The sequence below is a fragment of the Silene latifolia genome, chromosome 10 (genome assembly GCF_048544455.1).
Source record: "Silene latifolia isolate original U9 population chromosome 10, ASM4854445v1, whole genome shotgun sequence".
Taxonomy (NCBI): Eukaryota; Viridiplantae; Streptophyta; class Magnoliopsida; order Caryophyllales; family Caryophyllaceae; genus Silene; species Silene latifolia.
Window position 1 is genome coordinate 106169149 of NC_133535.1, and position 72089 is coordinate 106241237.

Consider the following 72089-nt stretch of genomic DNA (forward strand, 5'->3'; position numbering starts at 1 on the left):
GTTTATTGTACTTTGTTATTCACTACCTCGGGAAACCGAGATGGTAACAGTCCTATTTATCTGGGAATGTCTTGCTAAAGGCTCCTAAATAAATGGGGGTGTTACAAAGTGGTATCAGAGCAAAACAATCCTCATGCCTAACCAATGAACAATAATGAACTTAGGATGTGTCTAAATAAAATGAACCCCGGGTAGAAACTGTTAGGAGCCCCTCTTAGTACCGTTAGGAAAGCGCGCCTAATTCGTACCTTGGCCCTTCCAGTTTTGAACCGGTTAACTTGAGAGATATTACAGTGTGGGGTAATTTAAAATGAATATTGTTTATTTTGCCTCGGAAGTTTTGTTGCCTTGTTTGAATGTTGTTTTCATGGATAATTGCGGTTACGGGGGCGTAACCTTGTTTTACGGAGGAGGGATGTGATATGATTTCTTTTAAGCATTGTTATAAGCATGTTGATATGAGGAAAGTATGTTGGCATGTATGTGGAAGGTGTGAATATGATTAAACATGTAAAGTATTAATTATTGTGTGGAATTGTGAAGTATGTGATTTTGGTTGATTTCGCAAGATTTTACCCTTGATTGTTTTGGCTGCCATTTACTGTCTGTTTAAAATCCCTGCACGAAATTTTTATGTGTGATAGCCTTGTGAGTTACCTTTCATATGCCACTGGTCTCATATTCAAATAATATATGGTTTAGGAGAAATAAATATTTTAGTGGACAATGGTCGGAATATTCCTGTACAGTTGTGTTTTCGCTCACTGTTTTTGTAAATTTTGCCATTTAAAAGTTACTTATTGTTTAGGTATAATTCCAACTCCACTATTTAAAGGATTCGTATATGTTTCTAAATTGATAGGTCACGTTGTAAGAAAATATTTTGACAATTTATCGTGATTTTTACAAGTTGACCTAAGTTTCTGACAAGTTGCTGTAAAATTTCTGTTTCGACCAAGTAGTTTGTAAAATGCATTATAACTTGATCTTATGAGTTTTTGACTTGATTATTTCTCTCATGTATTGTTAGCTCTCTGTGTTTTCTAAAAAGTATAAGTTCTCAAGAAATAATTATGTTATTATTTATTTATGATTTTTAGAGGTTATAACATGTTTTCCTAGCTTTGAAAAAATGTGAGTTTTGTTTCTTATCTTTTGCACGTTGATAATTTGATGTAGTAAATTATGTGAAGTAAGATGACATGTCTAGTGATATGCGGAATGTGTTGCCCTAAGCCATATATATATATATATATATATATATATATATATATATATATATATATATATATATATATATATATATATATATATATATATATATATATATATATATATATATATATATATATATATATATATATATATATATATTCACAATAATTACATCTATGTTTAAATTAGATGTCATTAGTAAGAAATAATTGTGCAAGTAATAAATCTAAACATATCTTTTGTTATAAATCATCAATTATCCCCTGAAATGTATTCGCGAGTTAAATATAGTAGTTAAGTTTAAATAAAGATAAGTTCGAATGTACTATACAATGTGGTTTTGCTATTTAAAATTAATTATGCCATCAATCGATGTTCTGCTGAAAATAATAGTTGTCTTATGTTACAATGTGTGTTATATGTTCTGGTGATAAATGGTCTAGTTATTTCCGTTGTTTGTTATCTCGAACTTTGAGGATGAAGTTTATATTTAGGGGGAAGGAATGTGATACTACAAATGTTTTGAGTTATTATTTGTATACCTTGTGATAAGATTGGCGTGGTTGATAATCGTAAATAGATAATTGTGTTGGATGGTGCTTAGTTATGTGAATGTATATAAGTGTTGTGGTAGTAGTTGTAGGCGAACTTCGGGACGAAGTTCATTTTAAGGGGAGGAAGACTGTAATACCCCGTATTTTGATAATAATTTATGAGAATAATTTATGTAATTTAATAATTAATTAAAGGCATTTCTAATAATAATTACAAGTAAGACGTTAATTAAATAATAAATTAAGTATCCAAGTCGGGAATTGGGCTTAGCTAATAATTGAGCGTTGGGCCGTGTGCCATTGTTAATTGGACCGAAACTTATTAATTCACTATGAGTATGATCGGGATTTGTATCGGGAATTAATAATAATTTAATATGAAAATAATAATATATAAATGTAGTAATAATTATATCAATGATAATAATAAAGTTATGGCAATAATAAAATTAGTAAAGATAGTATGAGGAAATCCTACTTATGGTAAGACTAGTGTAATAATAATAATAATAATAATAATAATAATAATAATAATAATAATAATAATAATAATAATAATAATAATAATAATAATAATAATAATAATAATAATAATAATAATAATAATAATAATAATAATAATAATAATAATAATAATAATAATAATAATAATAATAATAATAATAATAATAATAATATTAGGTCGCCCTAGTGAAATTGCTGCCCCCAAACTTATGAAGAAATTGGCAGATATTTATTTCACGACGGTTGCTCTTGCCTCGTAGTCTTTTTTCTTTGACACCTCGCCGGATCGCTTTATGGCGGTCTCGGCGGGGTTCTCACTCCTCGATTGGTTGCGTGCGGTTCCTATCTCGGGGTTGGGGCGGACTATGAACGGAGGACTTACCGGAGTGTGTTGGGGTATCGTCCGGGTGTTCCGTTATTCTCGGTATCTAGGCCCCATCTGCTTGCTCTCGGGTTTTTTTCTTTGGGGATGTTTTTGGGGACCACGCTGTTTCTTGTCTTTGATGTACTTGTGGGCGTTAAACATCGGCATAACCTTGTCCGGGACACTCTCTTCGACATCTGCTATAGATCCGTATATCTGCGGGGAAGGAGGTCGATATCGGTTTGTTGATGGGCATGGTGGCTCTCTTCGTCCTGCGGATTTATTGCTTTATTCTTGGGACGGGGGGCGTGATGTATGCGTCGACTGACGGGTTCTTCACCTTTGACTCGACCGGGTTGGCGATTTTGTGCGGGCGGGTTGTCGCCGATCTTTGCTCGGCGGAAGTGTGCTAAGTATGGGGATTTGTGCGCGGTGGCGGGTTATGGTTTCCTACCTTTCTCTTTCTCTTCACTCGGGAGTTGAGTTCGGATCTTTGTTGCCTTGCTCAAGCGGATCCGAAATTCTCGGTATCTCGGGATCTTTGGGGCTCGGGTAGCCGCTTACATTTTTACTCGTATTAGCTTCACTATTGCTAAGGGTGTGGGAGCCCAGATTGTCTCTCGGCTCCCCACCAATTTCATGTAAACCTTTTATTTTTTATTATAATGAAAGCTGCGCGCATTTTATAATAAAAAAAAAAAAAAAAAAAATAATAATAATAATAATAATAATAATAATAATAATAATAATAATAATAATAATAATAATAATAATAATAATAATAATAATAATAATAATAATAATAATAATAATAATAATAATAATAATAATACTAATAATAATACTAATAATAATAATAATAATAATAATAATAATAATAATAATAATAATAATAATAATAATAATAATAATAATAATAATAATAATAATAATAATAATAATAATAATAATAATAATAATAATAATAATAATAATAATAATAATAATAATAATACTAATAATAATAATACTAATAATAATAATACTAATAATAATAATACTAATAATAATAATACTACTAATAATAATAATAATACTAATAATAATAATAATAATAATAATAATAATAATAATAATAATAATAATAATAATAATAATAATAATAATAATAATAATAATAATAATAATAATAATAATAATAATAATAATAATAATAATAATAATAATAATAATACTAATAATAATAATAATAATACTAATAATAATAATAATAATAATAATAATAATAACAATAATAATAATAATAATAATAATAATAATAATAATAATAATAATAATAATAATAATAATAATAATGTTTGTTATCTAGGCCTTGTCCTGCTTGCTCTCGGGTTTTTCTTTGATGATGTTTACGGGGACCATCTTTTCTTTCTTGTCTTGTATCTTGTGGGTGTTAAGCATCGGCACAACCTCGTTCGTGACACTTTATTCGACATCCGCTATCGGTGGTATTTCTACGGGTAAAGAGGTCGATATCGGTTTGGTTGATGGACATGGTGGCTCCCTTCGTCCTGCAGATTTGCTTTTTATTCTGGGACGAGAGGCGTGATGTGTGCGTCGATTTGACAGGGTCTTCTCCATTGACTCAGACTGGGATGATGGATTTTGTGCCCGGCCGGGTTGTCGCTGATGCTGCTCAGCGCAAGTGTGCTAAGTATGGGGATTTATGCGCGGTAGCTGGTTATAGTTTCCTTCCCTTCTCTTTCTATTCACTTTGGGAGTCGGGTTCGGATCTTTGTTGCCTTGCTCAAGCGGATCCGAGAAAATTCTCGGTGTCTCGGGAAGCGAGGGCTCGGGTGGCCGCTTATATTTTCACTAGACTTAGCTTTGCTGTTGCTAAGGGTGTGGGAGCCCAGATTATCTCTCGGCTCCCCACCAATTTCATGTAAACTTTTATTTTAATTTTAATGAAAGCTGCGCGCATCCTTATAATAATAATAAAAAATAATAATAATAATAATAGTGAATATTAATAATAATAATAATAGAATTTGCCATAAAACAAGTTATCGAATAAGGAAAGGATTCTCATACCTTCTCCTATATAAGAAGACTACCCTAAAGCTATATTCTTCATAATTATAATCTGAAAGTTTACATTAAAGAGAGAGAGGGAGATTAAGAAAGTATTGGTGAGGGAATTAGCAAGCGTTAATTAATTCAAGGTAACAACTTCTAACCTCGTTTTTATTTTCTTATTAAGTTGAATAAACCGATCTTAAGATGCTTAGAAACTGACTCAAACCTTGACGGAATCTGACTAAACTTTGGGAAGTGGTACGTGGGATTGCAAGGGTTGGATTGGGTATGGTGGTGGTGTCAGGGAAGGCGTAGGGTGGCGGTGGCAGAAGGGTTTTCGAGGGCTGTGGAGGCGAGTTTAAAACAGGCGAGCAGTGGACTTCGACCTAATTTGGACCCATAAACGGACCTGACTTGACCTGGGCTAGGGTGGGTTGCGACCTAGGCCGTGAGACGACCACCTTGGTGGTCGAAGTTGGTGGTTCGTGTGGTGTTTGGCCGGAAAAATGCGAAAATAGGGGTGGTTGCTTGATGTTGTTGCTGTCGGCTTTTGGTGGTTGTTGTGGTGTTGAAGATGGGTCGGGAGGAATAAGGACCACCCCTGGAACCACCTTTGGTCAGTGGTGATGACGGTGGTGGCCAGAGGTGGTGTGGTTTGGTGTAGAGGGTGGTGTCGGGTTGAGTTGGTTTTCACGGGTTGGTATGGGTGCTGCAGGTGTCGTATGGTTAGGGCATGGTCAGGTTGTCGTGTGTGGTGGTGCTAGGTCACGTTTGGGGGACAGTTGTGGTCTGTAGTGATGGTGGTGGTGGTCGTAGGTAATAGCTAAACGTGGAGTTTGTATGTGTCGGGTTTTCGGTAAGGGTGATGATGTGGTTGTTGTTACTAGGCGTGAAAGGGAGCGGTATTGGGTGTGCTACTGGTTGTTTGGGGGTGGCTGGCCACGTCCATGGCTGGGCTAGTGAGGTGGTGGTTCAAGGTTGTGATAGGGGTGGGGTTGGTCTTGCGTGAGAGTTTCATGGGCAATGTTTCATGAGAGTAAAAACGTGTTACATGGGGTTGTGGGTTGTTGGTGTTTCACGAGGTGCTTGGGTTGGTTAATGGGTTTGGGGTTTTATTTGAATCGGGTTTTTAAGTTGGGTTTAACTCGGGTTTTCTTATATCGTAATAATAATTAATAATAATAAGTTATGAATAAAATATGATAATTAATATAATAATTAGTAATGAATTATAAATGAAGTATAAATAATTGATATTGAATAATTATTATAATATTTATGTTAGGTGACGATTTGTGAAGACATAATAATCGGGTTCGGATTGCTTTAATTATTCGGATTCTTGTTGAGCTGCTCAGTTGGAAATTTGCTATCAAGGTAGGATAGCTACTCAATCACTTTAATTTTTACTTGAATGATATTATCTGATTGTATTGGTTGAATTATTTGGAAGTGTGATGGATGATATATGGTTGTTGGTTGGTTGCTTTGAGATGATTTAATTATTGACTACCTCAGCTCGTGACTGAGATGATTTGATTATTGACTACCTCAGCTCGTGACTGAGATGATTATATGATTTGGTTTCCCCAGCCTCGTGTGTGGGATGGTGAGTATAATATTGTTTGCATATCATATCATGAGCACTTGCACTGGTTTCCCCAGGCTGGTTCTGCAGGACTTGTCTCTGGGATGTTATTGAGATTACCCCGGCCAGGGATTGGCGGGATGAACGGGAGCGTCGGAGGATTGATCATGAGCATGCATTGCATTTGAATTTAATATTGTCTTGTATTCGTTTATTGTTGTTGTTTAGCTATTCCTACTCAACCTCGTGGTTGACAGTGTATTCGTGAACATCTGTGATGAACCATAATGGGGAGCAGATTTGACAGGTGCTAAAGATTAGCTGACTTGGGAGCTATGGGATGCGTGAGGACTTGGCCAGTCTACCTAGAAGTCTAGACCACATAGATTGTTTAATCACTTAATTTATTTCCGCTGCGAGTTGTATCTTATTTTATATTAAGTTTAGTTGGTTAATTTGTAATAAACATGTAATCGCTAAAGTTTTAATTAAAGTATTTTGGTTTGTTGTACTTTGTTATTCACTACCTCGGGAAACCGAGATGGTAACAGTCCTATTTATCTGGGAATGTCTTGCTAAAGGCTCCTAAATAAATGGGGGTGTTACATGTACATATGCATTTAGTGTAGATTTACATTCATTTAATAAATTGCATGAGAGATGAAAGGGAGGAAGAAGGGGGTTTAACCATGAGGGTACTATACAAATGCAACTATACATGAAAGATAGGGAAAGAAAGGGTTTCTTACAATCATTGTAGGAGATGAAGATGGTAGATAGGATGCATACATAGCAATGTTACGAGCCAAATGAAAGAAACAGTGATTTTGGGGTCAACCCGCTCGAGTCAAATATAACCCGCTCGGGTTCAGCCTCAACCCGATTGAGTTGATTTTGACCCGCTCGGGTTAAAGCTTCGGGACGCGCGTTTTCTCCGGAACTCGCAAAAATTTTGAGGCAGTGAAAAATCCTTATTTCCTTTGGTTTCAGCTCGCACGAGTTGAGGTTGGGCCCCACGGATTTCAAGCAAATTTTGACCCAACACCATTTTAATGATAAGAAAGATGTGCAAAAGCCCAAAATCTCCATTTTCTTCATTTCTTTACATTTGCTACCTTCTCATTTTCATCAATTTCCTTCAAAAAGCTCAATTAAAATATGAGATCCCTCCCTTTCATCTCTCATGCAATTTATTAAATGAATGTAAATCTACACTAAATGCATATGTACATGTAACACCCCCATTTATTTAGGAGCCTTTAGCAAGACATTCCCAGATAAATAGGACTGTTACCATCTCGGTTTCCCGAGGTAGTGAATAACAAAGTACAACAAACCAAAATACTTTAATTAAAACTTTAGCGATTACATGTTTATTACAAATTAACCAACTAAACTTAATATAAAATAAGATACAAATCGCAGCGGAAATAAATTAAGTGATTAAACAATCTATGTGGTCTAGACTTCTGATGTGACCATAATTAGCGCATATTTAGCCCCCGAATTAGCCTTGTTCCCATGCTTTTTAGTGCATATTTGGGTCATTTATTATCTTTAGTTCTTTGTTTTGCATATTCTTTGAGATTTTGATCCCTTGGTAGGAAAGGAGTAAGAATATTGCATTTTCATGGCAAAACAAGACTAAATTGATCGAATTCAATGACCAAGCATCAAGGAGAGACAAGATTAGAAGGCCTTTGTACATATGATAGTAGATGAGCAATGTTGAGAAAGGATCCTTGAGTCCCCAAGGAAATCCCCAAGGAATCTATGAAGAAAAGCGAAGAAAAGAAGAAGAAGCCTTGCTGAGGCACAATCCGTGCGGATTGTCTACAATCCGGCCGTCCTTCACCTGCACAATCCGTGCGGTTTTCCACCAAGACGCCCGGGTTCCATCACCACAATCCGCCCGGATTCTCTTGAATCCGCTCGGATTCCATCGCCAGAATCCGCCCGTCCCGACCCTAATCCGCCCGGATTCCTCTACAGCGCGATTTCCTCTTCCCCAAGCTACGAAGAAAGAAGCCCTTCCTTCGGAAAATACCGGCTCCTCCCTGCTCAATCTAAAAAGTGTAAGTACTAGTTTAGCCCTTAGTTAACCCTAATGCATCCCCCTAATTTCCACTATAAATACCCCATTAGTCTAATTAGAAGAGCATGTTCTTCTTATCAACAATTAGAGTAGTTAATACCAATCAAATCTCTCTTTAGTTTTGTAATCAACAATTAATCAAGTTCTAATACAAGTTTTATTTCCTTAATCTCTCTTTTGTTCATCCTTTATTTTGGGTAATTGAAGATTATTTGGGTTATTATTGGGAGATTGACAACCTCTCAATCAAGCATTCAAGTACTTCTTTTATCTTTGCTTTATTATTGGAATCATTAGTAGGTATAATTCTCTTAATCCCTTTTTAATTATTGTTAATTACTTTCATTTATTCATCATGTTTCATTTTGTTGGTATGATTGACAACCTTGCTAGCATGATCAACATGATAATGAGTGAGTAGTCTTTTAGCTAGGGTTAATGGGTGATTAGGGGAAACCAACATGGGGAATGATTCATGCTTAAATTAATATGCTTTCATGTTTTATTTGCTTGCTTGTTTTGATCTCAACTCATGCACATGTTATATTTGATGAAATGCTAAGCCTATGAATCCTTGCATTTATTATCATCTCCTATCTTTTCAATGAGACTTGTAAGACATAACCCAACTCGAGTCTCATTAGACCATGCATGTTGTTGAGTAGGGAAGATTAAGTCGACTTGTAGGTGTTGTACAATCTAATCGATTCGGCTCCGGGACCCAAACTTTCCTAGGATTGTAAGATATAACCCAACTCAATCCATCACAACAATAATTGCTTGCTTATAATTTGAGAACACGTTTGTATGATCAATTCCCATGATTCCCCTAAGATCCCATAACACCCTAGTGCTTTTTAATCAATTGTTTACACCCCTTTTAATTCATCTTGCTAGTTTATTTTCATTGCTATTTTAGTTAGTGACCTTCTACATCAACCCAAAGTGTGACACCCCTAAGACACCACTAGTTTCAATAGAAATCTCATTTCAATACCCGTCCCTTGGGATCCGACCTTTACTTACCTCTTTACTAATTGTAGAGTTGTTTGTGAAATTATAAATTGTGTTTTGATTCGGACGTGACCCAACGACCACACCTTTAATTGTGAACACGAAACGGACCGATCAAAAATGGCGCCGTTGCCGGGGACGGTGTTTGTTTGATTTATATTTTCTTTTTTATTGTTATTAGTTGTGTCTTTCTTCGCCTTGGAGAAGTAAAACTCCTCAAGATTTGTTCTAATTATTTTCGAGTTGTTTGATATTTTGCATGTCTAGAAGGTCACAAGGTGATTTGTTACCTTTTGACCGTGAAATTGAAAGAACCTTGACGAACAATAGGAGACTTGTTAGGAGGAATTTAAGAGGTATTAGTGAAGTTGTTCAACCAACTATTGAGTTCGTCAACCCTTTCGCAATAGAATGAGAGGAGAACCCATTACAAGATACCCCACAAAATCAACCTACAATGCCTAAATTCTCGTCACACTCCGTACCCACCGAGGAGAACCTACCAAATGGTACTCCTACACCGCAACATCTAACCGGAAATTTTATTGCCAAATCCGCCTTCATCCAATTAGTTGAAAGGAGCCAATTTGGGGGGATGCCTAGTGAAGACCCTCATTCTCATATGGAAACCTTTTGCGACTATTGTGATGCAATCTCTCAAACCGGCGTAACTCAAGACCAAATTCGATGGGTCTTATTTCCTTTTTCTCTAATCGGCACCGCGAAACAATGGTTGAAGGGCCTTGACAAGGCCACTCTCGGAGTAGATTCTTGGAAGAAGTTGGCTCTAGCTTTCTACAAAAAATTCTACCCACCGGAAAAGACTAACATGCTAAGAGCTCAAATTACGGGTTTTAAGCAAAGGGATGAAGAATATTTGTATGAAGCTTGGGAGCGGTTCAAGGGAATTTGTCGCTCATGTCCTCACCATGGACTTAGCGAATGGTTCTTGGTACAACAATTTTGGAATGGTTTATATGAAGATTCAAGGAACATTCTTAACATGGGATCAAATGGAATGTTCACCGAAGTTGATGACAATCAAACATGGAACAAGATTGAGGAAATGGCGGTCCATAACTCACAATATAGTAGACCTCGCAAGGCTACTAGAGGAGGAAAGCATGAAGTGGACTCCGTTACTCAATTGGGTGCTCAACTTAGTGCTCACATTGACACAATCAACTTGAAGTTTGAACAAGCTATGGCTAGACTTGAGGAAAACTCAAAATCATCAAAGCATCATGTTAATGCCATGACGGCATCCTCATCAATCCCAAGTGGGATATGTGAGAATTGTGGAACTTTGGGACATGACCAAGGTGAATGTAGGGGAACAAATGAACAAGTGAATGCTTTCCAAGCATACAAGAGTGGTACCCCTTATTCCAACTATTACAATGAAAACACCAAATTCCATCCAAATCTCTCATACAAAAGCCAAAATGTTCAAAACCCTCAAACAACATACACTCCACCACCCATGAGAAACCAAAATCAAAGACCCTTTTACAATCAAAACCAAGGTTACCAAAATCAAAATCCATACAATCACCAAAATGACCAAGGTTTTGATGTCCAAAAAGCGGTCCTCCAAATGCAAAAGAATCAACAAGAATTTTTCACTCAAATGCAAAAAGATAGCCAAGCAAAGGAAACCACCATCAACAACATCCTAGCTCACACCAAGATGTTGGAAACCCAATTGACTCACCTAGCATCTTCAAGCTCACAAAGACAAAAGGGGCAATTACCACCTCAAAGTAATCCCCCTAGACATGAAACGGTTAGTGCCATTCACTTGAGAAGTGGTACAAGGTATAAAGCACCGAAGAAGCAAGTTGAGGATGAAGTTGTGGAAGCTAGTGATAAGGAAGAAATTGTGCAAAACTACAAAGATGGAGAATCATCAAAAGAAGAAAGTTCAAAGAAAAATGAAGACAAGATCAAGGAGAAGGAGCCCATTGTGATTAGACTTCCTTTTCCAAGTCGTCAAGCCAAGCCCAAATTTGATGATCAACTTGGAAAGTTCATGGAAATTGTGAAGAATTTGGAAGTCTCAATTCCTTTCACGGAATTAATCAATCACGTGCCGGCCTATGCGAAATACATGAAAGATATCCTCACAAAGAAGAAGTCAATCCGGAAACTTGAGACTATCGCCTTCACTAAGGTGAATAGTGCAATACTTCAAGGGAGTTCACCTCCAAAGCTAAAGGATCCGGGAAGCTTCTCAATACCGTGTACCATTGGCGACACAATGATCAACAAAGCCTTATGTGATCTAGGGGCTAGTGTGAGTGTCATGCCGTACTCGGTGAGTAAAAGGTTGGGGATGGGAGAGCTTAAATGCACCAACATCACACTCCAAATGGCCGATAGATCGACGAAGACACCATTAGGGATATGGGAAGATGTCCCCGTACGAATTGGGAAGTTTTTCATCCCGGTGGACTTTGTCATTGTTGATATGGAGGAAGATTCCAACATTCCAATCATTCTAGGAAGAGCCTTCCTACACACCGCGGGTGCGGTGATTGATGTGAAACATGGTGAGCTCACTCTAGAAGTGGGAGATGAAAGCATAACCTTTAATCTTGACAAGACTATGAGAGCTCCTCGTTTGCATGAACCATGTTTCATGATTGATCATTATAGCCGAAAGGATGAGAGGAAGAAGTCGGAACTCCAATGGAAGAAGAAAATTGAAGATGCTCCATTCAAAGAGCAAGTGAATTGTGACAAGGAGAGCTTGCAAAGCTCATCAAAATCAATCAAAGAAGAAGAGAATGGCCTCATTGGCCAAGAGAAGAATTTGGGAGAGTTGTCCCCATCAAATCAAGAAATTTTCAATGATCAACTTAATGAAGTTTGTGGTCTTTGGGACGACGAATTTGAAGGTATTTTTAATCCCTACATTGGTAATGCCATCGATCAAGACCGACAAAAAGGGCTAAGGTCTATTGAAGACCTCTACCATGATAATGAACAAGCTTTTGATCACTTTTTCAAGGTGTTGAGCAACATCAACAACACCTTGAACATGCCCCCTTGACATCTCATCAAGAATGAGAGTTTGGTGGAGTCCTCCCTAAACCACCATTTGTAAATATTTCTAACTCCCTAACTCGCATTTCAATTCTTGTATTTCATTTTTGTCATCTTTGGATTTATTTTATTTACTTTGATCAAGATAATTGTCATGTTTGAGAGAAGTGAGGGAGGGACTAACAATTTCAATTGATGTGTAGTGCTTTACCTTAGTGTGGGGATGGGAATTGCCTAGGCTATCCTTGCCTAGTAACGCCCCCACAATGACGAACACGAGATATGAAGAAGAATAGAAGGTTGATAAGGGATATGCATTGTACACGGATGGAACTGAATCCGGGTACACAGGGGTAGAATCCGAGCGTATTCAAGAGAATCCGCCCGTTTTCATGCAATCCGAGCGTACTGGGTTGAAGACGCACGTCCTTATAAGCTGAAATTTTGAAAGATTTTTGACTGTAAGAGAATCCGGGCGTCTGAACAAAGAATCCGCCCGTCTCTGAAAATCCGTCCGTCCGGAAAGAAGACGCCCGTCTTCTCTGCTGAGGAAAACAAGAAAAATTTCCTGGACTCAAATCCGTCCATCTTCTAAAGAATCCGCCCGTCCCGTATCAAGCAAATCCGAGCGTCTTCTCTTGAATACGCCCGTCTTTAGGCGAGTTTTATCAAACCCAGAAAGTGCAGAATCCGCCCGTATTGGGCAGAAACCGCACGGATTGCCCCTGCAGTTCGAATTTTTCGGTCTTTATAAAATCCCTCCCACCTTCATTCATTCATTCATTCATTCATAACACTACTTCAAAACATCAAAACCCTCATCCTCTCCATCACAAAAACAAAATCCCTCTACTACATTCACCAAAATCAAATCAAATCATCCTTCTAACAACAAATCAATCACTCCTTTTTCAATAAAAATCAAAACCAAGCACAAAATCTTCAACCTTTGAGTCGATTTTTGAATTCATAAAGGCAAAGCATTTCACCTTTAAATCGATTTGGGTACACTACAAATTGAAGATTTTTCATTCTTTTCTTGGTTAGTTCATCAATGGCAAGGACTAAGGGAGCAACAAAGGCAACAAAGGCACCAAAGACACTTTCACAAAGGCAAAAGGCTCTTCAAGCAAAGAAAGCATTGGCTATGGTGGTAGCAACACCAAGCTTGGAAGTGCAACAACAACAACAACCTTCTATGGGAGCAACAACATCTTCTACTCCGGAAATCGATCAACTTTTGCATTATCCGGAGGTAACTTTTATTTCCGAAACCCATAGAAATACTTTTGCCAAGTTTGCTAGGAAATCATTTCAATCCACCAAATTTATTTGTGAAGACACCTTGGGAAAGTTGGGTGTCCTTGAGCAAACTAGAGCCTTTTTCAAAGCCATGGGGTTAGAGAAATTGTTTGAATCAAAAGAATTGACATACCCCTCCCTTACCTTGGAGTTTTTGAGTTCTTTGAAAGTCACCAAAGTTGAGAGTAGGGAGAATCTCGAGTTTCATCTACCTAATGTTAGTAGACGCATTTCCTTTAGAGAATTGGGTGGAATCTTGGGTCTTAGTGATGAACCGAGTTATTTCAAGAATTATGGAAAGTATGACCCCGACCCTCTTTAGGAGGCAATTTCCGGAAGGAAATTTGAGGACTTTCATGCTAGTCGTGCTCTTTTAGTCCACCATCCGGGCATAAGAGTATGGCACAAGGTCATGGGAAACACCATTATTGCAAGGAAAGATACCAACCATTTCACCAAACTTGATTTTATTCTTCTTGAATCGGCTTTGAACATTGGAAGAGTACACACAAAGCCTTACAATTCTTTGAGGCTCTTGGTAGATAGATGGCTCAACATTGATTGTGGGAAGAAGGGCACTACCGTTATTGTCAATGGCGGCCTAGTCACTATCCTAGCTAAGTACTTTGATCCTAACTTCAATAAGGATAACAAGTATAAAGCAAAGGAGGGTGGTCATCTTGTTGATTTGCATACTATGATACACAAGTACAAGTGGGTTGCCCATAACCCTCTTGACACTAAGTATGGATGGTTCACTAGTGAAGATAGATCGTTCACTTTGCCTTCAAAGATTTGTCGTCTAAGCGTCCACCGGACCAATTATCTACTTCCCCTTTCTAAAGAGGCCGAGTATATTATTCAACAACAAAAGGGTGAACTTGAAATGCCCTCATCTTCCATTGTCATACCACCTTACCCCTTTGAGTATCAAGAGTTCAAGCCGGAAGGAGTTGAAGCTAGAAATGATTATTTAACTCTTCTCATGCAAGCAATGCACAAGCAAGCCTTTGAGGATCGGAACAATGCTTACTTGGCTCAATATCCACCCCTCCTACACTTAGCTAGGCAAGGACTACTTGATCCATCTTGTCCTTTGCCTAGTTGGGCGGATAGAGAAGTCCTATTTCCGGGTGCATCTAGGGTCGTTTCGGGTGACAATGAGGTTGTTGGTAATGAAGAAGTTGATGATAACATTGATGAGGAAGCAAGTGAAGAAGGAGAAAAGGATGATGAGCAAGATGAAGAGGCAAATGAAGAGGGAAGTGGCATTGAGACCACTTCTAATGAGGAAAGTGATAATGGTGATGATATGATGGACGATTAGCAAGCCTTGGAGGCTCCTACCCTCTCATGGTTTGTCTATTTCTCTCTTTGTTTTAATTATTTTCTTGATCACTGTTGGAGTAGTCCTAGCACCATAGAGGACTCACACCTCGATACCATTGAGGTATTCTCATTTTATTGTTCCCATTTTCAAAATCCAAAATGACAAAATTAGTTTCATGCATTGCATAGTGTGTGCATGAACTACACCCATCCTTGGACATTAGCAATAGTGTCTAACTTGGTTTGGGGAAGTTAATGCATACACAACGGGAGGTAATCTAAATTATCCTCTCCGTCATAACAAAAACCATGCATCATGTAGTGTAGCTTAGTATAGATTGCATTTAGTATAGAAATCATGCATCATCTTTGCTTAATTTCCATCATTTTGGCCATTGAGGACAATGCCCATATTAGTGTGGGGATGGGAATTCTAACATTTAACTCTTATTCAAAAAAGCCAAAAAAATTGATAAATTTCAAAAATCATAAAAATTTGAAAAATTGAAAACCCAAAAACATGTTTATTTCTTTTTGTATAAATTGTCTTGTATATATTGTGTTTGTTCTATCCTTGTTCACATTGATCGACTACGCCACATCCGAGACATGAGGATATTGAAGACCGCATGGTATGATCTTTCCAATCTCCTTTTTCCTCTTTATGTTAATGACTATGTGGCTTTATTTTGATTGATGCGGTATAACAATGTGAGCTTAGGACTTGCATTTAGTTTATATGTCATATTAGTTGATAGAATCACTTGCATTAGGATGTTTATATTAGTTGCATCAGGGCATGTAGTTGCATGTTAGAAAATTTTTGAAAAATGCCTAATTAGGAACTTTAACAAGAGCAACTAAGCCATTACAAATACTTGTTCAACTTAAGACTTTGCCTACTAGAATGGTTGTAAAACACCCTAGATAGTGTCATACTAGTGTCTTTTGACCCATGACCCAAGGCCTAGTCAAGGGTTTGCATGTGAGTCACCTATCCAACCCCGTGATGCGATGTGGACTTGGTTAACTTGTCTAGGTGACCTTGATTGACCTTGTGGTAAGGCAACCCAAAAATATTTTCTATCAATAAGCTTGAAGTGCTCATTTCAAGGAATTTTGTCATGTGGAAGTAATTTAATGCCAAGGAAACCTCAAATGTTATGAATTGTTGAATGTTGAGAAATTTAAATTGTTTTGATGGAGGTGTACCACTTCGATGTGCTTTGGTGCGGGATCCATTGAATTGGGCCCCCACACGGTTGTGAATTCGGCCGCCCAGAGACAGAGTGACTATCACCCCGAAAAGCTATTATCTAGAGGTTAACCGGTTGCCTAATAAGCGATTGGCGAAAGCAAAGGACACTAGCCCGGAAGGGACAAACCCCATCTTAAATTTTTGAAATGTGAAAGTGAAATGAGGACAATTTTGAATACTAGTCATATCCACCCATTGTGTATAAAGATTTGAGTATTTCATTCCCAAAAAGCCTTTTTTGTCAAGCCACTTGGTCGAGCTTGGGACGATCCATGACCTTTACTTTTGTAGAGAATTCGAGACTTGTCATGTCATATGCTACTAGCATCATAGGGATCATCATTCCACCACCATCCGATCGCTCTTGACGAAAGCATTTGGAAATTGAGGACGAAAGTAGTCTAGTTTAACACCATTTGGAGGTGATTTAGTGCCATCCTCTTAGCCTTAGTAATTTGTTGAACTAGTATTTGTGAAGGATTACATGCTCTTAAATTTGTTCCTCTTTAGTGCCTCCGCCACTTGATGAGGAAGTGGCTATTCCTTTTGTAGATGCATCCATTATGTGATTTTGTGTGCTTAATGTTTTGATGTGTCGCCATTTTGGCAAGACCCACCTTGCCTTGCAAGAAGGCAACCTACCTCATGGTTGTCTTGTTGTGAGTTGAAGGGGCGGAGTGAGACCCGCTAATTGTCTCATATCGGATATGCTATTAGGTTAGTTTAAATAATGGTCCTAGTCTTTGTCACCTCTTTACTCGGGACGAGCAAAGGTTCGGTTTGGGGATATTTGATGTGACCATAATTAGCGCATATTTAGCCCCGAATTAGCCTTGTTCCCATGCTTTTTTAGTGCATATTTGGGTCATTTATTATCTTTAGTTCTTTGTTTTGCATATTCTTTGAGATTTTGATCCCTTGGTAGGAAAGGAGTAAGAATCTTGCATTTTCATGGCAAAACAAGACTAAATTGATCGAATTCAATGACCAAGCATCAAGGAGAGACAAGATTAGAAGGCCTTTGTACATATGATAGTAGATGAGCAATGTTGAGAAAGGATCCTTGAGTCCCCAAGGAAATCCCCAAGGAATCTATGAAGAAAAGGGAAGAAAAGAAGAAGAAGCCTTGCTGAGGCACAATCCGTGCGGATTGTCTACAATCCGGCCGTCCTTCACCTGCACAATCCGTGCGGTTTCCACCAAGACGCCCGGGTTCCATCACCACAATCCGCCCGGATTCTCTTGAATCCGCTCGGATTCCATCGCCAGAATCCGCCCGTCCCGACCCTAATCCGCCCGGATTCCTCTACAGCGCGATTTCCTCTTCTCCAAGCTACGAAGAAAGAAGCCCTTCCTTCGGAAAATACCGGCTCCTCCCTGCTCAATCTAAAAAGAGTAATTACTAGTTTAGCCCTTAGTTAACCCTAATGCATCCCCCTAATTTCCACTATAAATACCTCATTAGTCTAATTAGAAGAGAATGTTCTTCTTATCAACAATTAGAGTAGTTAATACCAATCAAATCTCTCTTTAGTTTTGTAATCAACAATTAATCAAGTTCTAATACAAGTTTTATTTTCTTAATCTCTCTTTTGTTCATCCTTTATTTTGGGTAATTGAAGATTATTTGGGTTATTATTGGGAGATTGACAACCTCTCAATCAAGCATCAAGTACTTCTTTTATTTTTTGCTTTATTATTGGAATCATTAGTAGGTATAATTCTCTTAATCCCTTTTTAATTATTGTTAATTACTTTCATTTATTCATCATGTTTCATTTTGTTGGTATGATTGACAACCTTGCTAGCATGATCAACATGATAATGAGTGAGTAGTCTTTTAGCTAGGGTTAATGGGTGATTAGGGGAAACCAACATAGGGAATGATTCATGCTTAAATTAATATGCTTTCATGTTTTATTTGCTTGCTTGTTTTGATCTCAACTCATGCACATGTTATATTTGATGAAATGCTAAGCCTATGAATCCTTGCATTTATTACCATCTCCTATATTTTCAATGAGACTTGTAAGACATAACCCAACTCGAGTCTCATTAGACCATGCATGTTGTTGAGTAGGGAAGATTAAGTCGACTTGTAGGTGTTGTACAATCTAATCGATTCGGCTCCGGGACCCAAACTTTCCTAGGATTGTAAGATATAACCCAACTCAATCCATCACAACAATAATTGCTTGCTTATAATTTGAGAACATGTTTGTATGATCAATTCCCATGATTCCCCTATGATCCCATGACACCCTAGTGCTTTTTAATCAATTGTTTACACCCCTTTTAATTCATCTTGCTAGTTTATTTTCATTGCTATTTTAGTTAGTGACCTTCTACATCAACCCAAAGTGTGACACCCCTAAGACACCACTAGTTTCAATAGAAATCTCATTTCAATACCCGTCCCTTGGGATCCGACCTTTACTTACCTCTTTACTAATTGTAGAGTTGTTTGTGAAGTTATAAATCGTGTTTTGATTCGGACGTCACCCAACGACCACACCTTTAATTGTGAACACGAAATGGACAGATCAACTTCTAGGTAGACTGGCCAAGTCCTCACGCATCCCATAGCTCCCAAGTCAGCTAATCTTTAGCACCTGTCAAATCTGCTCCCCATTATGGTTCATCACAGATGTTCACGAATACACCGTCAACCACGAGGTTGAGTAGGAATAGCTAAACAACAACAATAAACGAATACAAGACAATACTAAATGCAATTGCAATGCATGCTCATGATCAATCCTCCGACGCTCCCGTTCATCCCGCCAATCCCTGGCCGGGGTAATCTCAATAACATCCCAGAGACAAGCCCTGCAGAACCAGCCTGGGGAAACCAGTGCAAGTGCTCATGATATGATATGCAAACAATATTATACTCACCATCCCAGACACGAGGCTGGGGAAACCAAATCATATAATCATCTCAGTCACGAGCTGAGGTAGTCAATAATCAAATCATCTCAGTCACGAGCTGAGGTAGTCAATAATTAAATCATCTCAAAGCAACCAACCAACAACCATATATCATCCATCACACTTCCAAATAATTCAACCAATACAATCAGATAATATCATTCAAGTAAACATTAAAGTGATTGAGTAGCTATCCTACCTTGATAGCAAATTTCCAACTGAGCAGCTCAATAAGAATCCGAATAATTAAAGCAATCCGAACCCGATTATTATATCTTCACAAATCGTCACCTAACATAAATATTATAATAATTATTCAATATCAATTATTTATACTTCATTTATAATTCATTACTAATTATTATATTAATTATCATATTTTATTCATAACTTATTATTATTAATTATTATTACGATATAAGTAAACCCGAGTTAAACCCAACTTAAAAACCCGATTCAAATAAAACCCCAAACCCATTAACCAACCCAAGCACCTCGTGAAACACCAACAACCCACAACCCCATGTAACACGTTTTTACTCTCATGAAACATTGCCCATGAAACTCTCACGCAAGACCAACCCCACCCCTATCACAACCGTGAACCACCACCTCACTAGCCCAGCCATGGACGTTGCCAGCCACCCCCAAACAACCAGTAGCACACCCAATACCGCTCCCTTTCACGCCTAGCAACAACAACCACATCATCACCCTTACCGAAAACCCGACACATACAAACTCCACGTTTAGCTATTACCTACGACCACCACCACCATCACTACAGACCACAACTGTCCCCCAAACGTGACCTAGCACCACCACACACGACAGCCTGACCATGCCCTAACCATACGACACCTGCAGCACCCATACCAACCCGTGAAAACCAACTCAACCCGACACCACCCTCTACACCAAACCACACCACCTCTGGCCACCACCGTCATCACCACTGACCAAAAGTGGTTCCAGGGGTGGTCCTTTTTCCTCCCGACCCATCTTCAACACCACAACAACCACCAAAAGCCGACAACAACAACAACAAGCAACCACCCCTATTTTCGCATTTTTCCGGCCAAACACCACACGAACCACCAACTCTGACCACCAAGGTGGTCGCCTCAGGGCCTAGGTCGCAACCCACCCAAGCCCAGGTCAAGTCAGGTCCGTTTATGGGTCCAAATTAGGTCGAAGTCCACTGCTCCCCTAATTTAAACTCGCCTCCACAGCCCTCGAAAACCCTTCTGCCACCGCCACCCTACGCCTTCCCTGACACCACCTTCATACCCAATCCAACCCTTGCAATCCCACGTACCACTTCCCAAAGTTTAGTCAGATTCCGTCAAGGTTTGAGTCAGTTTCTAAGCATCTTAAGATCGGTTCATTCAACTTAATAAGAAAATAAAAACGAGGGTAGAAGTTGTTACCTTGAATTAATTAACGCTTGCTAATTCCGTCACCAATACTTTCTTAATCTCCCTCTCTCTCTTTAATGTAAACTTTCAGATTATAATTATGGAGAATATAGCTTTAGGGTAGTCTTCTTATATAGGAGAAGGTATGAGAATCCTTTCCTTATTCGATAACTTGTTTTATGGCAAATTCTATTATTATTATTAATATTCACTATTATTATTATTATTTTTTATTATTATTATAAGGATGCGCGCAGCTTTCATTAAAATTAAAATAAAAGTTTACATGAAATTGGTGGGGAGCCGAGAGATAATCTGGGCTCCCACACGCTTAGCAACAGCAAAGCTAAGTCTAGTGAAAATATAAGCGGCCACCTGAGCCCCCGCTTCCTGAGACACCGAGAATTTCTGGATCCGCTTGAGCAAGGCAACAGCATCCGAACCCAGCTCCCTAAGTGAATAGAAAGAGAAGGGAAGGAAACTATAACCAGCTACCGCGCATAAATCCCCATACTTAGCACACTTGCGCTGAGCAGCATCAGCGACAACCCGGCCGGGCACAAAATCCATCATCCCAGTCTGAGTCAATGGAGAAGACCCTGTCAAATCGACGCACACATCACGCCCTCTGTCCCAGGAATAAAGCAGCAAATCTGCAGGACGAAGGGAGCCACCATGTCCATCAACCAAACCGATATCGACCTCCTTACCCGTAGAAATACCAGACCGATAGCAGATGTCGAATAAAGTGTCACGAACGAGGTTGTGCCGATGCTTAACACCCACAGTACCAGTACAAGAAACAGCATGGTCCCCGTAAACATCATCAGCAAAAACCCGAGAGCAAGCAGGACAAGGCCTAGATAACAAACATTATTATTATTATTATTATTATTATTATTTTTATTATAAGATGCGCGCAGCTTTCATTAAAATAAAAGTAAAAGTTTACATGAAATTGGTGGGGAGCCGAGAGACAATCTGGGCATTATTATTATTATTATTATTATTATTATTATTATTATTATTATTATTATTATTATTATTATTATTATTATTATTATTATACTAGTCTTACCATAAGTAGGATTTCCTCATACTATCTTTACTAATTTTATTATTGCCATAACTTTATTATTATAATTGATATAATTATTACTACATTTATATATTATTATTTTCATATTAAATTATTATTAATTCCCGATACAAATCCCGATCATACTCATAGTGAATTAATAAGTTTCGGTCCAATTAACAATGGCACACGGCCCAACGCTCAATTATTAGCTAAGCCCAATTCCCGACTTGGATACTTAATTTATTATTTAATTAACGTCTTACTTGTAATTATTATTAGAAATGCCTTTAATTAATTATTAAATTACATAAATTATTCTCATAAATTATTATCAAAATACGGGTATTACGTCTTCCCCCTTAAAATGAACTTCGTCCGGTTCGCCTACAACTACTACCACAACACTTATATACATTCACATAACTAAGCACCATCCAACACAATTATCTATTTACGATTATCAACCACGCCAATCTTATCACAAGGTATACAAATAATAACTCAAAACATTTGTAGTATCACATTCCTTCCCCCTAAAAATAAACTTCATCCTCAAAGTTCGAGATAACAAACAACGGAAATAACTAGACCATTTATCACCAGAACATATAATACACATTGTAACATAAGACAACTATTATTTTCAGCAGAACATCGATTGATGGCATAATTAATTTTAAATAGCAAAACCACATTGTATAGTACATTCGAACTTATCTTTATTTAAACTTAACTACTGTATTTAACTACTGGCGAATACATTTCCAGGATAATTGATGATTTATAACAAAAGATATGTTTAGATTTATTACTTGCACAATTATTTCTTACTAATGACATCTAACTTAAACATAGATGTAATTATTGTGAATATATATATATATATATATATATATATATATATATATATATATATATATATATATATATATATATATATATATATATATGGCTTAGGACAATACATTCCGCATATCACTAGACATGTCATCTTACTTCACATAATTTACTACATCAAATTATCAACGTGCAAAAGATAAGAAACAAAACTCACATTTTTTCAAAGCTAGGAAAACATGTTATAACCTCTAAAAATCATAAATAAATAATAACATAATTACTTCTTGAGAACTTATACTTTTTAGAAAACACAGAGAGTTAACAATACATGAGAGAAATAATCAAGTCAAAAACTCATAAGATCAAGTTATAATGCATTTTACAAACTACTTGGTCGAAACAGAAATTTTACAGCAACTTGTCAGAAACTTAGGTCAACTTGTAAAAATCACGATAAATTGTCAATATATTTTCTTACAACGTGGCCTATCAATTTAGAAACATATACGAATCCTTTAAATAGTGGAGTTGGAATTATACCTAAACAATAAGTAACTTTTAAATGGCAAAATTTACAAAAACAGTGAGCGAAAACACAACTGTACAGGAATATTCCGACCATTGTCCACTAAAATATTTATTTCTCCTAAACCATATATTATTTGAATATGAGACCAGTGGCATATGAAAGGTAACTCACAAGGCTATCACACATAAAAATTTCGTGCAGGGATTTTAAACAGACAGTAAATGGCAACCAAAACAATCAAGGGTAAAATCTTGCGAAATCAACCAAAATCACATTCTTCACAATTCCACACAATAATTAATACTTTACATGTTTAATCATATTCACACCTTCCACATACATGCCAACATACTTTCCTAATATCAACATGCTTATAACAATGCTTAAAAGAAATCATATCACATCCCTCCTCCGTAAAACAAGGTTACGCCCCCGTAACCGCAATTATCCATGAAAACAACATTCAAACAAGGCAACAAAACTTCCGAGGCAAAATAAACAATATTCATTTTAAATTACCCCACACTGTAATATCTCTCAAGGTAACCGGTTCAAAACTGGAAGGGCCAAGGTACGAATTAGGCGCGCTTTCCTAACGGTACTAAGAGGGGCTCCTAACAGTTTCTACCCGGGGTTCATTTTATTTAGACACATCCTAAGTTCATTATTGTTCATTGGTTAGGCCCGAGGATTGTTTTGCTATGATACCACTTTGTAACACCCCCATTTATTTAGGAGCCCTTAGCAAGACATTCCCAGATAAATAGGACTGTTACCATCTCGGTTTCCCGAGGTAGTGAATAACAAAGTTCAACAAACCAAAATACTTTAATTAAAACTTTAGCGATTTCATGTTTATTACAAATTAACCAACTAAACTTAATATAAAATAAGATACAACTCGCAACGGAAATAAATTAAGTGATTAAACAATCTATGTGGTCTAGACTTCTAGGTAGACTGGCCAAGTCCTCACGCATCCCATAGCTCCGAAGTCAGCTAATCTTTAGTACCTTTCAAATCTGCTCCCCATTATGGTTCATCACGGGTGTTCACGAATACAATGTCAACCACGAGAGTGAGTAGGAATAGCTAAACAATAACAATAAATGAATACAAGACAATATTAAATGAGAATGCAATGCATGCTCATGATCAATCCTCCGACGCTTCCATTCATCCCGCCAATCCCTGGCCGGGGAAATCTCAATAACATCCCAGAGACAAGTCCTGCAGAACCAGCCTGAGGAAACCAATGCAAGTGCTCATGATATGATATGCAAACAATATTATACTTACCATCCCAGACACGAGGCTGGGGAAACCACATCATATAATCATCTCAGTCACGAGCTGAGGTAGTCAATAATCAAATCATCTCAGTCACGAGCTGAGGTAGTCAATAATTAAATCATCTTAAAGCAACCAACCAACAACCATATATCATCCATCACACTTCCAAATAATTCAACCAATACAATCAGATAATATCATCCAAGTAAACATTAAAGTGATTGAGTTGCTATCCTACCTTGTTAGCAAATTTCCAACTGAGCAGCTCAACAAGAATCCGAATAATTAAAGCAATCTGAACCCGATTATTATATCTTCACAAATCGTCACCTAACATAAATATTATAATAATTATTCAATATCAATTATTTATACTTCATTTATAATTCATTACTAATTATTATATTAATTATCATATTTTATTCATAACTTATTATTATTAATTATTATTACGATATAAGAAAACCCGAGTTAAACCCAACTTAAAAACCCGATTCAAATAAAACCCCAAACCCATTAACCAACCCAAGCACCTCCTGAAACACCAACAACCCACAACCCCATGTAACACGTTTTTACTCTCATGAAACTTTGCCCGTAAAACTCTCACGCAAGACCAACCTCACCCCTATCACCACCGTGAACCACCACCTCACTAGCCCAGCCATGGACGTGGCCAGCCACCCCCAAACAACTAGTAGCACACCCAACACTGCTCCTTTTCACGCCTAGCAACAACAACCACATCATCACCCTTACCGAAAACCCGACACATACAAACTCCACGTTTAGCTATTACCTACGACCACAACCACCATCACTACAGACCACAACTATCGCCCAAACATGACCTAGCACCACCACACACGACAGCCTGAACATGCCCTAAACATACGACACCTGCAGCACCCATACCAACCCGTGAAAACCAACTCAACCCGACACCACCCTCTACACCAAACCACACCACCTCTGGCCACCACCATCATCACCACTGACCAAAGGTGGTTCCAGGGGTGGTCCTTATTCTTCCTGACCCATCTTCAACACCACAACAACCACCATAAGCCGACAATAACAACAACAAGCAATCACCCCTGTTTTCGCATTTTTCCGGCCAAACACCACACGAACCACCAACTTCGACCACAAAGACACCACCAAGGTGGTCGCCTCATGGCCTAGGTCGCAACCCACCCAAGCCCAGGTCTAGTCAGGTCCGTTTATGGGTCCAAATTAGTTCGAAGTCCACTGCTCCCCTGTTTTAAACTCGCCTCCACAACCCTCGAAAACCTTTCTACCACCGCCACCCTACGCCTTCGCTGACACCACCACCATACCCAATCCAACCCTTGCAATCCCACGTACCACTTCCAAAGTTTGGTCTGATTCCGTCAAGGTTTGGGTCAGTTTCTAAGCATCTTAAGATCGGTTCATTCAGCTTAATAAGAAAATAAAAACGAGGTTAGAAGTTGTTACCTTGAATTAATTAACGCTTGCTAATTCCGTCACCAATACTTTCTTAATCTCCCTCTCTCTCTTTAATGTAAACTTTCAGATTATAATTATGGAGAATATAGCTCTAGGGTAGTCTTCTTATATAGGAGAAGGTATGAGAATCCTTTCCTTATTCGATAACTTGTTTTATGGCAAATTCTATTATTATTATTAATATTCACTATTATTATTATTATTATTATTATTATTATTATTATTATTATTATTATTATTATTATTATTATTATTATTATTATTATTATTATTATTATTATTATTATTATTATTATTATTATTATTATTATTACTATTATTATTATTATTATTATTATTATTATTATTATTATTATTATTATTATTATTATTATTATTATTATTATTATTATTATTATTATTATTATTATTATTATTATTAGTATTAGTATTATTATTATTATACTAGTCTTACCATAAGTAGGATTTCCTCATACTATCTTTACTAATTTTATTATTGCCATAACTTTATTATTATTCTTGATATTATTATTACCTTTATATATTATTATTTTCATATTAAATTATTATTAATTCCCGATATAAATCCCGATCGAACTCATACTGAATTAATAAGTTTCGGTCCAATTAACAATGGCACATGGCCCAACGCTCAATTATTAGCTAAGCCCAATTCCCAACTTGGATACTTAATTTATTATTTAATTAACGTCTTACTTGTAATTATTATTAGAAATGCCTTTAATTAATTATTAAATTACATAAATTATTCTCATAAATTATTATCAAAATACGGGTTATTACAGTACAAGTTAATGGTTATTAAGGAACTCCAACAAACCAAAGGTTATCAATTAATAATTTTATGTCAAAATATCACTAGCACTCAAAGCACATAGAAGTCCGTCAAATTCTTGGGAGTGGGACATGAATAGGCATGGATAGAAACACGAGATTATACAATTGAAATATGCCTAAGTAATCAGCCGAACAAGCATGTGAAGAACATTATGACAAAAATTATAAGAGATGTAATGGATGGAAGGGACATGAAATGGGTAGTTGCTTAGCACTTCATTCAACTCGTCCTCCAAATAGTCAAAATCACCACATTCAAGGCAAGTACTCTCACTTTCATCCAAGGTGACTTCAATGGTGTCTATTTGGGGTTCCCAAATGTCCTCATATTCCTCATCCCAACAAGGACCATTATCAAAGGGGTTGTCATAACAAGGCTCACCAAGCTCAACACAATTGTCTCCCTCTAATATGTCATCCTCAAAGGGTGAGTTTTCACTCAAGCTCACATCCATCTCACTCTCACTTTGCTTATTAGCATCAAATTCCGTGGAAGTTGGTTTCATTGTTACACAAGAAGAGTAGGATGACGGTATCCAAGCATTGGTTTGATAATCAAGAATGTACTCCTCATCATCATCACTCTCATCATCTAGCACTCCATCTTCCCAAGGAGGGGCAAATTTGTGAACATAGTGGGTTGGCTCAAGGTTATAGGAAGGTGTCTCATTCTCACAAATCTCATTTTTATAATAGCTTTCCTCAATGAATTTTTGAAATGTTGTTTTTATCGCTTTCATACCTTCCTTGGCACTCTCAAATATGTTATGTATAGTTTGTTTAAGACATTCGGTGGCCATGAACTCAACAAATTCCCAAAAATCCTCACAACTTATCTCACATATCCTACCACCACTCAAGTGAAATGCTAAGTTACGGGTTTCAAGGTTCATGCCATTATAAACAACACAACATGCTTCATAATTTGAAAGAGTAAAACCATGATACCAAGCATGAGTCATATAACCTTCAAATCTTGCAATATATTTATCAAGTGACTCATTTTCGAATTGCCAAAAGGTTAAAGTAGACATGTTGAACAAATAAAACAAGCAAGTAAAAGAAATAAAATTCTCAAGGAACCAAGATCCCTCAAGAAGAAGCACAACTAAAACAAGACAAAAGAACAATTCAAATACACAACACCGTCTCCGGTAACGGCGCCATTTTGATGAGCGTGTCATTGTACGCTCTCAAACACATTTATACCCAACTACTAGCATAGCAAGCAAGTCGGGGTCGAACCCAAACGACAGGGGTACTCAAATTGTTTAATCTAATTATAGTTGCACTAGGGTGTCACGATTGGTTTGAGTTGAAGATTCTAAACTAATGAAAGCAATAAGGTAAAATAAGCAACAAATAAAAGGATGTAAATAAATGATAAAGGCACTAGGATGTCATGGGATCATGGGGAAATCATGGTGAGATAGCATAAATGAATCATATAGATGCAAGCAATTATTATTGTTGGAATCAATTTATTGTACCTCTTAAAATTCTTAGGGGAAACTTAGGTCCTGGAGCCGAGTCGGTCAAGACTGTACAATACCTACAAGTCGGCTTGGTTTTCCTTATTCATGGTGAGATAACATAAATGAGTCCTAGGAAGGTTTGGGTCCCGTAGCCGAGTCGGTCAAGACTGTACAACACCTACAAGTCGACTTAATCCTTCCTAATCAACTATATGCATGGTCTAACAAGCCTTGAGTTAGTTTATATCTTACAAGTCTTGTTGAATGGATAAGAGAATCAAGCTATGTTGTCAATCAAGCAATTCATCAAACATGACATGTGCAATAGTTGAGAAAACAATAAGCAAGCATTCATATGAACTCATTAAGCATAATTCTACCCCATGATTAACTCCCCTAATCCCCCACTAATCCTAGTTAAGGAACTATTCATTCATTATCATGGAAGACATGTTACCAACGGTGTCAATCATCTTAACAAGCATAAACATGATGAAAGAGTGAAGAAATAAGCAATAAAGAGTAAAGAGTAAAGAGATTATATCAATATTAAGATGAACAAATGGAAAGCAAATAATAATAGAAGAGAACTTGATTGATTGATGAAGAGTTGTCAATTCTCTCATAATAACCCAATAAACTTCAATTACCCAATAATAAATCTTGAACAATAACTAAGGAAAGATTAATGTGTAATTTGTGGAAAGATTAAGTGTTAATCTATTCTAATCTACTCCTAATGAAAGCTTAATCTAAACTAAGGAAGCTTATTCTCTTGATTATTACAAATGGAGTATATATAGTGGTACATCATTAGGTTAAGCAAGGGTAGATTAGGAAATAATATGCTTAAGTGTCGAATAGAGCCTTGGAAGTCTTAAGAGGAGCTCCACGACTCCCCATTGCGAAGATAATCTCGCTGCATAACAATCCGCTTCACCCCCACATACCAAGGTGCCTTACCAAGACCGCCCTAGCATGAGAGACCGTCACCATCTCGGTTGCCCGAGGATATTATATCAAAGTTACCAATCCAAAACACAATTATTAAAGTATAACTGATTAATGTTTACATGTTCCAAAATCCAAAACCAAAATAAAGGTTACTAATGTTCAACAACTAAAACTGAATGATAAATCTCATGACAGCGGAAGCAAGACTCGAGTGATGACTCCCCATCTCGTCCCCATAGCTAGTAAACATCATCACCTGTCACAATCTGCTCACCATCCCCAAATGGATCACCACAGATTTTATAAAACAACAATGGGGTCAGTTACTGTATAATCAACATAAGACAAGTACAAAAAGATAAACAGCTGATCATCATCCACCTCCAACTCCCAATCACAACATTTAACTGACTACACACTAAAGTGTGTAGCTCTGCCAGTGGGGGGACCGCAGCCGTACCCACCTAAGCCCACGCTCATCAACGAGCGATAACCCTGTCCATTAATGTGCATATCCCCTCCTGTGGCGGGTTCCACAGAGGGCGAAACTAGGGCGTGAAGCCACTCCCGCAAGTGACTCCACTCAGCCGAGGACGCACCTTGCGAACATCACCATCAACCATCACAACTCCAACACCCAACTCCAATCTAATAACAGCAGATAATCACAATATCAATCGTACAACAATCACAATACAATCTTAAATCAATTAACAGTAAACCGAGTAGGGAAACCCTACCTTAGCACAACTGAAATGAGACATACACGCAAGCTAGAAAGGCTCCTCTACGAATTATCCACCTAACAACAATCACATAATTCCAATTACGATATGCAAAAACCCCTTTCCCCCAAATCACAAATTAGGGCAAAACCCTAAAAGATAAATCAATAGAACTTATGAAATCAAAAGCTTACCGAAACAATCGACGCAACAAAAGATGAACTAGACTCACCAACGATCCGCGCACTTAAAAGAGAGAGATTTGGAGAGGATTAGAGTTACGTCGTATTGCTTAGGTTTTGTAAAAATGATTAGAAGCTGTAAATCGCGTCTTAAATAACTCTAATCCTTTCTAAATCAAACCGCGGAATTATTACCCGTCAGACCGGATACTCGGTCGAGTATAGAGTATACTCGGCCGAGTATCCTCTACTCGGTCGAGTATTCCCGTACTCGGCCGAGTATTCCTTGGCAGTAAATTGTCCAGAAACACACGACACACTTACTCGGCCGAGTGAGCCATATTCGGCCGAGTAACAGACTTAGAAAACCGTGGTATTACAGTCTTCCCTCCTTAAAAAGAACTCCGTCCCCGAAGTTCACACTATACACACAAAACAAGACCAACAAGAGCCAAACAACTCCCACTACATAAAACAAAACACCCTACACAACTGACCAGATGACACAAACATAGCGAAACCAACTCAAAACATAACTAAACCAACTTAAACTAACTCAAAAACAAGCATGCGACCATCTCCTACCTCCCTAAAAAGACAACGGTTACGTCCCCGTAACCAAACATACATGATCAAAAAAGTGGGGAAAGCGTTCTCTCATAGCCTCCTCGGGTTCCCATGTGGCCTCTTCCACATTATGATTAGACCAAAGCACCTTAAGTAAGACGGTCTCACCATTCCTTGTCTTGCGTGCTTTGCGGTCTAAGATCTCTTTAGGAACCTCTGCATAAGATAAAGACTCATCAAGCTCTATGTTCTCAACCTCAAGCACATATGATGGATCACTCACATACTTCCGGAGCAGTGAAACATAAAACACGTTGTGGACTCGATCCAAAGCTGGTGGTAAAGCTAACCTGTAGGCCACCTCACCTACACGATCCAAGATCTCATACGGACCGATAAACTTCTGGCTTAACTTACCTTTCTTTCCAAAACTCATCACCCCTCGCATCGGTGACACTTTCAGAAGGACTTTGTCACCCACTGTGAACTCGATTTCCCTGCGGTGCAAATCTGCATAACTCTTTTGGCGATCCTGAGCTGCTTTCATCTTTTGACGAATCAGTCGAACTTACTCAATCATATCCTACACCATCTGTGGTCCTAAAACCACTGCATGTGCACTGTCATCCCAACAAACTGGACTTCGGCACTTCCTGCCATATAAATCCTCGAACGGTGCCATTCTTATACTGGTGTGATAGCTGTTGTTGTAAGAAAACTCAATCAAATCCAGCCTATCTTCCCAACTTCCACCAAACTCCATGGCAGAAGCCCTCAACATGTCCTCCAAAGTCTTGATAGTCCTCTCAGTCTAACCATCTGTGGCAGGATGAAAAGCTGTACTCATCTTTAAGGTCGTACCCATCAGCTCCTGCAACTCCTGCCAAAACCGTGATATAAACCTCGCATCTCGATCCAACACTATATCCTTAGGCACACCATATAACCGAACCACATGCTTTCTGTAACTCAAAGCTAGCTATATCTTAGTCCAAGTATCCTTCATCAGAATGAAGTGAGCTGACTTTCTTAACCGATCGACGATCACCCAAATCATATTGTTACCTTGCTGTGTCCTTGGTAACCCCACGATAAAGTCCATAGAGATCGACTTCCACTTCCACTCAAGTACCTCAAGTGACTGAATCTTACCTTGTGGTCTTCGCTGCTCACCCTTTACCCTCTGGCATGTCAGACACTTAGCCACGAACTCGGCCACGTCCCTCTTCATGTTGGGCCACCAAAACGTTTTCTTGAGGTCCTTATAAAGCTTGTCACCTCCTGGGTAAACTGAATAAGGAGTGCAATGAGCCTCTGTCATGATTACTCTCCTTAAATCTACATCATCAAGAACACACTATCTCCCATCAAAGCGAACACTCTCATCTGTGTGGATAGAAAACCTGGAAACCGTGCCACTCTCCACTCTTGACTTCCATTCTTGGATCTTTGGATCAAGCTCTTGTTTTCTCTTGATATCCTCATACAAATCTGGCTCGAACGTCAAATCCCCGACGGTATCCCTTTTCCGAATCATATGGATCCCCATCTTGGACATCTCATCCCTCAGCTTCAGCAAAGACATGGTTGTACACAACGAATGAACACTCTTCCTACTCAAAGCATCTGCAACAACATTAACCTTACCCTCGTGATAGATGATCTCCATGTCGTAATCCCCAATCAGCTCCATCCATCGCCTCTGTCGCATGTTAAGCTTTTTCTGAGTATAGATATATTTCAGACTCTTATGATCTGAAAACACCTTAAAGGTTACCCCATAAAGATAGTGCCTCCAAATCTTAAGAGCAAAAACAACTGCACCCAGTTCCAAATCATGAGTAGGATAGTTCTCCTCATACGGCTTCAGCTGCCTCGACACATAAGTTATAACCTTCCCATTCTGCATCTAAACACATCCCAACCCATTCTTTGAAGCATCAGTGTATACTTCAAAGTTCTCACTTCCCTCAGGTAAAGCTAGGATAAGAGTTGTGGTCAAACGTTCCTTTAAGGTCTGGAATGCCGTCTTCCAACGCTCATCCCACCGAAATCTGGTCTATTTCCTCATCAAAGCTGTCATAGGCCTCGCGATCGTAGAAAAGTCTTTCACGAACCTCATGTAGTAACCAGCTAAACCCAAGAAACTCTGAATCTCAGCAACATTCTTCGGCGATTCCCACTTGGTCACTGCCTCAATCTTGCTAAGATCCACCAACACACCCTCTTTAGATATCACATGACCCAGAAAAGCCACTTCCTCTAGCCAAAACTTGCACTTGGATAGCTTGGCATATAACTGATTATCTCGCAAAGTCTACAAAACTAACCTCAGATGCTCTTCATCCTCCTTCTTAGTCTTAGAGTATACTAAGATGTCATCACTGAAGATGACCACAAACTTGTCCAAGAACGGACTAAAAACCCGGTTCATAAGATCCATGAAAGCTGCTGGTGCATTCGTCAAACCAAAAGGCATCACTACATACTCATAGTGACCATAACAAGACCGGAAGGCTGTCTTAGGAATATCCTCATCTGCTATCCTCAACTGGTGATAACCCGACCTCAAATCGATCTTAGAGAACATCCCTGCGCCACTCCGCTGGTCAAAAAGATCATCAATCCTTGGCAAAGGATACCTGTTCTTCACCGTGACATGATTCAGCTCTCTGTAGTTGATGCATAGCCTCATGCTTCCATCTTTCTTTTTCACAAACAACACTGGTGCTCCCCACGGTGACACACTAGGCCGAATATACCCCTTGTCTAACAGATCATGTAGCTGTTTCTTCAACTCTTCCAGTTCTTAGGTGCCATACGGTACGGTGCTTTAGATATAGGACTTGTCCCCAGTTTAAGCTCCACATTAAAGTCGATATCTTTCTTAGGTTGTAACCCCGGTATCTCATCTGGAAAGACATCACTAAAATCTCCAACCACATGTATATCAGATGCTGTCAGCTGCTCTGCGCGTCGATCTCTCACTTGGAAAAGAATCAAGGAGCACTTCTTCCTCAAACATGACTTTAAGGTCATTACAGCGATGAACTTACACTTTGGCCTCACAAAAAACCCCTTATAAGACACTCTGACACCCTTGGGACCCTTTAAAGACACTTTCTTTTGTCGGCAATCTATCTTAGCATCATACTTACCCAACCAATCCATCTCGACGATAACCTCAAACCCATCCATAGGAAACTCTAACAAGTTGACCGGTAAGTCTACCCCTCCTACCAACATGGACACATCTCTATACAACTTAACACAAGACACCGACTCTCCCGAAGGTATAAACACATCATCTTTTACAAGCTCATCCTCCCCCAAACCCATAAACAAGGCATGACCTCTAGACACAAAAGAGTGGGTTGCCCCCGAGTCAAACAAAACGAAATATGGTGTATTAGGAACAAGAAAGGTACCGGTAACTACATGAGCATCGTTCTCAGCTTCCTGTTTGCCCATCATAAAGAGCTTCCCACTGCTTTTATGGCCTCCACCTTGGACCGAGGTGTTTGAAGTAGTCGGCTTAGCTGCCGAGTTCTGAGTCACACTGTTGTTCGGCCGCTAATAGGATTGATGGGTGGTGTCGTTGGGTCACATCCAATCAAACACATTTATAATACTCAACATACAACTAGTTAGTGGTAAGTCGAGGTCGATCCATGGGACGGTGGTTACTCAAATTATTCAATCTAATTATGGTTGTGCTTGGGGTTGTCACAATTATAATGGGTTGATGATTCTAATCTAATAAATGCAATAAACAAGCAACAAAAGGAGAGATGTAAACAATTGATTAAAAATGCTAGGATATCATGGGTTCATAAGGGCTTCATGGGAGTTGATCATACAAACATGTTTCCTACTAGATGCAAGCAATTATTGTTGTGATGGATCGAGTTGGTTTATATCTTACAATCCTAGGAAGGTTTGGGTCCCGGAGCCGAATCGATTAGATTGTACAACACCTACAAGTCGACTTAATCCTCCCTATCCAACTATATGCATGGTCTAATGAGACTCGAGTTGGTTTATGTCTTACAAGTCTCATTGAAAAGATAAGTGATGGTTGTAAATGCAAGGATTCATAGGCTTAGCATTTCATCAAACATAACATGTGCATAAGTTGAAATCACAACAAGCAAGCAAATTAATTATGGAAGCATATTAGATTAAGCATGAATCATTCCCCATGTTTATTTCCCCTAATTACCCATTAATCCTAGCTAAGTAACTACTCACTCATGATCAAGTTTAACATGTTAATAAGGTTGTCAATCATACTAACAAAGCCAAACATGATGAACAAGTAAGAAAGATTAACAATAATTAAAACAAGGATTAAGAGAATTATACCTATGGAGATTCCAAAATAATAATGCAAAGAATAATAGAAGAACTTGATGATTGATAGAAGGTTGTCAATCTCCCAATAAACCCAATAATCTTCTAATTACCCAATACTAAACTTGAATTACTCAATAATAAACTTGAACAATAATTAAGGAAAGATTAATGTGTAATTTGTGGAAAGATTAAATGATAATCTATTCTAATCTACTCCTAATCTAATCTAAGGAAGGATTGATTTAACCTAATGAAAACTTGATGCTTTGATTATTACAAGTGGGGTATATATAGGAGAGCATCATTAGGTTAAGCAAGGGTAAAATAGTAATTTAACAATGCTAATTGTTGGTAGGGAATCGCCGGTCTCAAAAGAGAGACTCCGGTCTCTTTTTGCTAGTCTCTCAAGAAATACGCGCGGATTATGGTTCACGTAGCAAGGGAAGACTTTCTGTCCAGGAATACGCTCGTCCCGAGCTGAAAACGAGCGTCCAGAGCTTCAACCCGAGCGGGTTGAAATTGACCCGGGCGGGTTCATCAGTATCCTGCTCCAGATAGGCTTGACCCGCGCGGGTTGAGCTGCTATTCCCTTTCTTTTTGCTTTTAAGCCTAAGATGCCTCTATATACTCTTTATTTATTCTTCCTTGGTCATCATTCTTGCCTCCTCTTCATACTTAGTCCATCAAATATCGTCAACAAGCTTCCAAATATGCACGAAAGACGGGAATTTCCGCCTTATTACCTCCTTTCCTACAAAACATATAAAATGCACTAGGAAAGCAAATAGGAAGGATTTGACGGATAAAATGGTCATGAAATGTTATAAAAGTATGCAAAATAGGTTCAATTAGGGGACTAAATGTGCGCAAATAATGTTCACATCAAATATCCCCAAACCGAACCTTTACTCGTCCCGAGTAAAGAGGTGACAAAAACTAGACCTTTATTTAAACTATCCTAATAATATAGCCGATATGAGACAATTAGCAGGTCTCACTCCGCCCCTTCAACTCACAACAAGACAACCATGAGTTAGGATGCCTTCTTGCAAGGCAAGGTGGGTCTTGCCAAAATAGCGACACATCCAAACATTAAAGCACACAAAACAAGTAATGGATGCATCTACAAAAGAATAGCCACTTTCCTCATCTAAGTGGCGGCAATTATCTACAAGGGAAGCAATATAAGGGTACACACTCCTTCATAGATGCAATTTCTTCAAATTACTAAGCCTAGAAGGATACCAATAAATCACCTCCAAGTTGTGTCAAGCTAGGGTACCTTTGTCCTCAATCGTTAAATGCTTTTGTCAAGAGTAGACTCCCTATGGTGTTAGAAACACTGGAGGATCGCGGAATTCCCCCTCTTGCCTAGACAAGAAGAAGGGTCGTCCCCTCTCTACCATGCACAAAAATGGATACGATGGATAAAGGGATCGATAGATATTTGAGTTTCATTCGGGAGTTTGATTTGTTTTTGTTTTTCCCCCCAATTTCTTGTGGCATATAACATTTGAGAAGACTTTCTTTTGCCATTTCTTTTGTTTTTTGGCATTTCAACACTTGACAACTTTTTAACTTTTCTTTGCATTTCTTTTAAACATTTTCAAAGTCACCCCATATGTAGTGAGGGTGCCTTATATTTGAAGCTTTAGGAGTCTATTTTTTTGCTCCTCTTTTCATTTTGATGCATTTTGCAAACTTTCTTTCACTTTTCATTTCATTGAACTCAAATCAATTTCTTTTTGTGCCCATTCCCTTTGATGACAAAATGTATGGTAGAATATGGATGAATGATGGTTGCATGGTTTCAAGGGTCACCTTGGAATAAACGGTAGCCAAGGAGTTATCACACCACAAGGTACTTTTGACTAGGCCTTAATCCATGGGTCAAAGGATACTAGCATGACACATCCTAGGGTGTTTTACAAGTATTATAACAAGCAAAGTCTTAAGAAGAAAAAGCATCTACTACGGCCTATATACACTTGTCAAGCTTCCCAAGTAGACGGTTTCACAAAATTTTTCTAACATGCAAACTATATGCCATGATGCAACTAACATTTATACATCCTAATGCATATGCTTCTACCAACTAATATGTCATATAAACTAAATGCAACTCCTAACAACACATAGATACACAAACCGCAACAACAAAATACACCACATCCTCCTTGACATGTAAGCCCATCCTCCTCATATGAAAAAAAAAAATGGAAGGGAAATAGAGATTAGAACGATCATACCAAGCGTTCTTCATTTTCCCTTGCTAATGCCTCAAATGTAGTGTTGTATCTATATGAGAAGAGAACAAAAATACAAGTATATACAATTCTACACTACTAAACTAAAGAACATGTTTTTGGTTTTTTGAAATTTTCAAATTTTTATGGATTTTGTTTTCATGAAATTAAAAGACATATTTTTGTGATTTTTCGAAATTTTTCAATTTTTATGCATTTTGGAATATAAATTCCCATCCCCCACTTTATTTTGGACATTGTCCTCAATGTACATGTAGGAGTAGGAATGAAAAAGGAAAGACATGTTTTTGGATTTTTCGATTTTATGGAAATTGAAGTACAAATGCAATGATATGATATGAATGAATGCATGCTCTAACTAAATGCATTTCTATATGACATATATAACAAATGAATGCAATCTAAACTACACTAAATGATGCATGTTTTCTAGTAGACTATGGTCACCTATGATCAAACCTCCCCAAACCGATTTAAACACTATTTCTAGTGTAGAAATGAATAGGTTTGGCCATTAGTAACTATGCATGAATTCTAATCTATATGCAACTATCTACATGAATCATGTGGGATAAATACAATGCAAACTAATCTAATCATGTGAGGTATATTACAATGCAAACTATACATGAGAAATAGGGAAAGAAGGGTCTCACAATCACGATCTCAATCAAAGCCTCTATCATTAAGGCTATCATCATCTTCACTTTCTTCTTCTTCTTCCTCTCCTCCTCTTTGGTCATCTTCATTCAAGCCTTGGTTTGGGAACACAAGGTGCGGTTGCACCCAAGAAGGCCTAGGACCATTAGGATCAATAAACCCTTGTTGTGACATATGATAATATTGAGGATAAAGGGCCAAATAGTTGTCTTCTTGCCCTCGGTGCATCCTAACATCCATGTTGCTTATCATACCCATCAATATATCCATGGCCGATGGTGGGCTACTCGGGCGAGGGGGAGGAGGTGAAAAGGGTCGGTAGACATGGGGGTATGGAGGTATCTCCACATAAGAGGGCCGAACACCATGAAGGAATGGTGGAAATCCAAGGCTTGGACCTTAGGACGGTGGTGGTGCATGGGAAGGAGTAGAAGGTGCCTCCTTACGTCTCCTAGGTGGTGGAACCCTAATCCTCTCAATGGGGAGGAGGTAGCTCGGCATAGGTGCAAGGTAAATCGACCTAGGTGTGATAGGAGGAAGGTCCCAACAAGGAAGGGTGAATGTAGTGCTTCCCTTGGTGTACCAATCAATACCTCCCAAATCATTATATTTGCACCATTTTTGATGCCTAAAGATGACCCTCTCATTAAGTAAAGTATCTCCGGGTAGAGCCTCATACCTCCCATCATCATTAAACCCCGGACATAAAGCTGAAGGAAATGTAGATTCATATACATACTAACATACTCATATATGTCTAAATAATTTGTCATAAAATTAAAACGGATTTTATGCATGCAAACAAATAATATAATAGAAGAGAAATCATGTCCTTACATTGTAGATTTCGGATTTAAGGGCACAAAAGAGATCACCTTTCTCTTTTGATCTTGAGCTTTTCCTTATGGATGAATAAGATCTAAGTATAAGATCTCTCCCTAAGCTTTATACCCAAGGCTTAACACTTAATCTAATTAATATTATAAGTACTAGTATAATATTAATCTTAGTAGAAAATAGACCCAACAATATTATGAACTCTTAATATTTTCGGTTTTATGGGAGGAAGAAGAAGAGAGGATTTTGTCTCTCTAAAATTCTTATTTTGGATGATGGAATAATAGAATGATTCACTAACTATTTCAAAGTAGTGTATGTAGAAAAAATAAGACAAAACCCTTGCCTTGCTCTCTTGGAAAACCGGGTAGGAGGAGAAGAGGAGGGAAGAACACTCACCCAATGCATGCCCTTGTTTGTCTTAACAATGCACACTAGGGTTGCATGCCTACTCTTATTAGTAATCATTATGTTTACTAATTATAATATAAACACAATATGTAGCTAAAACTCCTCCAATTTTCGGCACTTTACATAATATGGATTCCATATTATTTTTGTCAATTGTCTATATGTTACATGTCACATGTCACATATATTTGTTATGTATTTTCAACATATTAAAAATCAACGTATTAATAAAAATACGTCACATACAAAAATCGACTTAGTAATATCATAATTACTTGTGCCAAAATATTTTACCAATTTATAAATCACAACAGATTGTATTTATAATAATTCATTCAATTCCGATTGTTTCTTTAAACAATAATTTCATCCGAGTAATGATACAATTCAATTACTCAGACCGTATCTCATTTAATCACATTTCAATTTGATACGTAAATTTTACTTCCAAAATCGTCCGTCAATTTTCAAGTAATTTAATTAACTCGTAACGTTATACGATTAATTAAATAATCAATTAAGAGTATTGCCCTTTAGGTATGACCTAGGGGGTCAACTGATCACCACCGTCACACGACAGTAATGTCAAACTCTAGTCAGCCAATCATTACCGATATATGTTGACCAGTTGACAGTAACAATATTACTTCCCAATTGTATTCATTTTAATGAGACTTAAACATGTGATCATCATGATCAATAGTCGTGATCGCATTATTGTCGGAGGACACATATTCCAACAATCTCCCACTTGTCCTCGACAAGTGTGCTCCACCAATTCTCTTGTCCTATTACTATCTCCCACTCAATGCAAGGTGTCTTTCGGTCGTACTTGCAAGTGATCATATCAAGAGTGGTTTCCTCGATCCGGAGAATAACGATTGACCGGATTTATCCACTCTGGATGCCATCCGAGCGTGGCCACGCATTTCCAGTTCATTACTCCTCGAGTGGCCCTGAGATATTGTTATAACCCTGACTAGGGGTGGACAATTCCTATCGCACTCATTCCCTTCGACTAGCCACAGCCATCATAACCCAAAATATGCCCATTTGACCCCATTTACGAAGGTCGTAGTAACACAAATCAAAGTTAATCTGAAACTGTGCCATCTTAGGAGAATAGTCTTTAGTCAAAAGAATCGACTCATTTGAATACTATAGTAGCTCTCGCCACGACCAGGCTATATAAATTTGCCAGAACTCTATAAGCGGTCATTAGGCCCGACAAAATGTTCCTAACAGTCTGCCTATGTGATCGACTAGTCATCACACATGACTCTATGGCACTTGAACTTGCCATCAATCGCCTCACACTCTAGTCACTTCGAGACGTCACCTCATACAAGTGACTATGGGCAAATACTATGTTAACCGCGTTCACTTTAACGGGGTTCAATTGTCTTCACAACCCGTTTGGATGTAACAAAGTATAAGGTGAGTTAATAATAACTCAAACGACAAATGTCGACATCACACTCGGGTAGTCAATATCAAATTACAACCTTGTGATGTATATCGTAAGTGTAACCACTTATTGATTGCAATAGAAGTTTAACATGCCATGTGTCCATGTGTTCTAACTTCTTACACTTGCAATCTCCTTCACATTCATGTTCTCTCTCATAGCATGAATCTTACCAAGTACACATCAAGGTTCCCGACCTTGGTTTCGGTTCTTTAACTTGAAAGAACTTTCTTATCGATTATCACATAACGAACGAATTTGTGATAAATGACATAACTTGTACTGATCAAGTATTTCATTCACACATAATGCACTAGGTATATGTTTTGTAGAATCTTGTAACAATTGACAAGATTATTAGCTTAGTACTTCTCACAAGTCCTAGCTTAACTAGGAAAGATTATCTTGAATAACCTCTTATTCAACCAAGCATCTTTCCAAAACTTCTCATTTCTCTTTTTAGGCTTGAAAGATTTGGGATTCTCTTAAATCCTTATATGTGCTCGGATTTTCTACAATATGTGCAACCTCTTAACACACAATGGAACATTCCGTCAAGCACCGAAATCGCTCATCGGATTCTTCTTGAGAATTCATGACGTTTCTATTATGGCTCACCAATCAATCATCATGCTCTTATGCATATGATTCATAATTGGACACGTACATGATTATTCTAATGGCGGAAACATTAGTTACAAATAATCATGAGATCAACCGTTCTTAGGTTCAATGAACTACCATGACTGCTAATGGTAATCCCATTTTCATTCATATGAATAACCTATGTGTATGTTGATACGATGTGTATCTCTTAATACTAATCCAACATCCCTCGATGTAGTTGGATTCATCATAGTCCATTTTCATCCAGAATTGAAAACTCACATCTTCCTTTATGAAGGAAGGTATTGGCTCGTCATTCTACAATGAGTGATGAGTTGTAAACATTCAAAAGATGATAGCTCCCACTAAATTCCATGTCATCACATGAGAATTTCCTAACTCCCACTCAATTCCACATGTTTCGAAGTTGACTTCTCAATCGGAACTTATAAAGAATTGCATTTGCCAAGTTACTTAGATAGAACCATATATGTTCTCATCATATCCCTTCAAAATACCTATTTTGAAGTGGTCTCATCTTAACCTTACGGAAAGATATTTTAAATCTCCAACACACTCATGTCATAATGATGTGTGGTAATGTCTTTATTCAAATATAAACAATATCTAGAATACGTCCTTCACAAAAACCCTTTTGGAAGGAGGTTTAACCATTTCATAGTGAGGTTAAGCAATGACATTTACGTGGTTAAAACTTTGGTCATTGAAGATATCGGTATATCAATCTTTGCAACTCAATCATAACTAGTATGTTACTATGATACATTTAGGCTCTTAAGTAAATCTCAAGGTTGAAACTATTGGTCAAATATTTCATAAAATAGTCTAAACTTTGTCAAAACTCTTATTAAGACTTAACATTAGTCATTTCTTCCAAAACTTACTTTTGGTGTCCTCACGTAGTAATCTCAAGAATATCTTCTTTCGATTCTTCACGTGGTCTCTTTAGTCATGTAGAACTTGCTAGAGACCATGGATCTCATCCCATTGGGTATAGTATATAAATAGACATACCTCTATTCAAATCATTCTTCTCTTGCGTAAATCTCATTTGCACAAGTACACAAGTTTAATCTTGCCTTGTGTGTTGTGTCCTCATTTTTCTCCCACTCTATCTTTAGAATAACTACACTAGAGATTCAAAGATAGTATATGAGACACAAATAATGATTATTGAAGTATAAGGAGAACTACCTCGTAGGTTGACTAATAGTTTTAGATATTGTAGGTTTACTTGGTGATTGACATTCCTTTAAGAGAGTTCATAGACTCAATTTACTTTATAAATGATCATACACAAGCCTTAAGCATGTGGACATATAATGAAACCCGTCATTATATTTGTCTATTAGATCACTTTAAGTGAATAATCTTATGTTTCAAGGTGCAAGCATTTTAAAGATGAATTTTAGAACATAAAAGGATAAATGATAAAACGGGTGACTTGGGTTGAAAACCAAGTCACTATCATCCAAAATACAAATCATTATCCAAAATACCTTTCCATGTCGAACACGGAAACTTAAAGTTCTAGAATTCAAAACATAACTTAAAATAAGACAATGAAAAACAAAGCTCCATAAAAGCTATCCTTAGCTTCTCCATGGTTTCTTATGCTTGCTTTTCCTTTCCTTTGTCTTTGCTTGGTGGAGGCCCTATTTACAATAAAAAGGGAGATACATTATCACAACTTTGCATCATAATACAATAGTTGAATTAGAAACATAAAAGAAGGTTAGTGATTTACCTACTGGAGTAATTCTTCCAGCTTTGATATCACCAAGGTATTTGGAACAATTTCTTTTCCAATGTCCCATGCCATTACAATAATGGCACTTATCAAGAGGACCCTTCTTGACTTTGGAGGTGCTAGCTTCACAAGACTTAGCTTTGGTGAATGTGGGAGCTTGCTTTTTACCCTTTCTTCCACTCTTCTTGAATTTCCCCTTACTCTTAGTGCTTATGTTAAGCACATCTTTGGGAGGGTTCACATTTAACCCCATGTCCCTCTCGGCTTGCACAAGTAACTTGTGCAACTCCTCAAGAGACACATCCTTGTCTTGCATGTTGAAATTCACCCGGAATTGCACATATGCCTTGACTTTGGACAAGGAGTGTAGAATCCTATCTACGATGAGTTCTTTGGGGATTTCAACCTTTTGAATTTTCAAGGTCTCGACAAGCTCCATGAGTTTGAGCACATGAGGGCTAACCTTTTGGCCCTCTTTGAAGTCGAGATCAAAGAATGCCGCGGCCGCCTCATATTGGACGATCTGCGGAGTTTGTGAAAACATGGTCACAAGTTTGGAGTAAATCTCATTAGCATTGCCCATCTTAAAGGCTCTCCTTTGGAGGTCCGCCTCCATCGCAAATATCAAGACATTTTTCATTGCGGCGGACTCCTTTTGGTAAGCCTCATATGCTTCCCTAGTGGCCGCGGTGGACCTAGTGGTGGGTTCGGGTGGAGAGGCCTCGGTAAGGTAACGAAGCTTGTCGTCACCTTCGGCGGCTAATTTGAGTTGGGCATCCCAATCGGAGAAATTTGACCCATTCTTTTCAAGTTTACATCGATCCATGAAGGATCGGAGCCAAGACGAACTAGCGAGAGGTGTAGCATTAGGAGTTGGTGTTGCCATTTGTTATGAAAAAGAAGTGGTCTACAAAACAAAATATAAGGAGTAAAACAATTGTCGTTTTTAATAATACTCGTAAAAATGTATGATTTAAACAAGTTATTTGCATTTTTCTAGTGACCTCTACCCAACTAGATAAATGATTCAAAGACCCAAATTCATATCGATTTAGGCACGGTGGGGCCGATACATCCTTTATCAATATAACTCGGTGGATTAACGTTTAATCGATTCTACTTTTAGAACTCTTGGTCGATAATATTACATTAACAATTATCTATAGCCCAAAACACATCGACAAGGGCACGGTGGGGCCGATACATCCCTTATCAAATACTTTTGTTGAGATCAATCCAAATTTCGAATAAATGTGTCCATGATCCAAACCCACATTAACTTGGGCACGGTGGGGCCGATACATCCCTTATCAACATGAATTCGGTGGATTAACATTCATCACCCACTTCCCCTACGTAACAAGGTTTGTACCCCGGTGTGGCCGAGTGCACTCCCTCACGAAATAGGTTTTCATGGTTTCTACTATTTGGTAAGGCTATGTCTCAATTGATAGTTTTAGCGAGAGGTCATGCCAATTTATTATCTATCACGTTTTAAGTGAACTAAAGCGGTGAACTATGATAAGTCTAATTGACACGGTCGATAAACTCGATAAGACAATGCATGTTTAGTTATGGCGATTTAGCAATGCATGTGACATAAAAAAAATGCAAGCATAAAAATAAATAAATAAATCCTAGTATGGCCTTCCTAAAATAGAAAAACTATTTAACTATTACATTTTGGAAACCAACTCCATTGGTCCCTTGAACTTCGGTTGTGACACGCATCTCGAGGTAACACCGTCTTTATGTATCACCATTCTTGAAGAAATCCGTCTTTAGGAACTCCGAGATAATTAAAATTACATAATAAATTACATAATTTCCTATTATACATTTGTAACTAAAATAAAATAAATCTATTAAATTACAAAACGGTGATACGAGATCACAATAAAAATTACAACCGAATCGATATTCCCATACATTTCGGGAAATACCAATTAAAATCTAAGGCCATACTAAGTAAAAATACATAATTCAAAATTACATAAATTAAAATTATGACAATCATAAATAAAATGCAGCATTATAATATGTATGAACATGCTCAATTTTATGCTAAATCGCCTTTAAATTGCCAATATCGTATATTACTCGGTTTTTACGGATTTGCGTGATTTCAACATTTTACAATCACAAGAATACATAAACTCATATTTATGCACAAGTTAATTACCCTAACCTCTTAGGACTCAAAATATAGTCTTCACTAATAATTTGACCATAATTAACCCATATTTTATAAAATTGTTCATAAATGGACCAAAAATTACAAAAATAAGCTATTAAACTTCAAATAAATCACAAAACTTCAAATAAATTCAAAATTTGAAATTTAAATTCATGAACATTCTGGAAAAATACCATGACACTCATAATGTTCAAAATCTTAGGTTAAAAAATTTCGAAATTTTCCCGGAAAAACAATGTTGCGGTTTATCGATTTTTAATAAAATAATCATAAAAACACGGAAAAATTATTTTTATTAACTTTTCAATTTTAGATCTGAAAAATATAATAAAATGCAACATTAGACGTTTTTCCTAAGTCATAGATTATGTTTTATTAATTTTTCACTAATAATGTCACTATTTATGCAATTTTTCTTCAAAAATCATAAATCATGCAAAAAGACTTCTTTATAGCCAATTATTTTACACACATCTTGTAAAATTGCATGTGACAACATATTAAAAAACTATGACCAGATTCGAAATTTAACTCATATTAACCTATTTTTCACCTAAATCCGAATTTAATAATGAAAAATCCATTTTTCGAGCATAATAAGTCCAAAAATTATGAAAATTTACAGGTTATCTCAAAATAATATATGTGAAAACATATCCAAAAACCAATGGAAAATTCGAAGTATAGCTATTTTTAGACCAAAAATGACATTTTTACTCATAAAATCACATTTAAATGTCATTATTGTAAATTATGAACAATAAAAATCCGAAAAATAACCAAAATATCCTAAAACACTTTAGGACCGGAAATATTAACATGCATGTAATGATTTCGTGATATATCATAATAACACAAATTTTACAAGTTTTATTTGTTATTCTTATAACTCGGAAAAACTTTTAACCAATTTGCATGCAAACAACCGTGGCTCTTGATACCGATTGAAGGAAATGTAGATTCATATACATACTAACATACTCATATATGTCTAAATAATTTGTCATAAAATTAAAACGGATTTTATGCATGCAAACAAATAATATAATAGAAGAGAAATCATGTCCTTACATTGTAGATTTCGGATTTAAGGGCACAAAAGAGATCACCTTTCTCTTTTGATCTTGAGCTTTTCCTTATGGATGAATAAGATCTAAGTATAAGATCTCTCCCTAAGCTTTATACCCAAGGCTTAACACTTAATCTAATTAATATTATAAGTACTAGTATAATATTAATCTTAGTAGAAAATAGACCCAACAATATTATGAACTCTTAATATTTTCGGTTTTATGGGAGGAAGAAGAAGAGAGGATTTTGTCTCTCTAAAATTCTTATTTTGGATGATGGAATAATAGAATGATTCACTAAATATTTCAAAGTAGTGTATGTAGAAAAAATAAGACAAAACCCTTGCCTTGCTCTCTTGGAAAACCGGGTAGGAGGAGAAGAGGAAATTTGCATGCAAAAGCATCGGCCATCCTAGTCACAAGACCACCCATCACAATTCCCTTTGATTTTGTCGCACCCCTTGATAGATTTCGAAATCAGACAAGTAATTCAAGAGCGGGATTAAAGTTGTACTTTGGCAAACCTTGGACATTCAAATATGACTCAAGAAAAGTCATGTCAAGTTGACTCACACATCCCGTGTCACTTCTACCATGAATAGTCCCCGCTATAAATTGATGCCACATCCTAATAATCGGGTGATGAATGCAAAAGGCATGACACCTCTTAAAACCCTCTAATTCCAACCCGGTGATTGCTCTCCACAAATGTGACTCCGTAAACCCCACGGGCTTTTCAAGGTCCGTCTCGGGTATCGCAAGCCCAAAGATTTCACCAAAGGTACCCAAATGCATTTGATGGGTCTCATTACACAACCTAAATTCCAAAGACACCCCATATGTCTCTCCTTCAAATACTTTGAGATTAGACAAGAATTCCAAGGTGAGGCTAAGATATGTTTCCTCATGCATATTAAATAAAGTCTCAAGACCCATTTCTCTAAATAAGGACTCGGTTCGTCCTTCAATACCAAGTTTATCCAAAGTTTGACGACAAATGAAACGAGTGGGTTCGAACTCCTTACCAAGTAGTTTCAAGAATCGCCTCCTATGCTCATTTTTGATGAACACTACCTCCGGGAAATCATCAAGTTGCTCAATCTCCGATACTAGCTCCTCTTCTTGCATTTGGAACTCCGGTGGAACATTAGAATTGCTTCCTTTCCTTCTTTTTGATCCCTTAGAAGTAGTAGCCTTACTCTTGCCCTAAAAATTCATTGTTGTAGTCTTGAAATCCACCAAGTATCACTACTCAAGAATGCCACAAATCTTCACAAATAAGAGCCAAACAACCTTGAAAATGCCTTACTAGAACACTAAAAGCAATGTAGTGAAGCTAGAAGGCAAAAATCAAACCCGAAAATCAATTGTTGCTCACGGATTTTTGGAGCTCCAATTTTTGAAATGATGAAAATGGGTGATTTTGAGCAAATAGAAGGTTGGAAAGTTGGTTTTTATTGTGTAGAAATGGATTAGAATGATTTTTAGAGTAATTAGATGGTGATTTGGTTGGATTTTATGGTTATTTGGGTGAGTTTTGTGAGTTGAGGTTGAGTTTGAAGGTAGAAGATGAAGATGGTAGGTGAGCTTTGAGTGTAGAGTGAATTTTATAGCTGAAAAACAAGGCATTCACGGGTTAAAGGTTGAACACGGGTGGGGTAGTATTATTCTGCCCGTGATTCTGGGAAAATTCAGCATTCAGAGGGTGGACCCGCTCGGGACAGATCTGACCCGCTCGGGTTGGCTGAGAACCCGCTCCAGACAAATGCAACCCGCTCAGGTTGGCAGCAAAGACGAGCGTCTTTCTTAAAATCCGCTCGGATTTCTTGTCAGAAACTTTTCTTTCTTTTCTTGTCCTTCAACCCGCTCGGATTTGTCTCGGGATGCGCATCTTTTTTGAAATTTTGACCCAACACCTTTCCCTTGATAACACACTTACTCAAAAGCCCAAATTTTCCATTTTCTTCATTTCTTTACATTTTTCATCTTCTCATTTTTATGAATTTCCTTCAAAAACTCAATTAAAAATATGAGATCCCTCCCTTTCATCTCTCATGCAATTAAATGAATGCAAAACTATACTAAATGCATATATACAAATTAATGGTTTTTAAGGGACTCCATCAAACCAAAGATTATCAATTAATAATTTCATGGAAAATCATCACTAGCACTCAAAGCACGTAGAAGTCGGTCAAATTCTTGGAGTGGGACATTAATAGGCATGCATAGCAACACAAGATTATGCAATTGAAAAATGTCCAAGTAAAAGACCGAACAAGCATATCAAGAGCATCATGACAAAAATCATAAGAGAAATAATGGATGGAAAGAACATGAAATGGGTAGTTGGTTGGCAATTCACTCAACTCATCCTCCAAATAGTCAAAATCACCACATTCAATGCAAGTACTCTCATTATCATCCAAGGTGATTTTAAGGGTGTCTATTTGGGGTTCCCAAATGTCCTCATCATATTCCTCATCCCAACAAGGTCCATTATCAAATGGGTTGTCATAGCAAGGCTCACCAAGCTCAACACAATTGTCTCCCTCAAATATGTCATCCTCAAAGGGTGAGTTTTCTCTCAAGCTCACATCCATATCATTCTCACTTTGCCCATTAACATCAAATTCCATGGAGTTTGATTTCATTGAAACACAAGAAGAGTAGGATGACGGCATCCAAGCATTAGTTTCACAATCAAGAATGTACTCCTCCTCATCATCACTCTCCTCATCTAGCACTCCATCTTCCCAAGGTGGGGTAATTTTGTGGACAAAGTGGGTTGGCTCAAGGTTATAAGAAGGTTTCTCATCCTCACAAATCTCATTTTCATCATAGTTTTCCTCAATGAATTTTTGAAATGTGGTTTTTATTGCTTCTATACCTTCCTTGGCACTTTCAAATATGTCATGTATAGTTTGCTTAACACAATGAATGGTCATGAACTCAACAAATTCCCAAAATTCCTCATAACTCATCTCACATATCCTACCACCACTCAAGTGAAATGCCAAGTTGCGGGTTTCAAGGTTCATGCCATTATAAATAACACAACATGCTTCATAATTTGAAAGAGTAAAACCATGATGCCAAGCATGAGTCATATAATCTTCAAATCTTGCAACATATTTATCAAATGATTCATTTTCATATTGCCAAAAAGTGAATGTAGACATGATAAACATATGAAATAGTACAATAAAACTCAAGAAAAAAAAAGAAGCACAACTAAAACTAGACAAGCGAACAATTCAAATAAACAACACCGTCCCCGGCAACGGCGCCATTTTTGATGGGTGGTGTCGTTGGGTCACATCCAATCAAACACATTTATAATACTCAACATACAACTAGTTAGTGGTAAGTCGAGGTCGATCCATGGAACGGTGGTTACTCAAATTATTCAATCTAATTATGGTTGTGCTTGGGGTTGTCACAATTATAATGGGTTGATGATTCTAATCTAATAAATGCAATAAACAAACAATAAAAGGAGAGATGTAAACAATTGATTAAAAATGCTAGGATATCATGGGTTCATAAGGGCTTCATGGGAGTTGATCATACAAACATGTTTCCTACTAGATGCAACCAATTATTGTTGTGATGGATCGAGTTGGTTTATATCTTACAATCCTAGGAAGGTTTGGGTCCCGGAGCCGAATCGATTAGATTGTACAACACCTACAAGTCGACTTAATCCTCCCTATCCAACTATATGCATGGTCTAATGAGACTTGAGTTGGTTTATGTCTTACAAGTCTCATTGAAAAGATAAGTGATGGTTGTAAATGCAAGGATTCATAGGCTTAGCATTTCATCAAACATAACATGTGCATAAGTTGAAATCTCAACAAGCAAGCAAATTAATTATGGAAGCATATTAGATTAAGCATGAATCATTCCCCATGTTTATTTCCCCTAATTACCCATTAATCCTAGCTAAGTAACTACTCACTCATGATCAAGTTTAACATGTTAATAAGGTTGTCAATCATACTAACAAAGCCAAACATGATGAACAAGTAAGAAAGATTAACAATAATTAAAACAAGGATTAAGAGAATTATACCTCAAGTAACATCAATGAAACAAAAATATGAGAGAGAATCAGGAGAGAGAAAGCTCTGAAAACTAGGGTATCATCATTGAATTTTGAGCGCAGCCATGGCAGTAATTCATCAATCTGCTTCGAAAAACTCACAAAAATCTAAAAATACTCACGTTGGCTCATCTTCAACATCAAAACACAATAATAAGAAAATTCCTTCTTCTGCTGAGGCTACGAAAGAAAGGAATGTTAATGACATTACTGGTATTGCTCCTTATGACCTGGAAACGCTGGAAATTGATGACAATGCTGAAGGATGGCGTGTTCAAGGGAAAAAGAAAGCAACTTTGGAACCAATTGAGGAAGAACCAGGGGATTTGATGCAGATTTTGCCAGAGGATGTTCAGGAGGAACTAGCTTACTGGAAATCCTCTGTCTATTGTTTCATTCTTGGGGCTAACCCTCCTTGGGATGTTGTGGAAGGATTCATTAGACGCATCTGGGCTAATTATCCTATCGATAAGGTATCCTTCTTACCTGATGGGATTTTTCTTGTGCGCTTTAAGAACGCTGCTGATAAAGAGATTATCCTTAAGCAAGGACATTTTTTGTTTGACAACAAGCCATTAATTGTGCGAAGTTGGCATGAAAATGTTGTTCTTAATAAGGAGAATGTGATGAATGTTCCAGTATGGGTTAAATTGTTGGATTTACCCTTGAAATTCTGGGGTAAAAGTTTGCCAAAAATTGCTGGATTGTTGGGAAAGTTCCTTCGTTGTGACACGGCTACTGAGGATAAGACCAGATTAGGGTTTGCTAGGGTCTTGCTTGAAGTTCCCTTTGGTAAACCTTTGCCTGGGTTTGTTAAATTCCTTGATGAAGATGGTCATATAGTGAAGGTAGTTATTGAATGTGAATGGAAACCCGTAGCTTGCTCTGTTTGTGGGGGCACTGGGCATGAAAGTGCTCAGTGCAGGAAGCCTGGACCAAAGCACACCAAGCCTCCACCACCTATGAAACAATGGGTTGCCAAGAAACCTGCTGTCCTTATACCTGTTGCTCCTAACACTCCTCCAGTGGTGGTGGTGCCTCCCCCTGTTAAGCCTGTGACTCCAGTGACTACTCCTGCCTCTGCTGCAACTAACAAAACTCCAGAGGAAGTGCAACATCGTCTTCAAGTCACTTGGAATAACAATGGCTCGTACAGACAGGTGAATACCCCTGCTAGACCTGGTGTTACCTTGAGTAGGCAAGAAATTATAAGAGCAGGCAAGAGTGCTGCCAATTTCAGTCAGTATACTTTCGTGGATGCATTGAATAATGCTACACCTAAGGTTGGAATTGGTACAAAAGGTAGTGTGTTACTCCCACCTGGGAGTAATGCATAGTTTTGGTTTCTGGAATGTTAGGGGGCTTAACAGTTTGACCAAACAAAAGAAATGGTTTTTGCACCATAATCAGGTTGGACTGTTTGGCCTCCTTGAGACAAAGGTAAAACCTTTGTCTCTAAATGCTGTTAGATCAAATATGTGTGATGGTTGGTCAATTTCTACTAATACTTCTTGTCACCCTGGAGGAAGAGTCTGGGTATTGTGGAATCCTCTTATTTTTCATGTCACTTTTCTTCATTACTCAGCACAACTGGTTCATCTGCAAGTTACTGAAATCAGTTCTCAATTTATTTTCCATTGTTCAATGATTTATGCTTTTAATGATACTGTGGACAGAAAAGCTCTCTGGTCTACTTTGTGTAATCTCTCTGATAATATCAATCTTCCCTGGGTTTTGTGTGGTGATTTTAATTGTGTCCTCAGCCCCACTGAAAGATTAGGGGGGATAACTACTCTGGAAGAAATGGATGATTTCCAGTCTTGTATTGATTATTGTCATCTAATGGATAGTCCTGCTACTGGCTCCTTTTACACATGGAACAACAAGCAAGACCTTGCCACTAGAGTTTATTCAAGACTGGATAGAGTACTGGTTAACCAGAAATGGCTGGTTGAGAGGGTGGATTCTTATGCTCATTTTCATAATGAAGGATACTTTGATCACTCACCCTGTATTATTCAAGATTCCCAACATGCTTTTGTGGGGAGGAAAAGTTTCAAATATTTCAGCATGTGGAGTCAAGTTGCTGATTTCATTCCTTGTGTACAACAACATTGGAATAATACTATACAAGGTACCAAAATGTATGTTCTGGTGAAGAAATTGAAGAGTCTTAAGCAGCCTCTAAAACAATTGAATAGTCAATTGTTTGCTGATATTGAGAATAGTACTGCTCATGCCTGGAAAATTATGGATAATATTCAGTCTGATTTAAAGCTTAACCCTCTGGATGCTACTCTTATTGAACAAGATAGAGCAGCCACTAAAACTTATAGAGACTTGCAAACTGCTTGTGATAGTTTCCTAATGCAGAAATCTAAGGTTACTTGGGTCAACAATGGAGATGACAATACTAAATACTTTCACAGTGTGATTAGGGGAAGGTGTTCTAAGAATAAAATTTTTAGAATTGCAGATGTGAATGGACTCATTCACACTGAGGGTGATCAAATTCAGAATGCCTTTCTCAGTTACTATACTCAACTTCTTGGGTCTTCCACTGTCACTACTTCTGTCTGCACTTCAGTGGTGCAGCAGGGTAAAATTTGTACCCAGGATCACTGGGACATCTTGTTGCAACCTGTCACTCCAAAAGAAATCAAGGATGCAATTTTTTCAATCCCTGGGCACAAAGCTCCAGGCCCTGATGGATTTTCCAGCTCCTTTTACAAAGATGCCTGGGTCATTGTGGGGAATGAAGTCTGCAATGCTGTTTTGGATTTCTTCCACACTGGGAAATTGTTACAACAGGTTAACCATACTTTTATTTCCTTGCTCCCCAAATGTGAACTACCTGTGAATGTGACACAGTTTAGGCCTATCTCATGCTGCAATGTGATTTATAAAGCCATTTCCAAGATCTTATGCACCAGGTTGGCTGCCATCTTACCTGATATTGTGAGTGTTAATCAAGGTGGTTTTATTCAAAAAAGAAATATCATTGAAAACATTCTCATCTGTCAAGACATTGTCAGATTATATAATAGGAAGACTGTGTCCCCTCGTTGTTTGATGAAGATTGATTTAAAAAAGGCCTATGATTCTGTGAATTGGGAGTTTATTGAACAAATGATGAATGCTTTGAATTTCCCTCCTAAGTTTACTCAGCTGGTTATGGTTTGTGTAAGAACTGCATCTTACTCTCTGGTCCTTAATGGTGTTAACTTTGGTTTCTTCAAAGGAGCTAAAGGGTTGAGACAAGGGGACCCCATTTCCCCCCTCCTCTTCACCATTACCATGGAGTATCTTACCAGGGTTCTTTCTCATGTAACCAACATTTTACCCTTTAGATTTCACCCTCTCTGTGGTCATCTCAAGCTATCTCATTTGATGTTTGCAGACGACCTTCTTATGTTTTCTAAAGGTGATACTAAGTCCATTATGATCTTGCTAAGGGCCTTTGCCACTTTCTCTGCAGCCACTGGATTGCAAATGAACTCAATGAAGTCCAATATCTATTTTAATGGGGTTCATCATTCAGTTAGAGCTGATGTTTTGCAGGTTTCTGGTTTCATGGAGGGTACTCTCCCTTTTAAATACTTGGGAGTCCCCATTACCTCTGGCAGGCTCTCAGTCAAACATTGCTCAGTGCTCATTGATACTGTCACTGCTAGGATTAGGGGGTTTGGTGCCAAGAAGTTATCATATTCTGGCAGACTAACCCTTGTCAATTCTGTGCTGTCCTCTCTTTATGGCTACTGGGCTACTATTTTCGTGCTACCCAAAGGAGTTCTGAGGAGAATTGATGCTTTATGTAGGAACTACCTTTGGGATGGAACTACTGAGTATATAAGATCTCCTATGGTCAGTTGGGAGAAAATTTGCACCCCTAGAGCTGAGGGTGGATTAGGGATCAGAGATAGTTTCACTTGGAACTATGCTGCTATAGGCAAACTGGTTTGGTGGTTGTATACTAAGCCAGATAGCCTTTGGGTCAAGTGGGTACACCATCTTTATATGAAAGGTACCAGTTGGCAGTCCTATTCTCCTAAACCTGATGTCTCTTGGAGTTGGAAAACTATTTGGAAAGTGAAAGGAATACTGGCCTCTGGTTATCTGTCTGGTCAATGGTCTGCTTCTCCTGCAGGTTACTCCATATCTAGTGGTTACCACTGGCTGCGACAGAAACACTCTATTGTGAATTGGTACAAACCAGTATGGAACTCCTGGTGCATTCCAAAGCACAATTTCATTAACTGGTTGATAGCTAGGGAAGCATTACAGCTTAAGGATAAGCTGTACCATTTGGGTATTATTCAAGATGATTTATGCTTGTTATGTGGTGTTGCTGCAGAAACCCATGGTCACTTATTTCAGCACTGTCAGTATACTTGCCGTCTCTTGCAGCTGTTGAAGAAAAAACTTAACTTAATCCTGCCTAATGCCAACCTGCTGGTTTGGATTTCCAGGAAGCCATGGTCAAGTGTCAAGAAGAAGGTAGCCATTGCTTGGGTGCAAGCTCTATACTATGAAATTTGGCTCCAAAGGAATAGAGTGCGAATTGAAGGAAGTCTGTTGCATCCTAAATCTGTCATGGATAAAATTAGTGCCTTGTTGAAATTTAGATCTTATTCTTGGCAAAAATGTAAACTTAGTTTGAATGAGGAGACTTGGCTTAATTTGATCAACAATGGTTGAATTTCCTTGTCTCCCAAAAATGAACCGTTGTGGTTGTTTGTAATTGTTTGTTTCATTCTTAATGAGAAGCTTACCTTTTACCAAAAAAAAAAAAAAAGAGAATTATACCTATGGAGATTCCAAAATAATAATGCAAAGAATAATAGAAGAACTTGATGATTGATGGAAGGTTGTCAATCTCCCAATAAACCCAATAATCTTCTAATTACCCAATAATAAACTTGAATTACTCAATAATAAACTTGAACAATAATTAAGGAAAGATTAATGTGTAATTTGTGGAAAGATTAAATGATAATCTATTCTAATCTACTCCTAATCTAATCTAAGGAAGGATTGATTTAACCTAATGAAAACTTGATGCTTTGATTATTACAAGTGGGGTATATATAGTAGAGCATCATTAGGTTAAGCAAGGGTAAAATAGTAATTTAACAATGCTAATTGTTGGTAGGGAATCGCCGGTCTCAAAAGAGAGACTCCGGTCTCTTTTTGCTAGTCTCTCAAGAAATACGCGCGGATTATGGTTCACGTAGCAAGGGAAGACTTTCTGTCCAGGAATACGCTCGTCCCGAGCTGAAAACGAGCGTCCAGAGCTTCAACCCGAGCGGGTTGAAATTGACCCGAGCGGGTTCATCAGTATCCTGCTCCAGATAGGCTTGACCCGCGCGGGTTGAGCTGCTATTCCCTTTCTTTTTGCTTTTAAGCCTAAGATGCCTCTATATACTCTTTATTTATTCTTCTTTGGTCATCATTCTTGCCTCCTCTTCATACTTAGTCCATCAAATATCGTCAACAAGCTTCCAAATATGCACGAAAGACGGGAATTTCCGCCTTATTATCTCCTTTCCTACAAAACATATAAAATGCACTAGGAAAGCAAATAGGAAGGATTTGACGGATAAAATGGTCATGAAATGTTATTGATAGGACAAGAGTTGGTCGTCACACATCCAATCAAACACAATTTATAGCTTCACAAACAACACTACAATTAGTAAAGAGGCAAGTAAAGGTCGGATCCCAAGGGACGGGAATTGAGATGAGATTTCTATTGAAACTAGTGGTGTCTTAGGGGTGTCACAATTTGGGTTGATGTAGAATGTCACTAAACTAAATAGCAATAAAAGTAAATAAGCAAGATGAATTAAAAGGGTTGTAAACAATTGATAAAAAGCACTAGGGTGTCATGGGGTCATAGGGGAATCATGGGAATTGATCATACAAACATGTTCTCAAATTATAAGCAAGCAATTATTGTTGTGATGGATTGAGTTGGGTTATATCTTACAATCCTAGGAAAGTTTGGGTCCCAGAGCCGAATCGATTAGATTGTACAACACCTACAAGTCGACTTAATCTTCCCTACTCAACAACATGCATGGTCTAATGAGACTCGAGTTGGTTTATGTCTTACAAGTCTCATTGAAAAGATAGGTGATGGGTAAAAAATACAAGGATTCATAGGCTCGCATTTCATCAAACATAACATGTGCATGAGTTGAGATCAAAACAAGCAAGCAAATAAACCATGAAAGCATATTAATTTAAGCATGAATCATTCCCCATGTTGGTTTCCCCTAATTACTCATTAACCCTAGCTAGGTGACTACTCACTCATTATCATGTTGATCATGCTAGCAAGGTTGTCAATCATACCAACAAAATGAAACATGATGAACAAATGAAAGTAATTAACAATAATTAAAAAGGGATTAAGAGGATTATACCTACTAATGATTCCAATAATAAAGCAAGAATAAAAGAAGTACTTGATGCTTGATTGAGAGGTTGTCAATCTCCCAATAATAACCCAAATAATCTTCAATTACCCAAAATAAAGGATGAACAAAAGAGAGATTAAGGAAATAAAACTTGTATTAAAACTTGATTAATTGTTGATTGCAAAACTAAAGAGAGATTTGATTGATATTAACTACTCTAAGAATTGATAATAAGAACATGCTCTTCTAATTAGACTAATGGGGTATTTATAGTGAAAATTAGGTGGATGCATTAGGGTTAACTAAGGGCTAAACTAGTAATTACACTTTTTAGATTTGAGCAGGGAGACGCCGGTATTTTTCGAAGGAAGGGCTTCTTTCACGGAGGCTTGAAGAAGACGAAATTGTGCTGGACTGGAATCCGTGCGTCTTAGGCTCGGGACGGGCGGATTCAGGGGCTGGTCAGGCACGGGCGTCTTTGGGAGAAGACGGCCGGATTCTGGTGGCTTCTGCCCGGGCGTCTTTGAAGGAAGACGCACGGATTGTGCTGTGGAGGACGGGCGGATTCAGGGCAATCCGCTCGGATTGTAGCTCAGCATTGTCTCTTCTTCTTTTCTTCCCTTTTCTTCATAAAATCCTTGGGGATTTCCTTGGGGATGCAAGGATCTTTCCTCAACATTGCCCAACTACTATAATATGTACAAAGGCCTTCTAATCTTGTCTCTCCTTGATACTTGGTCATTGAATTCAATCAATTTAGTCTCGTTTTGCCATGAAAATGCAAGATTCTTACTCCTTTCCTACCAAGGGATCAAAATCTCAAAGAATATGCAAAACAAAAAACTAAAGACAATAAATGACCCAAATATGCACTAAAAAGCATGGGAACAAGGCTAATTCGGGGGCTAAATATGCGCTAATTATGGTCACATCAAATATCCCCAAACCGGACCTTTGCTCGTCCCGAGTAAAGAGGTGACAAAGACTAGGACCATTATTTAAACTAACCTAATAACATAGCCGATATGAGACAATTAGCGGGTCTCACTCCACCCCTTCAACTCACAACAAGACAACCATGAGGTAGGATGCCTTCTTGCAAGGCAAGGTGGGTCTTGCCAAAATGGCGCACATCCAAACATTAAGCACACAAAATCAAATAATGGATGCATCTACAAAAGGAATAGCCACTTCCTCATCAAGTGGCGGAGGCACTAAAGAGGAACAAATTTAAGAGCATATAATCCTTCACAAATACTAGTTCAACAAATTACTAAGGCTAAGAGGATGGCACTAAATCACCTCCAAATGGTGTTAAACTAGACTACTTTCGTCCTCAATTTCCAAATGCTTTCATCAAGAGCGATCGGATGGTGGTGGAATGATGATCCCTATGATGCTAGTGGCATATGACATGACAAGTCTCGAATTCTCTACAAAAGTAAAGGTCATGGATCGTCCCAAGCTCGACAAAGTGGCTTAACAAAAAGGCTTTTTGGGAATGAAATGCTCAAATCGTTATAAACAAAGGGTGGATATGACTATTATTCAAAAATTGACCTCATTCAACTTTCACATTTCAAAAATTTAAGATGGGGTTTGTCCCTTCCAGGCTAGTGTCCTTTGCTTTCGCCAATCGCTTATTAGGCAACCGGTTAACCTCTAGACAATAGCTTTTCGGGGTGATAGTCACTCTGTCTCTGGGCGGTTGAATTCACAACCGTGTGGGGGGCCAATTCAATGGATCCCTCTCCAAAGCACATCGAAGTGGTACGCCTCCATCAAAACAACTAAATTTTCAACATTTCAACATTTCATAACATTTGAGGTTTCCTTAGCAATAAATTACTTCCACATAACAAAATTTTCGAAATGAGCACTTCAAACTTATTGATAGAAAGTATTTTTGGGTTGCCTTACCACAAGGTCAATCAAGGTCACCTAGACAAGTTAACCAAGTCCACATCGCATCACGGGGTTGGAATAGGTGACTCACATGCAAACCCTTGACTAGGCCTTGGGTCATGGGTCAAAAGACACTAGTATGACACAATCTAGGGTGTTTTACAACCATTCTAGTAGGCAAAGTCTTAAGTTGAAAAATTATTTGTAATGGCTTAGTTGCTCTTGTCAAAGTTCTCAATTAGGCATTTTTTCAAAACTTTTTATCTAAATGCAACTATATGCCATGATACAACTATTATATACATCCTAATGCAAGTGATTCTATTAACTAATATGACATATAAACTAAATGCAAGTCCTAAGTTCACATTGTTATACCGCATCAATCAAAATAAAGCCACATAGTCATTAACATAAAGAGGAAAAAAGAGATTGGAAAGATCATACCATGCGATCTTCAATATCCTCATGTCTCGGATGTGGCGTAGTCGATCAATGTGAACAAGGATAGAACAAACACAATATATACAACAATATATACATGACTACACTACAAAGGAAATGAACTTGTTTTTTTTTTTGGTTTTTCAATTTTCAAATTTTTATGATTTTTCAAAAAATTTCAATATTTTTGGATTTTTGAATAAAAGTTAAGTTAGAATTCCCCATCCCCACACTAATATGGGCATTGTCCTCAATGGCCAAAATGATGGGAAATTATGCAAACATGATGCATGATTTCTACACTAAATGCAAGCTACACTAATCTACACTACATGATGCATGGTTTTTGTTTATGACGGAGAGGATAATTTAGATTACCTCCCGTTGTGTATGCATTGACTTCCCCAAACCGAGTTAGACACTATTGCTAATGTCCTAAGGATGGGTGTAGTTCATGCACACACTATGCAATGCATGAAACTAATTTTTCATTTTGGATTTTGAAAGTGGGAACAATAAAATGAGAACACCTCAATAGGGCCGAGGTGTGAGTCCTCTATGGTGCTAGGACTACTCCAACAATGATCAAGAAAAATAATTAAAACAAAGAAAGAAGTAGAACAAACCTCGAGAGGGTAGGAGCCTCCAAAGCTTGCTAACCTTCCATCATATCATCACTATCATCACCTTCCTCACTAGAAGTGGTCTCATTGCCACTTTCCTCTTTGCTTTCTTCTTCACCTTGCTTATCATCCTCTTCTCCTTCTTCATTAGCTTCCTCATCAATGTTATCATCAACATCTTCATTACCGACAACCTCATTATCACCCGGAACAACCCTAGATGCACTCGGAAAGAAGACTTTCCTATCCGCCCAACTAGGCAAAGGACATGAAGGATCAAGTAGTCCTTGCCTAGCTAAGTGTAGGAGGGGTGGATATTGAGCTAAGTAAGCATTTTTCCGATCCTCGAAAGCTTGCTTGTGCATCTCTTGCATGAGAAGAGTCAAATAATCATTTCTTGCTTCAACGCCATCGGGCTTGAACTCTTGGTAATTGAAAGGATAGGGTGGTGTGACAATGGAAGAGGAGGGCATTTCAAGTTCACCCTTTTGTTGTCGGATAATATACTCGGCCTCTTTTGAAAGGGGAAGTAGATAGTTGGTCCGGTGGACACTTAAACGACAAATCTTCGAAGGCAAAGTAAACGATCTAGCCTCACTTGTGAGCCATCCATACTTGGTGTCAAGAGGGTTATGAGAGACCCACTTGTACTTGTTCATCATAGTATCAATATCAATGAGATGACCACCCTTCTTTTCTACATACTTGTTATCTTTGTTGAAGTTCGGATCAAAGTATTTAGCTAGAATAGTGACTAGACCGCCATTCACAATAACGGTAGTGCCTTGCTTCCCACAATCAATGTTTAGCCATCTATCCACCAAAAGCCTTAGAGAGTTGAAAGGCTTGGTGAATTCCCTTCCGATGTTCAAAGCCGACTCAAGAAGAACAAAATCGAGTTTGGTGAAATGGTTAGTGTCTTTTCTTACAATGATGGTGTTCCCTATGACCTTGTGCCACACTCTAATTCCCGGATGGTGGACTAATAGAGCACGACTAGCATGAAAGTCCTCAAATTTCCTTCCGGAAATCGCCTCCCAAAGAGGGTCGGGGTAATACTTGCCAACATTCTTAAAATAACTCGGTGAATCACTAAGACCCAAAGCTTTACCCATTTCCTCAAAGGAGATGCGCCTACTAACATTAGCTAGACGGAACTCGATGGTCTCCATAGTCTCAACCTTGTTGACTTTCAAAGAACTCAAAAATTCTAAGGTAAGGGAGGGGTATGTCAATTCTTTTGATTCAAACAATTTCTCCAACCCCATGGCTTTAAAGAAGGCTCTAGTTTGCTCAAGGACACCCAACTTATCTAAGGCATCTTCAAAAATAAACTTGGTGGATAGAAATGATTTTCTAGCAAACTTGGCAAAAGTGTCCCTATGGGATTTGGAAATGAAAATTACCTCCGGATAGTTCGAAAGTTGATCAATTTCCGGAGTAGAGGATGTTGTTGTTCCCATGGGAGGTTGTTGTTGTTGCACTTCCAAGTTTGGGCTAGCTACCACAATAGCCAATGCTTTCTTTGCTTGAAGACTCTTTTGTCTTGATGAAAGTGTCTTTGCCTTTGGTGCCTTTGCCTTTGTTGTTTTTGTTGCTCCCTTAGTCCTTGCCATTGATGAATAAACCAAGAAAAGAGTGAAAAATCTTCAATTTGTAGTGCACCCAAATCGATTTAAAGATGAAAGGCTTTGGCTTTTATGAATTCAAAAATCGACTCAAAGGTTGAAGATTTTGTGCTTGGGTTTGATTTTTATTGAAAAAGGAGTGATTGATTTGTTGTTAAAAGGATGTTTTGATTTGATTTTGGTGAATGTTGTTGAGGAATCTTGTTTTTGTGATGGAGAGGATGAGGGTTTTGGGGTTTATGAGTAGTGTTATGAATGAAGAAGTGAAGAAATGAATGTGGGAGGGGTTTATAAAGGACTCGAAAAATTCGAAATGCAGGGGGAAGACGGGCGGTTTTTGCTCGGGACGCCCGGATTTGGCCTGTTCTGGGTTGGGAAAAATTCGCCTAAAGACGGGCGTCTTTCAGTGAAGACGCTCGGATTTGCAAACACGGGACGGGCGTCTTTTACAGAAGACGGGCGGATTCCTTTACAGGGATTTTTCTTGTTTTCCTCAGCCAAAAAGACGGGCGTCTTTCTTTCAGGACGGGCGGATTTTTGAAGACGGGCGGATTTGAATGCAGGACGCTTGGATTTGCTGTCAGTCACAAAATTTCAAAAGTTCAGCTCAGAGGGCAGGCGTCTTCTACCCAATATGCCCGGATTTCCTGAAGACGGGCGGATTCTTCTGAATCTGCTCGGATTCGACCCCTTTTCACCCGGATTCAGTTCCATCCGTGTACATTGCATATCCCTTGTCATTCTTCCACTCTTCTTCATATCTCGTGTTCTTCATTGTGGGGGCACTACTAAGGCATGGATAGCCTAGGCAATTGTTATCCCCACACTAAGCTAAAGCACTACACATTAATTGAAATCATTAGTCCCTCCCTCACTTCTCTCAAATATGACAATTATCTTGATCAAGGTATAAAAATCCAAAAATAACAAAAATGCAATAGATGAATTGAAATGCGAGTTAGGGAGTTAGAAATATTTACAAATGGTGGTTTAGGGAGGACTCCACCAAACTCTCATTCTTGATGAGATGTCAAGGGGGAATGTCCAAGGTGTTGTTGATGTTGCTCAACACCTTGAAAAAGTAATCAAAAGCTTGTTCATTGTTATGATAAAGGTCTTCAATAGACCTTGGCCCTTGTTGTCGATCTTGATCGATGGCATTACCAATGTAGGGATTAAAAATCCCTTCAAATTCGTCGTCCCAAAGACCACAAACTTCATTAAGTTGATCATTAAAAATCTCTTGATTTGATGGAGACAACTCTCCCATTTTCTTTTCTTGGCCAATGAGGCCATCCTCTTCTTCTTTGCTTGACTTTGATGAGCTTTGCAAGCTCTCTTTGTTACAATTCACTTGCTCTTTGAATGGAGCATCTTCAATTTTCTTCTTCCATTGGAGTTCCGACTTCTTCTTATCATCCTTCCGGCTATAATGATCAATCATGAAACATGGTTCATGCAAACGTGGAGCTCTCATAGTCTTGTCAAGATTAAAGGTTATACTCTCATCTCCCACTTCTAGAGTGAGCTCTCCATGCTTCACATCAATCACCGCACCCGCGGTGTGTAAGAAAGGTCTTCCTAGGATGATTGGAATGTTGGAATCTTCTTCCATATCAACAATGACAAAGTCCACCGGGATGAAAAACTTCCCAATTAAATGCGGAACATCTTCCCATATCCCTAATGGTGTCTTCGTCGATCTATCGGCCATTTGGAGTGTGATATTGGTGCATTTAAGCTCTCCCATCCCCAACCTTTTACTCACCGAGTGCGGCATAACACTCACAGTAGCCCCTAGATCACATAAGGCTTTGTTGATCGTGGTGTCGCCAATGGTACACGGTATTGAGAAGCTTCCCGGATCCTTTAGTTTTGGAGGTGAACTCCCTTGAAGTATTGCACTACTCACCTTAGTGAAGGCGATAGTCTCAAGCTTCCGGATCGACTTCTTCTTTGTGAGGATGTCTTTCATGTATTTTGCATAGGCCGGCACGTGATTGATTAATTCCGTGAAAGGAATCGAGACTTCCAAATTCTTCACAATTTCCATAAACTTTCCAAGTTGGTCATCAAATTTGGGCTTGGCTTGACGACTTGGAAAAGGAAGTCTAATCACAATGGGCTCCTTCTCCTTGACCTTGTCTTCATTTTTCTTTGAAATTTCTTCTTTTGATGGTTCTCCATCCTTGGAGTTTTGCACAATTTCTTCCTTATCACTAGCTTCCACAACTTCATCCTCAACTTGCTTCTTCGGTGCTTCATACCTTGTACCACTTCTCAAGTGAATGGCACTAACCGTTTCATGTCTTGGGGGATTACTTTGAGGTGGTAATTGCCCCTTTTGTCTTTGTGAGCTTGAAGATGCTAGTTGAGTCAATTGGGTTTCCAACATCTTGGTGTGAGCTAGGATGTTGTTGATGGTGGTTTCCTTTGCTTGACTATCTTTTTGCATTTGAGTGAAAAACTCTTGTTGATTCTTTTGCATTTGGAGGACCGCTTTTTGAACATCAAAACCTTGGTCATTTTGGTGATTGTATGGATTTTGATTTTGGTAGCCTTGGTTTTGGTTGTAAAAGGGTCTTTGATTTTGGTTTCTCATGGGAGATGGGGTGTATGTTGTTTGAGGGTTTTGAACATTTTGGCTTTTGTATGAGAGATTTGGATTGAACTTGGTGTTTTCATTGTAATAGTTGGAATAAGGGGTACCACTCTTGTATGCTTGTAAAGCATTCACTTGTTCATTTGTTCCCCTACATTCACTTTGGTCATGTCCCAAAGTTCCACAATTCTCACATATCCCACTTGGGATTGATGAAGATGCTGTCATGGCATTAACATGATGCTTTGGTGATTTTGAGGCTTCTTCAAGTCTAGCCATAGCTTTTTCAAACTTCAAATTGATTGTGTCAATGTGAGCACTAAGTTGAGCACCCAATTGAGTAACGGAGTCCACTTCATGCTTTCCTCCTCTAGTAGCCTTGCGAGGTCTACTATATTGTGAGTTATGGACCGCCATTTCCTCAATTTTGTTCCATGTTTGATTGTCATCAACTTCGGTGAACATTCCATTTGATCCCATGTTGAGAATGTTCCTTGAATCTTCATATAGACCGTTCCAAAATTGTTGTACCAAGAACCACTCGCTAAGTCCATGATGAGGACATGAGCGACAAATTCCCTTGAACCGCTCTCAAGCTTCATACAAAGATTCTTCATCCCTTTGCTTAAAACCCGTAATTTGAGCTCTTAGCATGTTAGTCTTTTCCGGTGGGTAGAATTTTTTGTAGAAAGCTAGAGCCAACTTCTTCCAAGAATCAATTCCGAGAGTGGCCTTATCAAGGCCCTTCAACCATTGTTTTGCGGTGCCAATTAGAGAAAAAGGAAATAAGACCCATCGAATTTGGTCTTGAGTTACACCGGTTTGAGAAATCGCATCACAATAGTCACAAAAGGTTTCCATATGAGAATGAGGGTCTTCACTAGGCATCCCCCCAAATTGGCTTCTTTCAACTAATTGGATAAATGCGGATTTGGCAATGAAATTTCCGGTTAGATGTTGTGGTGTGGGAGTACCATTGGGTAGGTTCTCCTCGGTAGGTACGGTATGTGATGAAAACTTAGGCATTGTGGGTTGATTTTGTGTTGTATTTTGTGTTGGGTTCTCCTCACCTTCTCTTGCAAAAGGGTTGATGAACTCAATAGTTGGTTGAATATCTACAACCTCACTAATACCTCTCAAATTCCTTCTAGCAAGTCTTCTATTGGTTGTCAAAGTTCTTTCAATTTCACGATCAAAAGGTAACAAATCACCTTGTGACCTTCTAGACATGCAAAATATCAAACAACTCGAAAACAATTAGAACAAACCTTGAGGAGTTTTACTTCCCCAAGGCAAAGAAAGACACAACTAATAACAATATAAGAAAATCTAAATCAAGATAACACCGTCCCCGGCAACGGCGCCATTTTGATAGGACAAGAGTTGGTCGTCACACATCCAATCAAACACAATTTATAGCTTCACAAACAACTCTACAATTAGTAAAGAGGCAAGTAAAGGTCGGATCCCAAGGGACGGGAATTGAGATGAGATTTCTATTGAAACTAGTGGTGTCTTAGGGGTGTCACAATTTGGGTTGATGTAGAAGGTCACTAAACTAAATAGCAATAAAAGTAAATAAGCAAGATGAATTAAAAGAGTTGTAAACAATTGATAAAAAGCACTAGGGTGTCATGGGGTCATAGGGGAATCATGGGAATCGATCATACAAACATGTTCTCAAATTATAAGCAAGCAATTATTGTTGTGATGGATTGAGTTGGGTTATATCTTACAATCCTAGGAAAGTTTGGGTCCCGGAGCCGAATCGATTAGATTGTACAACACCTACAAGTCGACTTAATCTTCCCTACTCAACAACATGCATGGTCTAATGAGACTCGAGTTGGTTTATGTCTTACAAGTCTCATTGAAAAGATAGGTGATGGGTAAAAAATGCAAGGATTCATAGGCTCGCATTTCATCAAACATAACATGTGCATGAGTTGAGATCAAAACAATCAAGCAAATAAACCATGAAAGCATATTAATTTAAGCATGAATCATTCCCCATGTTGGTTTCCCCTAATTACCCATTAACCCTAGCTAGGTGACTACTCACTCATTATCATGTTGATCATGCTAGCAAGGTTGTCAATCATACCAACAAAATGAAACATGATGAACAAATGAAAGTAATTAACAATAATTAAAAAGGGATTAAGAGGATTATACCTACTAATGATTCCAATAATAAAGCAAGAATAAAAGAAGTACTTGATGCTTGATTGAGAGGTTGTCAACCTCCCAATAATAACCCAAATAATCTTCAATTACCCAAAATAAAGGATGAACAAAAGAGAGATTAAGGAAATAAAACTTGTATTAAAACTTGATTAATTGTTGATTGCAAAACTAAAGAGAGATTTGATTGATATTAACTACTCTAAGAATTGATAATAAGAACATGCTCTTCTAATTAGACTAATGGGGTATTTATAGTGGAAATTAGGTGGATGCATTAGGGTTAACTAAGGGCTAAACTAGTAATTACACTTTTTAGATTTGAGCAGGGAGACGCCGGTATTTTTCGAAGGAAGGGCTTCTTTCACGGAGGCTTGAAGAAGATGAAATTGTGCTGGACTGGAATCCGTGCGTCTGAGGCTCGGGACGAGCGGATTCAGGGTCTGGGCACGGGCGTCTTTGGGAGAAGACGGCCGGATTCTGGTGGCTGCTGCCCGGGCGTCTTTGAAGGAAGACGGATGGATTGTGCTGTGGAGGACGGGCGGATTCAGGGCAATCCGCTCGGATTGTAGCTCAGCATTGTCTCTTCTTCTTTTCTTCCCTTTTCTTCATAAAATCCTTGGGGATTTCCTTGGGGATGCAAGGATCTTTCCTCAACATTGCCCAACTACTATAATATGTACAAAGGCCTTCTAATCTTGTCTCTCCTTGATGCTTGGTCATTGAATTCAATCAATTTAGTCTCGTTTTGCCATGAAAATGCAAGATTCTTACTCCTTTCCTACCAAGGGATCAAAATCTCAAAGAATATGCAAAACAAAGAACTAAAGACACTAAATGACCCAAATATGCACTAAAAAGCATGGGAACAAGACTAATTCGGGGGCTAAATATGCGCTAATTATGGTCACATCAGTTATAAAAGTATGCAAAATAGGTTCAATTAGGGGACTAAATGTGCGCAAATAATGTTGACATCAAGGATCCTCCACTATCGCGGTTGAAGCCGCCATTGTTGTTGTTTTGTCCTCCACGGTTACCCCAAGACCCAGACAGCCTCTTGCTAGCAAAACTCTGGCCCGGAGCCTGAGAGAAACTCCCCTGATAAGCTCCTGAAAACCCTCCAACTCTGGCACTGGTACAGTCGTGCCTCTTGTGACCGACTCCCCCACAGTTGAAGCAAGTAAGGTTGGAGTTGTCACTAACACTCCGACCACCACCTCTTCCCCATGTTCGGGATCCCCCTGAAAACCCAGATCCTCCAGAAAAGGCCCTAGACTGCCCATAGTTTCTCTTCTTGTAGCCCGACTGATTGCCACTTTCATTCTCTACTTTCCTCTTTTCCGCAGTTCTTTCATTAGCCTCCTTGGCCAAATCTACCAACCTCTCCGTATGTCCAGCTCGTGCATAAACTTCCTTTAGATCGCTTAGAACTCCAGTTGGTAACCTGTTCATGATCTTAGGAGCCAACCCTTTCTCGAACCGAAGAGCCAAACCTCGCTGACCCAGCTGCATATCTTCTGCATATCGAGACAACTCAAGGAACCGGTGATAGTACTCTGTGACAGTCATGTCGTTAGTCATGGTGAAGGAATCAAACTCAGCTCTTAACTTGTGGCGGATGTGCTCCGGCACAAACTGTTCCCTCATAGCACTCTTCATACCTGCCCATGGTATAGCATCAAGTCCCTCATCCTTGTAGTATGCCCTTGCATCTTCCTTCACATTCTACCACCAAACTGCAGCCTCACCTCTCAGGTAGTAAACCACCTACTCAACAGCCAATTCCGCCGGACACTTCACAACCTCAAGAAGACTCTCCATCTCTCGGTGCCAGTTATCAAGCAGCTTAGGTTCTCCGGTGCCCTCGTAAGTTGATGGGTTAAAGCGGGCAATGATGGTGCTAAGGTGGGTTGCGTCCACCGGTTTCTCAGCCCCCTTACCCACATTCTTAAGAGCCTCAAGGAGTGCATCTTGCTGCTCAATAATATGGGCTACCTCATCTGTGGTCATCTCAGATGCTTGGATATACGCTGCTGACCTCTTTGGTGGCATTTTGAGCTGATAAAAGCAAGGAAACATAAGCACATATCCTACGGCTCAAAATAAACATGACCCTCTGCCAAAGAAGTACTCGGCCGAGTATGGTGAGATACTCGGTCGAGTACTACTAATATTCGGTCGAGTGTTCCACTCCAATAGCCAACGTCAGAAACACAGAAAACATACTCGGTCGAGTATGGATGATACTCGGTCGAGTATGCTCTACTACTCGGTCGAGTGATCACAACCAGTAGCTACTGCTACCTATACCCCAAACAACACTCGGTCGAGTGCCTGGTTACTTGGCCAAGTATCCCCTACTCGGTCGAGTACCCGCTCTGCTCGGCCGAGTCATGCCAAAAACGAGCTGTAACTATCGCTATCGTACGTAAACATGCTTTTCTATCAAGATATATACATATGCACAACTACCCTTTTAAAAGCCACATATTAAACATATAACATGCTCAACATACTTCATGCTCAAGATCTATCATATACAAATTCGTAATTCACCTTTCGTATACCACCATGTTCCAATTCTTTCATCATTTCATGCAAAAACTTCATAAGATTCAAGTTACAAGTACTACACACATGACTCGAAGTACACACAGTTCCCACGACTTCCCCATGTGATCGGCTCGAGATCATAAGGGACTTAGTGCGACTTCGGGACATCTCCCAAGTCTCTACGTAAGCTCCAAACAACTCTCCCCGGGTTCATTTTATTTAGACTCCCTATGTTCATTGGGTTCATTAGTTTTAGGTTACAGAATCGTCGCTCTGATACCACTTTGTGACACCCCCACATACCAAGGTGCCTTACCAGGACCGCCCTAGCATAAGAGACCATCACAATCTCGGTTGCCCGAGGATAGTATATCAAAGTTACCCATCCAAAACACAATTATTAAAGTATAACTGATTAATATTTACATGTTCCAATCCAAAACCAAAATAAAGGTTACTAATGTTCAACAACTAAAACTGAATGATAAATCTCATGACAGCAGAAGCTAGACTCGAGTGATGACTCCCCATCTCGTCCCCATAGCTAGTAAACATCATCACCTGTCATAATCTGCTCACCATCCTCGAATGGATCACCACAGATTTTATAAAACAACAACGGGGTCAGTTACTGTATAATCAACATAAGACAAGTACGAAAAGATAAACAGCTGATCATCATCCACCTCCAACTCCCAATCACAACATGTAACTAACTACACACTAAAGTGTGTAGCCCTGCCAGTGGGGGACCGCAGTCGTACCCACCTAAGCCCCCGCTCATCAACGAGCGATAACCCTGTTAATTAATGTGCACATCCCCTTCTGTGGCGGGTTCCACAAAGGGCGAAACTAGGGCGTGAAGCCACTCCCGCAAGTGACTCCACTCAGTCGAGGACGCACCTCGCGAACATCACCATCAACCATCACAACTCCAACACTCAACTCAAATCCAACAATAGCAGATAATCACAATATCAATCGTACAACAATCACAATACAATCTTAAATCAATTAACAGTAAACCGAGTAGGGAAACCCTACCTTAGCACAACTGCAATGAGACAAACATGCAAGCTAGAAAGACTCCTCTACGAATTCTCCACCTAACAACAATCACATAATTTCAATTACCATATGCAAAAACCCCTTTCCCCCAAATCACAAATTAGGGCAAAACCCTAAAAGATAAATCAATAGAACTTATGAAATCAAAAGCTTACCGACACAATCGACGCAACAAAAGAAAAACTAGACTTACGAACGATCCGCGCACTTGAGAGAGAGAGATTTGGAGACGATTAGAGTTACGTTGTATTGCTTAGGTTTTGTAAAAATGATTAGAAACTGTAAATCGCGTCTTAAATAACTCTAATCCTTTCTAAATCAAACCGCGGAATTATTACCCGTCAGACCGGATACTCGGTCGAGTATAGAGTATACTCGGCTGAGTATCCTCTACTCGATCGAGTATTCCCATACTCAGCCGAGTATTCCTGGGCAGTAAACTGTCCAGAAACACACGACACACTTACTCGGCCGAGTGAGCCATATTCGGCCGAGTAACAAACTTAGAAAACCGTCGTATTACACGCTCGACCTGGGCTGAAAATGAGCGTCCTAAGCTTCAACTCGAGCGGGTTGAGATTGACCCGAGCGGGTTGAGCTGCAAAATCCTTTTTCTTGCTTTTATGCCTATGATGCCTTCATATACTCTTTATTCCTATCATCCTTGGTCATCATTCTTGCCTCCCCTTCATACTAGTCCATCTAAGATCATCAACAAGCTTCCAAATATGCACGAGAGACGGGAATTCCGCCTCATTATCTTCTTTCCTATAAGACATATAAAATGCATTAGGAAAGCAAATAGGAAGCAAATGACGAATAAAATGGCTATGAAATGCTATATTAGTAAGCAAAATGAGGCTTAGTTAGGGGACTAAATGTGCGTAATTATGACTCACATCAATTATACATTTCTTCCGGAAATATTTTGTTATAGTACAAAGATGTCCATATAAATTCTCATCGATGATATGAGAAATTGAGATCTAAGGTGATTATGATAAATATTTAGACTATACATAGGTTATAGTTTTTGCCACCTTAGGGGGAGAAAAGTGAATTAAAGTTGGTAAAAACAAAATTGATCCCATACTGAACTAAAAGTTCAGAGAAGGTTATACGTTAAATTCATTGAGTAGAGGTTTTTGAATTTGATATAACCATATATTTTACTAGATTAATACAAGTATATACACTTGAAAGTATTATGATAAAAGTTAAGATGAATTGACGGTTCCAATGAATGTGAAATAACAAGTTCAAGCAGATGGTATGACATATAATTGCTATATTTGAAGTGTCCCTGAAGTGACATGATATCTGAAGGATTAAGGAATGATGGCTATACTCTTTTTCCCTTTGACTAGGTTTTTGTCCCAACGGGTTTTCCTAGTAAGGTTTTTAACGAGGTAGCACTATAAGCGCATTATTATGCTATAGTCATGATCGTCATTATTGTTGAGATGACAATTACTTTCAAAATATAATGTTATGTCACCATATATTGATAAGAAACTCCATCATAATTATGGAGGTATTATTTGAAATGAAGATATAAGAGTTATTATGAAATGATTATATCCAGACTGTGAGTTCTCAAAGAAATATGATATCGAAGCTGTCATGGATCTCTATCGATCGAAGATTCAAGTTTATTAACCACAATGGGTACTACTTCAACGATCAAGGAGTTATGTCAAATCATGGATTATTTCAAGATTTATCAAGTTATGTAATCATCAGGAGGAGTAGCACGCGTTGTACTCTTTTTCCTTAGCCATGGTTTTGTTCCACTGGGTTTTCCATGGAAAGGTTTTAACGAGGCAGCTTGTTATGCGTGTTTGAAGATTAGTGTACTCTTTTCCTTCTCTAGTATTTTTCCCACGAGGTTTTCTAGGAAGGTTTTTAACGAGGCATCTTTTTCAGTGATGGACATCCAAGGTGGAGTGTTATGAAATATTATAGTATAATATTATATGGATGTCCATATCCTAGAATATCATTGATTGTATTATCTTATGGAAACTCTACCCTCATTGTATGTGTATATACCCCCTCATAATGGAATAATATACAGTTCTGTCTCTCTCTATATTCTCTTTTCTTCTCTCTACGATTCTCCCTTCTCGTTATTTTACAACAGATTAAGATAAAACTTATCAGTTCAATTAAATTATGAGACACGTTCCCTTAGAGGTGTTCATTGAATAATGGTCCGGCCAAAGACCAGACG

The 72089-nt window shown here is 38.3% G+C and overlaps 2 non-coding genes across 2 annotated transcripts; one reads left to right on the forward strand and one right to left on the reverse strand.

The window, feature by feature from the left end:
- Positions 1 to 10221: 10221 nt before the first annotated feature.
- On the reverse strand, positions 10222 to 10328 carry LOC141609916 (small nucleolar RNA R71). Its single transcript, XR_012527819.1, has one exon. It is a non-coding gene; the product is annotated as a small nucleolar RNA R71 (small nucleolar RNA).
- Positions 10329 to 64595: 54267 nt separating this feature from the next.
- Positions 64596 to 64702, forward strand: LOC141609869 (small nucleolar RNA R71). The gene has a single exon (XR_012527776.1). It is a non-coding gene; the product is annotated as a small nucleolar RNA R71 (small nucleolar RNA).
- The last annotated feature ends 7387 nt before the right edge of the window (positions 64703 to 72089 follow it).